General features: G+C 43.0%; 1 protein-coding gene across 2 annotated transcripts; it reads left to right on the top strand.

The window, feature by feature from the left end:
* The first annotated feature begins 19,983 nt into the window (after positions 1–19,983).
* Positions 19,984–41,084, top strand: LOC148015588 (pre-mRNA-splicing factor CWC22-like protein (DUF3245)). Of its 2 annotated transcripts, none has more exons than XM_087665378.1 (4): positions 19,984–20,187; positions 20,266–20,390; positions 39,989–40,083; positions 40,303–41,084. In XM_087665378.1, the coding sequence occupies exons 2-4, from the start codon at positions 20,340–20,342 to the stop codon at positions 40,607–40,609; spliced, it is 453 nt and encodes a 150-aa protein (XP_087521504.1). In that variant the 5' UTR covers positions 19,984–20,187; positions 20,266–20,339; the 3' UTR covers positions 40,610–41,084. The 2 variants fall into 2 exon arrangements, with proteins under 2 accessions (XP_087521504.1, XP_087521503.1); XM_087665377.1 differs by having other exon boundaries at positions 20,269–20,390.
* The last annotated feature ends 31,005 nt before the right edge of the window (positions 41,085–72,089 follow it).

Below are 72,089 nucleotides of genomic sequence, written 5' to 3' on the forward strand. Positions count from 1 at the left end.
TTGAAAATACAGGGGATGACTTGGCTGTTTGTCTTCAGCATTTGGATCTGCATTTACCACACTTGCTAAAAGCTATGCTCGATTAAACCTAGGTCTTTTAGACGAGCCTTTCACAAAACTCAGGTATGCACATTGCCTTGCTCATGGGAAGAATAGAAATTTGTATTCATTAAGGATCCCCAAGCAACCGAGGAATTCATTGTCATCGAGATTTACCATGAACAAGCACATAAGCAACGCCTCATTACGTCTTACAAGAAGGGCATGGTCTTTGCTCACTGACCAAGAAATTGAGGAGTTGAAACAGCTGGCTGCCAACGACTTGTTGAGATGGCAAGCTCAACACATGCGGACATTGATGATGGACCGCCTGGCTAGACAAGTCCGCACGTCTATACTTAGCACGTTGGTGGTCATTATGATACTCACATGGCATTGACTTATCACTTATTATAATTAGTTTGTTACACCTACCTACAACTAGCAAAGATATAATGCCAGTCGATTAATGTAGTCAGTTATGCACTGTTTAACTTAGAAGGCCAATTTCCTTTATGTTGTATCTTATCTATACTTTGTGTACATTGTATTTTGTGTGAAAAAAGAAGAAAAATCAGCAAGAAAACGTTTTGGCCTCCATCTCTCTTCTTGTGTTCTTGAGTGAGCTTCCTCTTGTGTATACAGTGTGTGTTTGGTGCAGCAGCTTAAGCAAATTTCCCCCATCATGCAATTATTGACATGATATTAGAGCCGCGCCACTGAGAGAGGTTGATTTTAAAGGCTGAAGTAAAGGAAAAGAAGCAAGGTTTGAGCAAGCAAGCAACGGGTAAGAAGCTCTCCCATTCTTCCACTCTCTCTCTTGGATAGTGCCTGTGGAGGCACCGGAAGTAGGGTCGAGCAAAAATCTCAGATTGCTGTGAGATTTGGTGTGCAAGAAGAGCACTATATATTCTAACAATAAGCCCTTTAGGCGTTTCCGCAGTTATTTTGGGCGTCTGAGGCTGTTTCAGGCCCCGTTTTTGAGCCTCAAGGTTGCGGACAACAATTTCAAGGTACATTGTGATTTCGGGTGTATTGATTGAAAGTGGGTGCACATGTTACAGATTGCAAATTTGTAATTTTTTAGGTGTTTCCTAGAAGCAAACATAAGGTTTATCAACAAACAGGTTGCAAATTACATGTACTATTGAGCAATCAATGAAAAAGGTTGCTTGGTGTAGTGTTGTGCACGTGTTGTGAAAGATTGCAGAAGACTAGCTTGCTGTGTTGTATCCTTATTTGTGATAATGACAGAGAATAGTGGAAATCCCATTATTGAGAAGCTCAACAAGAACAACTACCGTTCCTGGAAGTTCCGTGTGATGAACTTCCTCATTGGAAAGGGCCTTTATGAGTTTGTTTCAGGTGAAGAAAAGGAGCCAGAGCTAGGTATCCCTTCGACTGCAGATGAATTAAAAGCATGGAAAGAATAGAATGTGAAAGACAAAAAGGTGATGTACTGGTTATCTGTAGTCATTGATAATACGATGTTGGGACATATCAGGAATGCAGAAACTTCACATGTAGCTTGGACAATTTTTGAGAACATGTTTTCAGTAAATACAAAGGCACGAAAGATTCAACTCAAGAAAAAGTTGAATGCCTTGAAGAAAGGAAAAATGCCTGTCAATGAGTATGTGTTGAAGATGAGGAGCATTGCAGATGCTTTAGCAGTGATTGATGCAATGCCTGATGATGATGATTTGGTTTCATCCACTTTGAGTGGCCTTAATGATGAGAAGGCATGGAAATCATTTGTTACTTTAGCATATGGACGGAAGCCATTTCCAGATTTTGATGAGTTGATCTCTCTCATGATTACCGAAGAGATCAATATGCAGGCTGACTCATCTTAAAAAAATGGTGAAAAGGTTCAAGCATTTTACTCAAGTTTAGGAAGGGGACGTGGTAGATCCTCTTCGAGAGGCCGTGGTATGGGACGTACTGGCGATAACCAACAAAACAGGTTCAATCAGCAGTTTGGTGAAATGCAGGTTTCAAGAGGATGAGGAAACTTTAGAGGCAGGGGGAGCTTTGGAGGAAGAGGCGATGGCAGAATAGAGGTTGTGGAAAATTTGCTATTTTTTGCCATTATTGTGGCGAAACATGCCATATTATAGCCCATTGCTATGCAAATAAGGATGATATTCGCAGTAGTAAATTGTAGCAAGGAAACTATGCATCATCTTCACGACAGAATGAAGACAAAAATGAGTGTCTGTTTGTTATGCAGCATATGACGAATACAGTTACAGGAAAGGGGACACATGATGATGTATGGTATGTCGATTCAGGTGCATCTAATCATATGACCGGTCATGTTGAATGGTTTGGAGAGATACAAGACTTACAAAATCCAGGTTATGTGCAAACGGGTGATGATTCATGCCACCCAATTTCACACATTGGAAAGGTTCCCTTGTCCTTGTATTATGGCCAGACAAAGAGTCTAACAGATGTATTATATGTGCCATCAATTACAAAGAATCTAGTGTCTGTTGGCCAAATGGTAGAGCACGGGTTGCAGGTCTGATTCAATGCAAAAGGTTGTTTTGTAGAAGACTTTAATGATAAGTGCAGGTTGGTCGCAAAAGGAAGTAGAGTTGGCCGAATGTTCACTTTAGATGCTGGAATTCTTGTAATGGATGCTGCTATGTATGCTAAAGGAAAAGGAGTAGTTGCAGATATTGAAATATGACATAAATGTATTTTACATGCAAATGTGCAAAGGCTGAAATTAATGCAGTCCAAAGGATTGGTTACAGGGTTACCTTCTTTTAGAGTTGTAGAATTGCATAAAGTGAGTGAAGCATACCAGTTTGGTAAGTAGGCAATACAACCCTTCTCGCATGACAGAGAAGTGAGTAGAAAAATACTTGATGTAGTGCATACAGATGTTTGGAGGCCTACACAGAATGTATCTCTTGGTAGCAGCAAATACTTTGTCACATTTATTGATGACTGTTCAAGGAAGTTATGGGTATACTTTATGAAGGAAAAGAGTGATGTATTTGAGCACTTCAAATCTTTTAAGGCAGTTGTTGAAACAGAAATATGCTTAAAAGTGAAGTGCTTGAGATCATATGGAGGGGGAGAGTACCTCTCTAATGAGTTCAGTGGCTTCTTGAGGACTCATGGGATAAAGAGACAATTTACTTACAAGTATACCCCACAGCAAAATGGTGTTGCAGAAAGAAAAAACAGGCATATTGCAGAAGTTGCATGGGCATTAAGGGCTGAAAAAAATATGCCTAAACATTTTTGGTCTGAGACTGTCCATACTACTGTCTACATTATGAACAGAACTCCCACAACTGTAGTTCATGGGATGACTCCTGAAGAATGCTTTGCTTGCAAGAAGCCCGATGTATCGCACTTGAAGGTATTTGGATGTGTTGCATACGTTCATGTGCCAGATGAGCTACGGAAGAAGCTTGATCCCAAGGCAGAAAAATGTGTTCTTATTGGATACTCTTTAGAGCAGAAAGGGTATCGCTGTTATAACCCTGTCGTCACAGGTGAGTTCAGAGTGAGCACGGATGTTATCTTTGATGAGATGGGAAGTTGGTATACACCTGCTGGTGATGTTTTGGATGATGATAATGATCAGGACAGCTATGTGCAGAAAGATAAACAAGAATCACAAAGTCTTAGTGGACCAGAAATTTCATCTGGTACTACACCTACAGTGAGCCCTTGGTTTGGGAGACTAAGGAGTAGCCCCACATCTTCAGGTGGATCTATAAGTGTTGCAGGGAAGGACAAAGGAAAGAAGAAAGTGCTAGATGGTAATGATGCATCTACCAGTCATTTGGGATTTAACGAAGATTCCAGTTTCAAAGAGTTTGGATGATGAGCTTGGTATTCCTTCAATCAGGACACCAAGTATACAGAGAGCTCATAGTAATGTAAAGGCTCCATTGAGTGATCTGATGGAACGAAAATCTAGTAGGGTCAGATATCCTGTTAAAAGATTTGGTTTTGAAGGTTATGCATCTCACCATTATGCTTATATGGTGAAACTAGTTGAGGATGTTGAGCCCACTTGTTTTGAGGATGCTGTTGGTCATGCTCATTGGGATGCAGCAATGGATGAGGAGATGGCTGCATTAGAAGCCAATAAGACTTGGGATTTGGTACCCTTACCTAAGGGTAAGAAAGCTATTGGCTGTAAGTGGGTTTAGAAAGTCAAGCATAATGTAGATGGTTTAGTTAGCATGTATAAGGCTAGGATGGTTGCAAAAGGCTCTGGTCAAACATATGGCATAGATTATGAAGAGACATTCAATCCAGTTGCTAGGATGGCAATTGTTAGGTGTGTGATTGCCTTGATAGTAGCCAAAGGTTGGATTTTGCAGCAAATGGATGTTAAGAATGCCTTCTTGCATGGTGAATTGCAAGAAGAAGTGTATATGGAGCAGCTAGCAAGTTATGAGAATTTAGAGCATCCCACATATGTGTGTAGGTTAAAGAAGGTGCTCTATGGGCTGAAGCAAGTGCCTAGAGCATGGTCTGACAAGATTGGCGAGTATCTTGTCAATATTGGATTTTATATTTCTGATGTTGATCACTCACTTTATGTGAGAAAGGGAGTTGCAGGTTTGATCATCACAGTCATCTATGTGGATGACTTGATTATTACAGCTGACAGTGACAATGGGATTGCTGAAGTTAAGGACTTCTTGAAGAAGAAGTTTGAGATGAAAGATTTGGGTGAGCAGAGATACTTTCTTGGTATTGAGGTGATCAGATGTGATGATGATATGGCTATCCCAAAGGCAATATGGCTTGGATATGTTATCCAAGTATGGTATCACAGCATGTAAGCCTCTTTCAGTACCATTGGAGAAAAATGTGAAGTTGAGTGCTGCCTCATTTGGATGCACTTAGACATATATTGAGGTATGTGAAGTCCACTTTACATTATGGACTTTTTTATGAGGTAGGTAAGGATGTACAGGTCTTTGGATACACAGATGCAGATTGGGCTGATAGCATGTCAGACGGAAGATCTACAAGTGGATTCATGTTTTTCCTTAGTAGTGCATCAGTCTCATGGAGCAGCAAAAAGCAACCTACAATTGCTTTATCAAGTACAAAGTCTGAGTATAGAGGTACTGCTATGGCAACATGTGAGGTGGTATGGCTGCAAAAGTTATTAGGTGATTTGGACATGCAAGGAGATGGTCCAGTTTTCATTCATTGTGACAATATGAGCAGCATACAGCTAGCTAGGAATCCAGTGTTCCATGCTAGGACAAAACACATTAAGGTGCACTACCACTTTGTGAGAGAGAATGTACTTGCAGGAGAGGTTGACTTGGTATATGTTAGCACACATGATCAGATAGGTGACATTTTCAAAAAGGCATTGGGTGCAGAGAAGCTTCGAAAGTTCCGAAGCTTACTTGGAGTTGCAGAGATAGAATTGAGGGGGAGTGTTGAGATGGCAAGCTCAACATGTGCGGACATTGATGATGGACCGCCTAGCTAGATGAGTCCGCACATCTACACTTAGTACATTGGTGGTCATTATGATACTCACATGGCCACTAACTTATCACTTATTATATTTAGTTTGTTACACCTACCTACAGCTGGCAAAGATATAACGCCAGTCGATTAGTGTAGTCGGTTATGCACTGTTTGACTTAGAAGGCCACTTTCCTTTATGTTCTATCTTATCTATACTTTGTATACATTGTATTGTATGTGAAAGAAGAAGAAAAATCAGCAAGAAAATGTTTTGGCCTCCATCTCTCTTCTTGTCTTCTTGAGTGAGCTTCCTCTTGTGTATATAGTATGTGTTTGGCATAGCAGCTCAAGCAAATCTCCCCATCACGCGATTCTTGACATGACTCTTCTTTGTTGCGACAATGGTATAATATCTAACTTCAATGGGAGTAAGAGGGCTATCAAATCATGACCAACATTGAGCAGAGACTTGCAATCAAAACCTCAGAATACAAACCAACTTACGTAGCCCCAACCTCCTATAGGGTGTTGCCCACCATTTGCAACTGGCCCCTCGAAGAGTACATCATGACTCGCCCCTACCTAGATTGCATTTTGATAGAGGAGGAGTTACACATTGCTAGTAGAATAGACTCTAGTGATTTCCCAATGGATGTCCTCACCTACATCACTCATGTAAGCATCCGACCTGTCAACATGAACCACTATGCTAACATGGAGTACAACCTGAACTTCTATGCTTGGCTCATGCAAAGGTGAAACACCATGAGCATGCATTGAATGGCCTTAACCCTTTGACCTCTAATCCGAGGAATGATTTTTCTCATTTCCAAAGTGGGAGGGGTTAAGGTGGAAAAACATACTTTAAGAAAATTCTCATGGACCTTCATTGGATTGTGTGAATCGTGAAGAAAAATTCCATTTTTGTACTTAAGCTTTTCATTTTTCTATAAGCACACAATCACTCTCTACTCATTATCTTCAGAAAACTAATGGTGAGTTGTGGTGTTATGACATGGACCCACAATGGCAGGTCAAGAGAAAAGCAGCAAACTTCCGTTCTTGGAAGAGGAACAAGATAAATATGGCCTCTTATTTAGTGGAGATGAGGGCTTTCAACTAGTTCAGGTTCAAGCATGTCGTGAACTTGGAGGATGTGGCTATGGAAGAACATGCCATAAAACAAATTATCAAGCAATGCAATCTGCAGAAGTATCTGAAGAAAGTCAGGTAAGCCGTGGACTATGAGAAGTGTTTGGAATTCCTCCAAATTTTCAACAGGAACCACAGCACCGTAAATGGTGCATCAAGAAAAGGAAATTGGCCACTAGGTGCAAGTCGAGCTGAGCCCTGAGTTGGTGCAGAGAGTGTTGGGCTTGCCCAACAAGGTTGAGAGACGGCCTAAAAGAGATATATATGATATGTTGGGAATGCACAAGATCCTAGTCTACACCAATGACGGCATCAGTCTCATCGACATCCTCGATCCAGAAGTCCAACTGTAAGCGAAGATGGTCCATGCCTTGTTCTCTAGTCATAGGTACAATGCAGTGATGAGCCAGATCAATGTACCTATGTTGGAAAGCATTGCAGCCAAATCCCTGGAACAAAGTAAATCAATCTCATCAACATTTTGGATCTAGAATTCTAGCCGCAAGTGAAGATGGTCCATGCCTTGTTCTCCAGTCATAAGTACAATGCAGTGATGAGCCAGATCAACGTACCTATGTTGGAAAGCATTGCAGCCAAATCCTTGGACGAAGTAAACCTGAACGGCTTTGTGCGAACAAGACAATAGAAACTTCAGCAAAAGCATTGGCCACAAGTGGAAGACCCGCATGTGGAGAATCCCCAGCCTCCAAGGCAAGGAATAAGGCATCGTCCAAGGCCTCAACCATTGGATTTGGAGGGGTATTGATAGCCATCATTAGAGAGGCTTTAGGGGAAGCACAAAAAGACAAGGGAGTTGGCGAAATAGCAGACAAGTCCCCTCCACTAAGAACAGGAACAATCCAGTGAGAGGATAGAGAGTGGCAAACAAGAGAGTAGGAAGAAAGAGAGAAGAGACCTGCAAAGAGCTTGAAGAGAGTCCAAAACACGAAGACAAAAGAAAGAGAAAAGAAGAGGAGGAGGTAAAAGGGATACAAGAGGAATCCAAGAGGGCTAAAGAGGAGAGAAGGAGGAAAGCAGAGGAAGAAGCCGAGGAGTTAAGGAGGAGAGAAAAAGAAGACATAGCCCTGGCCATCTACCTATCAGTGGAGCAATCCTCAAGGGAAGAAGAGCTGACTGCGATGAGCCCACCCAGATAGAAGGCCCAAGTTCTAGCACCCAAGTGCCAGAAGCTATAGCACCACCAATTATGGAGGGCAAATGTAAAGGATTGTCACTTCTAGGTAGCCTAGTGTCGACCACCCCAACAACCACAACCACCCAAGGCTCTACACCTAAAGTTGATGCCAACAACATCATGGCTTGGGTGCAATTTTTGGTCAACAAAGAAATGGCTTGGGAGGGAGGTCAAGGAGTTCAAGTGATAGCGATGAAGAGACTGGCAACACCAGATGCCAAGTCAAGGCAAGACCCTAAAAGATAGAAAATTGAAACATCCACAACCACTATCCCCACCGCACTGCCATCGTCCACAAACTATGACGACTATGTTAAGGTACTTCTGTCATAGCTTGAGAGAGCAAAATAAGAAAAGAAAATAGCTGTTGTTGAGTTAGAGGCTGAAAATGAGACTATGGTAGCCTTTCAACCAGGAAAAATCCACCAAGTAGCCATGTGTCAAAGAGAAATAAATGAGCTAAAGGAGGAGCTCAAGGCCAAGGAAGGAGGAGAAGAAAGGTAGTAAGCAAAGCTCATTGAAGAAACACAAGCTCTCATGAGCATGAAATGACTAAATGAAGAGCTATAGTGTTGTACGAAGAGCTGCAAGGGGAGGTGAAAACATCCAGGACACCATGGAGTTTTTGGAAGCAACGAGAGAAGAGAGGACCCAAAGGTATCAAGAAGACATAGAAAATTTAAAGAAGAAGGTTGCCTTAGAGCTAGAAGAGCAGAATAGATTACAAAGGGAAATTGAGAAACAAGAGCAGAGGCTAATGATCCTAGCTCAAAGGCAGGGAGAAAGCTTGGAAGAAATGAAAAAGAAGGCAAAATAATGGACAACTAGAAGTGAAAGAAGAGTAAAAGACTTAGCGCACCATCTAGCTCGTGCAGAAGGGGACAAGGTGCTCGCAGAGAGCAGGGTGGCAGAGGTCACACAAGTGAGCTTAGAGACCCAACAATGCACCTTCCTCAACACTATCATGGTCATCACCCAAACAGAAGAAGGGGAGGCCGTTGATTCATTGAAAAGAAAGCTAGGGATTGCCCATAGGGCCTTGAGATAGGGGTTGCATATGCAACCATAAGCAGCAGGAGTGAGCCTAAGCCTACAAAACCAAAGGAACTATTTCTAAGGGCAGGCTTGACAATGCAAGAAGTGGATGCCCTGGGATTCATCGAAGGAGCACCACAGGAACACAAGGAGGAGGAAGAAACACTTTGAAGTGAGACAACAAGAGGAGGAGCTAGTCCCACAACCTCCTTCCCCACCGATGACTTGAAGTGCAACAGTAGGTGGACACCCCTATTAAGAGGACCTTAGCAAGATGCCCAGTCATGCTAAAAAGGAGATGGGTGCCCAAGGGATTTAGGGCTTGTATATAAACTCAAAAAGTGAATGAGAAGCTCATTCTTTTTGTGTGGCATCTTCTTCTTCTTCTCTTCTTCTCTCCTTTTTGCTTGCTTGTGTGTGCTTGAGAGAGGGAGTGTGAGAGTGTGAGGGAGTGAGTGTGAGGGCGAGGAATCTTGGAGAAGAAGCTCTCCATCATCTCCTCTCTCCTTCTTCTCTTATCTTCTCTTCTCTTGTCATGCACACGGCTATGGAGGATGGAGCTTGGAGGTGGAGACTTGAGGTTGCTTGAGCTTGCATCTAAAATCGTGGAGCTACCGGTTTTTGCTTGAGGGAGGAGACTACTCATTCGGGCATCAAGATAAGCTCACTACACCCTCATAGGATCAAAGGCATGTCAACTAGGTGAGAGATAGCCATTTGTGCTTGCTTGAAACACTTGAAGCAATAAGCGGTCCATGGGTCTTGACGGATGAGCGTGAGCTCCCACTACATAAGCACAACCAAGTATGCCCTTTTTTGACATTCATTCAAACTGGATTCCATTGAACATGTAATATTTTGTTGACTCACAATGTCAATGCCAATATCCAGCTCCTCATAGATCAAATGATTACTTGCACATAACAACAAAGATTTATCAATGTCTGGCATCCCATCAAACTAGGAGAAATTGCACAGATATTGCTACAAGATGTTTTCCAAATGCAACAAACACAAATTGAAAGCCAAGTGCTAAGTAGTTTGATTATTTCCATGAGAAGAAATCAAGCCATATAACATATCATCTGTCTCATGGCAACCTTGAATTGTTTCACAACTAGCCTAGATGTATAGGATCACATAAAACTAACAATGTTGCAAATAGTGTGCACACAATTGTTGGCCTATCTAAACCAGCACAGCCTCCGCCATGCACATGTACCATTCCTAGTCATTTTCTAGTAATCCCTAAGCTGTATAAGTAGCTTTGAAAGTTGGATATAGAACTGCGTCAACCATTCACAGGTCCTCAAATGACTTACAACGCCTACACTCTGTGAGAATCATTCTCAAGTAGTAGAGCTTGCTCCCAAAAGAAGGAGAAACAAAGTAGATGTGACCACAAACACTCCTCTTTTTTTACTTCATCCAATTATCTCATTGCATTCCGAACCCAGTATTGGGGGAACTCCTAATACAACAACACATTTTCCTCTGGATGATTTTGGTTGCAAACAAATCACTCAATCAAAGTTGTTCACTGAATGCTAGCATTAGAAACAACTTGTCTTATATCATCAATGTCATGGAAGGTGACAATATTTTCCCTTGTGGTGCACATGCAAACGTATGATATTTGGCTTATTATTATGCAACTCGTATTCAAAATCCTTTAGCATGTCTTAGATGTAGAAACATAATGAGCATCAAGGTACATCTAAACTTCATCAACAGTTTCAACTATTGTGGAACCATTTGCTACATTTGATGGGCTCCTCCCCATAGATTGCAGCCTTACTGTTAAGCAATCATGACGTCTGTAAAGGTATTTTATAGTGGAAATGGTGGAACACACCTCCACATTAATGTGCGCTCTATATTTTTTTAATAAGTAAGGAAAGGGACAACCCAATGATTGAAAAGATTGTCGAGGGGAGTACCTCTAACCAAAACTTGTCTTCCATCATTTCTTCTCATATAAATTGGGTAACCATGATCACCTTCCATTGTGAAATTTGTGTATGTGCGTGGGTAATGCCATGAACATTTTCCATTCACCATGCATGGACTTTTGGAACTTAGATGGCCACATGGGCCATGCATGTTATAAGCAAAAATTGTTTCAAATAGCTCTAGTAATTTCTCTTGGTCTGGAAGCTCTACATAAATCATCCTATCATAGTGATCAACATCCTTGAACTCGAAAGCATCATGCAATATCAAAAGTACTTGTGAGTATTGCAAGCCTTGCTTTTGGAACACCACTACAGTCACATAGCCTACAACTTTGCCAAACAAACCTTTTTTCACAAGCATTTCCATCATATCCTTGTGTTTCTAATAGAAGACTCTAGTGTATAAGGCAAGCCTATCGCGCACTGTCTGCTGACCAAGTAACAAAGCATCCCTAATCTCTACCCACCTTGGTATCTACCATAAATTACTACAAGAATCTTCCACATCTCAACATGCATGCAATGGTTTCATCTTGAACTTGAAGACAATATGCATAATAATCCACTTGTGTAACACAATCTTTCTTAGGCATGCTTTTTAGAGGTATAGTATCATCAACTATGGAGTACCATATTTTCAAGTGCCACCCATATTCTCCATTGGGAAAAAGAAGAACATAAAACAATGGTATGCACATAGTGACACACATGCCATTTCTCATGTAAATGTTTATGTTGTGGTGATGCAAGCGTCATCATTACCTTGACCCGAAATAATATCAGCAACCTCATTGCCAATTGGCACAAAGTATTGTCTCAATGTTGCATGCCCTTCCATGATTGTCATCCTTATCTCTACTACGGGATTTTCAAGAATCATCTCTCCAATAGTTTGAAAGACTCAAGCGTAAATGTTGCAATTATGCATCATTGCTTGTTGTAAGGAAGACAATATGCCTAAATTAAGGCTAGGCATGATAGACATTCTATTTTGAAGCTCGTGCTCAGTATCGTAAACATATAATTATGTAAATCTTGGTCTTGTATGATTGGGAATCTCAAGCACCATTGACTCAATATGGTGATATACAGAACCATGAAATCGAAAGGTGTATCCAATGCCACCACCAAGCAATGATTCATCTATCTTAGCACACAACGATACAAAAGCAAGGGTAGCATTGTAGGCACATATTTTTTTCTTAAATTCTACTCTCATGGTTATTCCTAACCAACAAACCATGCAAGGGTTTAGATGGCTCTTGAAGAGGAGGTAATGAAACCTTCTGATTCCTACAACAATGCTTCCCTATGAACCATCAACAACTCTAGACTCAAAAGTCCAAATCTTTGCATGACAATGAGAGCATAAATTGTTCATTTTTGCAAGGTTGTGCAATCTAGGGTCAAGATAACATAGCACATGTATTGCAGGAGGCACTGCTATCTCAGGTATCTCATGGAGTATGAAAGTTTCTCCACTGTCTTGATAAAAAATCGGTCCTTCCATGTGTTGCATATTTGGGAAATATTAAAGCCAAAATGTTGTGCTTCCCCCACTAGAATTTCATGCATAGGTGCAAGGTGTGCTAGAAGATTATGGGCTTCATGAGGATCAACATTTCTAGGAATGGAGGGTGCTAAAGGAACTTGATTCAGTCTACACAATGGAAGACATGTAGCATGAAAAACATCAAAGCTAGTGTTTTGGTTTGTATCCTACAAAAAAGGCAGTCCTAGTTGGAAGCTTCATAGTTGAATACGAAGCCTAGCATTATGTCTTTGACTTGAGTTCAACCATATTCTACACAATTGTAGAATTGGTTCCCTTAACAACGAACATAAAGTTGGTGCCATCCTCTAAGAATAATACTATCGAGGGTTGTGAGATAAAAATATGCATGGCTGCAATGAGAAAGATAAAAATATTTGTACATGCATGCACTCATGGGATATATGCACACACATACACACACAGAGATTTGTAGTTGAAATTATTCATATGGCATTACACCACCCCTTGAAGGTCCAGGTAGCAAATGGAGAAGAAGAAATCAGCACACATGTATGTCCCGCAGTTCCCTTATGCTTGGCTGAAAATTATGTGGCACTGGTTGATCTGATTGCCCTAGATATGAGCCCCATTGATGTTGTCTTGGGCTGTGATTGGCTGAAACAATTGGGGGAAATCGCTATGGACTTCTCTTTACATGGAGTTTATCATGCATGGATAGCCTATCCACCTAGAGGGAGTTCGAGACCATGCTGATTTTCAGCTCATTACAGCAAAGCAACTCAAACGGGTCGCACGGACGGCATTTTCGCGTGGAGCGTATTGACAAAATGTGCTCCACAATGGACTGTGGTATCATGGCAATGTTCGAGCAAGAGAGCTGGCGACGAGCAACGGATCCAAACACGGTTATAGATGAGATGGAGTATTTTGGGAACTTGCAAAGTATTGTTACGGTGGATTACCATAGATTCTCCATGATACTATTTGATGTGCAGTGGTTCAAAGTGGTACTTGAAGGAGCTGGAGCAACAGCTTGACGAGGCCCATCTAAATTTCTCGAAATAGATTTCGAAAAAAAATGGACGGATTTGCACGACACCTTTGTGTTACTGGCCCATTGTGAATAGCTGCATGGACTCATTTGTTTGTTAATTATATTACGACATGGTACATGTCACAATAGTTTAAACTCTCTTGTACGTGTTTGTAAATAGGTAATCTTCTATCCAAACCCCCGACAACCTCGATGGTGGTATGTTATAACTTCAGCTCCCCGAAGTGCGAGAGTATATGATCAAAGCGATGTTCCGAGCATAGATGAAGACAATATGCAAATAGAGGGGTCGATATTGCAAGGGGTGGAGGCCACCGAAAGCTTGGAGCCAGCATCGGCTAACAATGATGGAAATACAGGAGTCCAAGAATTCTTTGAGAACGAGGTGGACTCATCCTTTTGTGGTAACATGTCTATCGACCTTCCAGTGTATGCGGAGTTGTGTCAGGAGATTGACATCGGACCATAGGATACTTCATACTTGGAGCATCCACTTACTCAATTCGTTGACAAATCACTTATAAGGGTACATAAGATATGCATTTTAAGTGAGATCATTTTTTAAGGATTTATATTACCGTGCTTTGTATGATTTAAATTGATTATTCTAACATTATTTTTTGTATGTGCAGGTGACATTTTCACGATGAGTCGAGGGATGAGCGATGAGGAGTTGCAGGATATCTTCACGCGCATGTCTCTAGACCAGATCATGAGATTCAGAGACATGGCAGACTAGGAGCTGCCTCTCAGACATTGTCAGGCCGCTCTGCTAGATGTGCTTCAGCGTGATCGGATGCTTCAGCTTCGAGCAGACGAGGTCGACGCTCCAGACTTGGGCTAGAGGGAGGGAGTGCTTCAGGGTCAGGGAGATGCTGCAGAGATACGGAGGCAGTGAGCCCGCGATCGGCACGGGATACACGTGCGACTCCTCGCTCTCGTGGTGGTTCCAGGGAGCGTGGCTCAGGCTCAGGTGGATGCTGTGGAGGCACGGATGCGGTGTCTCCATCTCGTCGTTCAACTGGAGTTGCATCACCTCCAAGATTTGTTATACCTATGGGGACGTCTACTCTAGTTACTCTGACTTTTGCTCAGTTGTCTACATGTGGCACCCCTATGGGTGCCACTTTGATAGATATTACCCTGGTCGGTACACTAGATGCATAGGGGTCTCCTCGATATGCCAAGGAGCGTGGATGCAGGTGGGAGAGGACCCATCTTAGGCATACCCCAGGGGGATATGCCTATCTAGTCGATGATAGGTCAGGAGCCATCAATATGAATGATGAGGGGAGGAGGATGATGGCTCGCATGAGAGAGTTGTGCCAACAAGTTTTTTAGCACAACGTCGGGTTGGATGATGGACTGCATGCGTGCATATATGCCACACAAACGATTGGACGCATACAAGGAATTCAAGAGTGGGGCTGCAAAGCTCGAGTGGCTAGACGCGGACGACTCGCGCCGACTGAGGGAGGAGGCTACAGATTCTCTAGGACGTTGGAGTCAGCAGTGCGAGGTGGCAAGGGCACGACTCGAGGCCGGAGTGGTCCATCATCTTGGGAGTGGCGGCCACAGGACATATTTGGAGGACTTTGTAAGATTTTCTTTTGTTTTGCTTGTTTATTTTTTTGCAATATCCTTTGTATTGACAATCATGTTTCTAATAGTTAGTATTTTGTTTTCTTTGCAGCACTCCATTACAAATCGCGATCCGATCGGCCTTGAGACTCGATATGTAGAGAGGCACGGTCTCACTGCATTGATCGACCGATTGTATAGACGTGGCGGTCCTGTAAGTCACTCATCTTTCTTGTCCGTAGTTACCATGTTTAATTAGAATGCATTATTGTATGGTGGACTGATGTGTTGTTGTTTCTTTTTTTGCAGAGTCCGTTCGATGCTCCTTTGCGGCAGGACAAGCTTTCGGATGGCGAGGATATGTAGCTCGCCCTTGGATCCCTGAAGCTCACACACCTTTCTTTTTTGGTCGCATGATCTGTGTAGACATTTTCTATGTATTAGTGATATCTTGTCATGATTGTATCAGTCGTTTTCATTATGCTATCATGTATTTATTTCATATATCAGTGTTATGATTTCACTATACTTTGTTTTTATTTACACGAGCATTGTACACAGTGCAGAAACTATTTTGTATGGCCCAAATAAAGCACACAATTTTTTTTTTCATGTTACTGTCACTATTAGCGTCGCAAATTTACTGCTTGCGTCGTTATTATCATCGCAGATCGTCGGTATCAGTGTCGTTATTGGCGTCGGTATCAGCATCACGATACCGACGCCAATAATGACGCTGATACCGACGTTGATACCAACTGTTCTATGGCGTCGCCAATAACGACGCTTTTTGCGACGATAGGGGCAAATTTTGTTATTTACATTTTCGTCGCTTTTAACGTCGGTATAAGGCCTATATCTTGTAGTGGAATTTTTAAGATCACTCTTTAACTTCTTTTTGGGCAAATCTCTCTTCATTTTCTATCTCCTTTCTCCCCAATTTTTTAAATCTCTTTCTCTCTTCATATTCTCTCTCTCTATTGGCAAAATAACCCTAATTGAAAAAAACCCTAGTCGTACACACGCGCAGACACATACACTCTCTCTGTGTCTTTGCCTACCTCTCTCCACCATGACTTGATGCCCCCATTATACCCGCTCGCTGTCGACACCATCTGCCCACCCCCATCAATTGTGGCCCCACCTATTGGTGTTGCTCTTCCCTTGCCTCTCTCTTGCTCTTTGCACCTACCTCTATTCGTTGTGACTTGCCGCCCCCACCATAGCCGCTTGTTGTTAACACCATCCGTCGACTATTGTCGGTTGTAGCCCTGCCTATTGGCACCTCTCTTCCCCTCACTTGGTGCCGTTAGTTCACACCCCATCGTAGCCATTCGCTGCCACATAGAGAGAGAGGCAGAGCCCCACCATGGATGGTCCTCCACCATAGCCACCGCCACCCATGAGAGAGAGAGGGAGAGAGATCATCATTGATGCCATCCACCAGCTCCCATCAATCGTGGCCCTGCCTGTTGGTGCCTCTGCCCCACCCACTTGTTTCAATCAGTTCACTGGAGAGAGAGAGAGAGATGGTTGGCCCTCTCTCCGAATCCTACCATATGCTCTTGCGTTTCCTAGTGCCCGTTGATCTGGCTTGCATGCACGCTACCCAGTTCCATTTCATTGTAGTTGAGGAGAGCCCCTTGACATGCAATGTTGTGGGGCTTGTTGTGACGACAAAGAGAGAGAGAGAGAGCCAGCTGGTCCTATCTTCAGATCCTGCCATGCACTCCTGCATTTCCTAGCACCCGTCAACCGTGTCTGCATGCACGCTTCCATTTCACTATAGCACAGAGAGAGAGAGAGAGAGAGAGAGAGAGAGAGAGAGAGAGAGAGAGAGAGAGAGAGAGAGAGAGAGAGAGAGAGAGAGAGAGAGCCAGCTAGTCCTATCTTCAGATCCTGCCATGCACTCCTGCATTTCCCAGCACCCATCAATCGTGCCTGCATGCAGACTTCCATTTCACCATAGCACAAAGAGAGAGAGAGAGAGAGAGAGAGAGAGAGAGAGAGACCCTCGACACAATGCTATGGGGCTTGCTGTGACATCATTGGAAGGGGAAGAGAGAGAAAACTCTCACACCATGGCATCCACTTGCAAGCCTGAGAGAGAGAGAGAGAGAGAGAGAGAGAGAGAGAGCACGAAAAGCACTCTCATGAAAGCATTTGTCACGTCACATTCGAGGGGGGAAATTTAAAAAAGGTTTGGACCTTTTAGCTAGTTTCGGGAGATTCTAGTGCTTCGAGCATCACCAAAGCTACAACCAAATTATTAAAAAATAATAAAGTAGTATTGAAGAGAGAGAGAGAGAGAGTGTGTGTGTGTGTGTGTGCGTGTATATGTGTGCGTGCTCACGTTGCCATGGATGGCCGGCCCTCCACCATAGCTACCTGCCGCCGTTGAGAGAGAGAGAGCACGAATGGGACCATGAAAGCACTTGTCAAGGTCACATTTAGGGGGGGAAATTAAAAATAGGTTTGGACCTTTTTGGTAGGTTCGAGATGATTTTGGTGCTTTAAACATCACCAAACCTACAGAAAAAAAAACTAGTATAGGAGAGAGAGAGAGAGAGAGAGAGAGAGAGAGAGAGAGAAGCACTCTCATGAGAGCACTTTTCAAATCACATTCAAGCAGGGAAAATTTGACAAAGGTTTGGACCTTTGGCTAGGTTCGGGATGATTCAAAGACTTCAGGCATCATCGAACCTACAACTAAAATAATAGAGTGAGAGCTAGTTCGCGCCTCACCATGGATGGCCCCCCACCATAGCCACCCATCAACCTGACCTACATACATGCTGCCATACATGCTACCAATTTCCATTTCATCGTAGCTAAGGGGGAGGGAGAGAGAGCGTGTGTGCATGTGATAGAGAGTGAGAGTGAGCTCCTGTAAAGGGGGGGGATATATATATATACTCATGGTCTCACATGTCATTTTGGCCTTTTGTAGACATTAATATATCATGTGTATGATGGTACAAACTGTTTGGGCAAAATATGTATCACAAAGCAAAATAAGAATCGAAATTAACTATGGCTACGTGTAAAACATAGAGCTCTATCTAGTAACAATGTGCTCTAAATAGTATAATCTCATGTGGGTATGGAGGGCCTAGCTCTAGACCGAGCAATAATCCCATGTATTCGCCTATGAAGGTGTCATCGATGTTTGTGTCGAGGCCTAGGACATCTGGATCGGCTAAGTTGAACGGCTCGATCAATCAGTACTCCTTGTCTGTGCGTGGACTATGGCGGTGAGAGAGGTTCTCGTGTGGACTGTGTCTGTAACTGTATTGAAGTCTTTTGAGTCTCCTTTGCAAAGAAGTCTGTGAGCTGCCTTTGTGAAGGGCCTCGATGTCCTAGAGTAGCTGTACTTCTAAGGCGCATGTCACGAAGCCATTGTATCTCAAGAAGAAAGGGGCCAAGGCATCGTTGATCGGTAAAATCCATGACTTTCGATAGTGGTCCAAATCCATTTTTAAAGAGACAATGGAAACGACCACGGACCTCATAATATGCTGGGCAATGTCAGATATAATGCTCCTTTGTCTCTGGCTCTAATTGGCATATATGGCATATGTGCTCCTCTGGTGGGATGGATCTATATCTGCCAGTCTCAATCTCTAGCTGATGTGAGGAGGTGCGCAGCTGGCCAATAGTACATTTGATCCCATGGGAAAGGTCGGTGTCCATGTATCTCAGGCGAACAATAAATCCATCATTTGTAGTATGAAGGAAATGCTCGTGGTAGAAAGCCATCTTTGTCATGGAATCGACTTGCAAGCTTACAATAGGGGGAGAGAGAGAGAGAGAGAGAGAGAGAGAGAGAGAGAGAGAGAGAGAGAGAGAGAGAGAGAGAGAGAGAGAGAGAGAGAGAGAGAGAGAGAGAGAGAGAGAAGCACTCTCATGAAAGCACTTGTCAAGTCACATTAAGGGGTGGGGGAGGGGGATTGGAAATCGGTTTGGACCTTTTAGCTAAGTTTGGATGATTTTGGGAACTCTCCCACCATGGCATCGATGTGCAAGCTTGAGAGAGAGAGAGAGAGAGAGAGAGAGAGAGAGAGAGAGAGAGAGAGAGAGAGAGAGAGAGAGAGAGAGAGAGAGAGAGAGAGAGAGAGAGAGAGAGAGAGAGAGAGAGAGAGAGAGAGAGAGAGAGAGAGAGAGAGAGAGAGAGAGAGAGAGAGAGAGAGAGGCACTCTCATGAACGCACTTGTCAAGTCACATTAAGGGGGGGGTTGAAATCGGTTTGGACCTTTTAGCTAAGTTTGGAATGATTCTAGGGCTTCATGCATCACTGAACCTACAATCAAAATAATAAAGTAATATAGATGGCATCGACTTGCAAGCTTGCAACATGACACACACATGTGCACATGTACTCTCATGAAAGCATTTGCCAAGTAACATTCAAGGGGGGTAGGGGATGTGAAATATGTTTGGACCTTTTGGCTAAGTTTAGGATGATTTTGGGGCATTGGGCATCACCGAACCTATAACCATCAAGGAAGGTTTTTTTTTGAAATAAGTTGGAGCTTTTTGCTATGCGGGAGGGGGACTTGAAATAGGTTTGGACCCTTTGGCTAGGTTTGAGATGATTTCAGGGATTCAGGCACATCACCAAACCTACAACCATCAAGGGGGGGGATTTGAAATAGGTTTGAAGCTTTTGGCTAAGTTTAAGATGATTTTGGGGCTTTAGTCATAACCAAACCTATAGCCAAAATAATAAAATAATATAGATTGTGTCAACTTGCAAGCCTGCAACAGGAGAGAGAGAGAGAGAGAGAGAGAGAGAGAGAGAGAGTTTCATGAAAGCATTTGTCAAATCACGTTCGAAAGGGGAAGTTTAAAATAGGTTTGGAGTTTTTGGCTAGGTTTGGGATGATTTTGGGGCTTCGAACATCACCGAACCTGCAACCGAAATAATAAAGTAGTATGGAAGCATAGATAAAGTATTATATCTCATGTTATTTTTCTTGAATGGAACGCTTTTAATTGGGCTTCAGCTCAAATTGTGCTCCTTAAACCCTCCGGAGGGTTAATTGAGCTTCATGGCCAATTGTGTATCCTGAGGGTTATCCGCACCAACAGAGTTGCTGAATCGCAAGGACTGTGAGCTCAAAACCTGCCATTGGTTTGGCGGTTTTGCTGCCGACCGAGCTGCCACTCGTTGATCGTTTTAGAGGTTTTAATCCAAAATTCAACTCTCTAGCACTTTGTGTATATAACAGCAGGACCATATCTAATGATGAAATTGTTACAGCAGGTCGTCCCGCGCCTTAGAAGAGTGGTTGTGACGAGAGGCTTCGTTGTCGTCGTACCTTGATTAACTCTCATATGAAGGGACAACCGGTGCAAATCGAGGTTTCCGACAAGGCATTCCAACTGGTAAGTTGCGTTATCGCTTCTCCAACGCACATCGGAACTCGTTTGAAATAAACTAGACAGGAGATGAGTTTCGCCATGGTTAGCTCAAATGCAAAACTTCAATTGCTTACCACTGACATGATAACGTGCACTGTGCTGGAGATGTTCTATTAATGGGGTGTGCTTTTCGCACAAGCCTCTAACGCAATGGATAAACTCCGTCGAAAAAGTATATCTATAGTCCTTTCTTGCCAGGCCGGTCAGGATCAGTAGTTCCCTCCAAGGTTAGTCCTTAATTGATGTATAAGGCTAGCATGTAAGTATTGGAGGAATACTTGATGACCTGCATACCATTGCTTCACATTGATATGTTTTTGGTGCAGCCTAAAGGTTAAGATAAACATACAATTTGGAGAACGTGCAGCAGAAAAAGTGAAGAATGGCTTATAGAATGCCTAGCTAAAGATTCTACTTAGCCTATCTAAGGGCCCAACTAGATTAGGAGCCAAAGATCCTAGCTCCACTAGCCTAAGAATCCTACTTGGGATAGTTAGCCTAACTAGCCCAGGGATAGTTAGCTTGACTAGTCTAAGAATCCTAATGAATGACCAGCCTAAGGATAGGACCACCATCAAATCATGAATCAAGTAGGCTATTACGAGAGGAAATCACAAGGCATTATCCATCCAATACTAATACAGTTTACAAACCATAAATGTCTTTGCTTTAATTTTCGACAACGAGTCATGAATATGACGAGAGGTTGAGATAAATTGTAAATCCAAGACTCTAGTCACAAGTAATTTCCAAGATTCAATTTTATTTCCTAGATTGAAGACATGTACAATAGATTTAAAAAAAAGCTAGCTACAATGATAGATCATGATTCATGGATCATAGAATAGCAAGTCACAAGTGCCAAGTGGCAAGTACAAAAAGGAGTAGATAGTAGACACAAAAAGAAACTTAAGGCTAAGACGCAAGGTGAGTTGTGTATAATGCGAAGGCTTCATGAAGAGACTTAGGCATTGTAAAAGGAGTAAATAATATAGAGATATAGGTAGAGGCAAGGGAAGGGAAAGAAAAGGAGGTAAAGGAAGATAAAATAGAAATAGAGCTGTAGGGGATAAGACACGAGGAAGAGGAGGATGTAGAGGTAGAGTCTAGAGATAAGTGGATGGAGGAGAGAGAGAAGTAGAGGAGCTTGTAAGAGAGAGGTAGAAGAAGAGGTGGTAAGTGAGGTGTAGATAGAGGTCAATGAGGAGAAAGAGGAAAAGAGTAGAGTAGAAAATAAATTTTCTTTGAATGCCGACTTCGCAAAAAGAAAAAAAAGGCAAAACTTGGACGGATCATACATGTTCGACAAGTCTAGATGAATCGTACTATATGGATCTATCTTGCTGAGAAAACACTTTTTCAGTTTTCACACTTCAGTTAGGGTTTCGCACTAATAGTTCCAAAAAGGGTTGGTGTCCTCATTTTGGTCATTTCATTAGTGGGCGCCCACTCAATGGTGCGCCATCCTAGATAGTTTAGGCCTATAAATATGCCATCACTTCATTCATTCTTGATCTCCTTGGTCATTCATCATCTCCTTTTCTTTTGTTACTTCAATACTCTTCCCTCTTCACAACACTGTTGCCCATACCCCTACCGGAGGATATTGCTATTCGTGGCTACCCCTTTCTCTTCTCCTTTGGGCACCCTGTTCCCTTCACCCTTTAGGCTACGTTTGGAGGCTCCATTCTTGTTGGTGACATCATTTGACAGCTAGTGACACTCTCTTCCACTTGGCAGCATGAGATTGCTTCCATTTGGGTCCTCTCCACTTGGCATCACTCTTACAAGCTGTTGGCATCACTTCAATATTGTCTACATTTTCGTTTTCAGCCTGGATTCTCTCTCTCTTACTTGGCATCAGCTTCCTCATCCTTGGCATTAGCTTCTTCAGGCCCTACTTTTGTGCTTGCTGCCCCGGAGACACTCTATTCATTTGGTGTCTAGTGTCAGCATTTGGGCTACTCTCCTTCCATTTGATAGCTCAGTGCTGTAGCAGCAAAGAAATGCGTTTCTTTGAGTTTGAAACTTACGATACATTTCTTAAAATAAGAAATGTTTTTGAGAGTAAAAAATGTGATTAAAAAAAAGGGGGGGGGGACCTAAAAACTGCTAGGCAATGTTAAACATGATCATGATGATGAGTAATGACTCGTGAGGACTCAAAATTTTGGATGACAGATATATTTTTTTTGGGATTTTGTTTAGTTATTGGACTCTGTCAATCTAGCATCTATCCTTGTCTTGGGAGTTGATTATTATATGACTTTAGTCTCATTTGTGAGTTACTTATAATATATTATGATTCATTTTGGATTTTGACATTTTGTTAGTTTGTTTTGGAATGAGAATCATGATTTTGCAACTTGACTTAGTCCATATTGTACATGAGCTATTTACACGTTTATTTCAATTTTCTTTTTGTGATATGTATGAATCATAATGTTTGAGGTTTGAACCATAGTATAGCTTGTCTAAAGACTAACTTTGACGAGGTCAATAATGGATCATGGATATGTGATGTATTATTCTTGATTGACTCTCATGTATTATCACTCAAGCTCGATTGGCCTTTCTTTGTTCAAGAGAGTTCCATAGAGGTTTAAAACCTCTTTTCCTAGTTAAAACCACTAAAAAATCCCTATATGAAAAAAAGCCGCATTTCTTATTTTAGCCCCTTTTGAAAGAAACTTACGAAACACGTTTCCGATGTTTTGTTTCTAAACGTTTTTGATATTTTTGGCTACTGTGCAGCTCACACACACTCTGGGATTTGTGTTTGTTGCCTAGACCATCTTCCTAGCATCTGAGTATTGCACTTTACTCCCTCGAAAGCAGGTGATCATCTTCCTCATCTTTGAGGGCATCTCAAGATTGCAATTCGCTCCCTTGGTAGCTGTCCTTCACCTTCCAGTGATTACTTCGAAATCCCATTGATTAAAGAATTGGGTTTTGCTCCCTTCACTGTGTAGATTTCCCACGGGTGCTATTACTTGATTCACTATGACTTGAAGCTGATGACTAGCAAAAGAAAATAGGGTGAGCAGCCAAATAATATAATTTTTGTGTATGTTGAGGCCAAAGAAAACGAATTTAGGCAAAAGCCCCAAAATCTGAGTGCTTTGGAGGTGAAATTGGGCAAAAGGCCCAAAAAGAAATTTGATAAAATTATTACCTATTTAATGCCGAATGTCATGTCTCAAGGTGGATTGAGCCTCGATTTTGATGATATGGGATGAATTTCAGAAAAGCCCCAAATTTTCAAAAGAAATTTGAGTGAAATTGAGCTTAAATGTTGAAAAGCGTCAATTTTTTTCAAGAAATTGAAGAGAAATTCAAATAATTTTTGTGTAATCTTCACTTGAAGGACGTCAAATGTCGTGTTCAATAATGAATTGAGCCTCGATATTGATGAAAAATGCCGAATTTTTGAAAAGCCCCAAATTTTTGTATGAAACTTTAGCAAAAATCGGCCAATTCAATGAAAAGTCCCAAATTTTTGTGTGTGATTGATGATAAAATTTTTCGATTTGATAATGATTTTGGGTCAAACCCCAATTTTTTTTTGGATTTGGGAATAAATTGTGTGACATTTGGGCGAAGGCCCAAAATTATGCTTGAGAGAAGGGCTGAGTGTGAACAGGGGCTTCCAGCTTTTTAAGAGGTAACAAAAGAAAATTATTTTTAAAATGAAATTGTAACCTTTTGCGTGTTGGGTGCTTTTCGGTTAAAGGCGAAACAATATGGTGGTTTTGTTGGTGATGTGGAGGTAGTGGGAGGTTCTCGTAACATATCGGCAAGGCAGGCAAGATTGTTGGCAGGTCCACGCATCAGGGAAATATGAGTTGGCACATGGTCGACAGCTTTTGTGTGAGGACTTTGAAGGCAGTGACTACAACGCATGGATTGTTGGCGGCTAGTAACTAGCGTGTCGGTGATGAGGCGTTGTGTTCGTTAGTCCTGTCACCTTTGCGGCTTGTATGGCAGATTGATTGTCTTTGTGAAGGTGATGATAGGGCATCAACACGATGTGCAATAAGGGGTGAGATATTCGCCAAGGGATCTGTTGTTTGATGTAGTGCAGAAGGGGTTGTTGATAATATTACAGGTGCATAAATAGAGCTTTTGGCAAACTACCAATCAACAAAGACGGTGGCACAATGTTGGCGTAAGAGATGTAGGGCGGAGCCTTGAGCCAATGATTGGTGGAGTACACGAAGATGGCGGTACAAAGTACAATCACCAATGAGAGAATTAGAGTCGGCATGAGAGCAATGGCTCGAGGGATAGTTGGCTAAGTGGAAGGAGCTCAATAGCAACAGCTAGTGGCAATGCCGTGCAGCGATGGCGAGGGTAATGAAGGTAGTGGCTTTGATACCATTGTTGGCCCAAGTGTAAAGTAATTGCACGACTAATTGTAAGAGAATAAAAGATAATCAATGAATTGATTGATGCACAATAATTCAATCACTAAAATAGAGGTGATGTATTGATGAGAGAGGAAGAGAATACAGTACGAAAGGCAATCAAAATGAATAATGCCACACTTATGTTCTAATGAGGCATGGATCGTCTTTAAATAATAAAATAAAACCCTAGTGGCTTAACCGTCATAGGTAACCCTAATAGAAACCCTAACCTTAGTGTCACTTAGTGCTTAGGATACTAGGGGAAACAATGGCATTTAATGATAGTTTAAATGCCTAGGGAGTCTAAACTATGGATTAAAGGGCATCAATGCGTAGCCCATAAGATGGCCTAAAGGTGAGATGGGCTATCACCTTTGGGATTTGCAAGCTTAAAGGTTATTCATAGCCATGATATTATATTCCATGATTAAAAGATGTATATGAGACTAGAGTAGGTGATTGAGGTACATAGGATAATCTTTTACGAAGAGCCTCTTGTTATTGTCCAGTTTGCTTCAATTAGATAGCCTACTGTAGTTGCCAATGATGTAATGGCCCAAGATCTACTTGTTGTGTAGGATCATGATGTTGGATAGAGAGGATAGGTTATAAAGGCCCTGTATTAGCTTTGAGATGCTGGACTAGAGCGTGATTGCCTCTTGGTTGTTTTGAGCCCTCTATGCATTATGTCATGGTGACAGATGTTGGTGAGCCTTTCACTTACAATAAGGCTATGCACAAAGGTGATAGTCACTCTTGGGAGAGGGCCACGCAGTCTAAGTATGATTCACTATAGAAAACTGTACATGGGATTTGGTTCCCTTGGCCAATGGGAAATATGCATTGCCATGTAAGATGTACAAGCTAAAGAGTATCCTTGGTCGCCCAAGCCAACATATAAGGCCAGATTGGTTACTAAGGGTTTTAAACAGAAAAATGGAGTTGATTTTGATGAAATATTCTCTTTTGATCAAGATGACTATGCTATGGTTGATATTGGCCTTGGTTGCGTAGATGGATTTGAACTTGTACTAAATGGATGTGAAAATGACTTGTCTTTATGGGAACTTGCATGAGGACATTTATATGTAGCAGCCTAAGGGCTTTGAGGAAAAGGGCATGGAACACTTAGCGTGCAAGTGGAAGAAAAGTCTTTATGGACTTAAGCAGGCACCTAGGGAATGGTATCATAAGTTTGATATCTTTATGCATTCATAGGGTTACTCCCATAGTAAAATGGGTTTGTGTCTTTACATGAAGAATGCCTGTGATGATAGCCTTATTCTTTTGGTGCTATATGCTAATGATATGTTGATTGTTGGGAGTGCTCATGATAAGTTGGATGCTTTGACGACTTAGCTTAAGAAGAGCTTTGAGATAAAGGACATGAAACATACCTCTCATATGCTTGGTATGTGTATTATGTGCAATCACTCTAAAGGACTCCTCTACTTGTCATAGGAGGAGTACATTCATGAAGTCCTTGAGCGGTTTCATATACAGGGTGGTAAGCCTATTGGCTGCCCATTACCTTCTCATGTAAAGGTAGGTTAGACAGATTGTCCCTAGTTAGATGATAAGAAGGTCAAGATAGCCAAGATCCCATATGCATTCGTGGTGGGCAGCTTGATGTATGCCATGGTAGCCACTAGACTTGACATAGCACTTGTTGTGGGAGTTGTGGCTCGTTATATGACAACACATGATAGGTGACATTGGGACGGTGTGAAGGGTATTATGAGACACCTTAAGGGCACTACAAATATATGCATTTTGTTATGGTGGCCATGATACTGGAGTGGTGGGCTACACAGAATCTGATTATGTAAGACATGCAAATAGTAGGAAGTCCATCTCTAGTTATGCCTTTACATTTGCTGGAGGTGCTATTGCTTGGATGTCCAAGGTGTAGAAATACATGGCCTTGTCTATTACTGAGATCAGGGTGGTTTCGTGCGTTTAGTAAGATATGATTCATTTGTGAACTAGTGCGGTACAGAATGTCATGGACATGCCATGATTCAGTGTACGGATTAATTCTTGCTCATGCCATATGAATTCACACCCCATGCAAACGTATCCTTAACATGACATCCTCGAGCCAACCATGTGAGCCCACCCTTGCCATGTCATCATAGAACCTTCTAGAAGTAGAAGATATGCCATGTCATTGTCTACATCATCGATGATTTCATCATGAAATATTCTAGAAGATCTTTAGTTGCCCTCCAACACCTATAAAAGAAGGGGCTCGCCATAGAACTTCTCAATCTTGCCAATGCCATTCTTGGGAGCTCAAGGAGTCAAAACCTCCAAGTAAGTAACTTCAAGTTTCAATTTTAGTTTTTGTCTAGTCATGGTATCTAGTCTTGTCTTGTTTTCCATTATACTCCTGTTGTCTTGTCACCTTGTAATCTCATAGTACAAGATCTTGTCTAGTACTGTCTTGTATCTTGTTCATCCCTATTGAGGGAGATCTTGTAATTCTGATATCTTGTATCCATACCTACGGTCTCAGGTTGTGGGATCCTACATATCCTATTAAGTCCTGTTGTAAGTCTAGTCTCTCGAGCACAGTCTAGTGGTCCCATAACAGTTTGGCAAGACTACTTTCTAGCCCTATTGAGCACCATGGAGGCGACTCTTAAAAGAATCGTGGCCTCCCTTCAAAACCTTCAATAACAAAATTCAAGACTTGAATGAATGACAAGCGGAACTTCAAATAGAACGCCCTATGCATCTAGGCCCTGCGCTTCAAGAGATGCAAGACTAGATTTGAGACTTGCAGAACAATAGAGGAAGTGATCAAATGATTCCGCGTGTTTGTTAACCCCCAACAAGAAAGCCCAAGATTAGTATGCCAGAGAAGTTCAATGGTAACTGTTCAAAGTTCAGGGGATTCTTGCAACAAGTAAAGCTCTATATTCACATGCAATCAGATAGGTATCCAAATGATGCTTCCAAGGTGGGATTCATTGGGACTTTGCTTTGTGGTCAAGCTTTATCATGGTTCGCTCCAATCTTGGAAAAAAATATGCGAGTACTTTACAACTATGAGGCATTTCTTTGCAAGCTCACTTTTACATTTGGAGATGCAGACACTGGTCGAGTAGCAGAAATAAAACTTCGGAAGCTACGACAAGGTAACCGCCCTGTCTTTGCTTATGAGTCTGCAACCTTACTTGGCATGAGGAGTATTTTATCAGCCAATTCAGATGGGGTCTTTGAGATGATATCAAGGACCTCATGCTTACTATGTTCGAGGCAAAAACACTCAATGATTATATCATGCAAGCCATCCAGTGTGATAATAGATTGTTTGAGAGGAAGCAAGAGAAGTGAGAAGAATTAAGGCCCCGCCAATGGAACTCAGCCCCAATTAGAGAAGAAACCAAGCTTGAATCGATGCAGATAGATAATACCAAATTCCAACCCTTGACCCCACAAGAAAAGCAAAGACGAAGAGAAAATCATCCATGTCTATATTGTGGAACCTGGATACATCGTCCTAAATTGCCCAAATAAGAGGGCAAGAATCCCAAGAGTTGTTGCAACCATCGTCGAGCAGGAAAATGAGGATATTTGGTTGTAAATGAGATTGTACAATCGGACCTTGATATAAGAAAGGGTCTCTTGATCCCAGCCACACCCACGGAAACTTTTCTTGTCACAGTCCAAATGATCCCGTTGAGAAATATTCTTTTTCTCAAAGCTCTGATTGACTTTGGGGCCTCCGTATGTTTCATTGATGATGGCTTTGTGAATAGATACCAGATTCTAGTACTCCAAAATATTGATCATGCACCAATTGAAGTCGTGGATGGAAGACCTCTAGCATTCGGAGATATTATCAAGGAAACCGGACCGCTCATAGTAACTCTTGGCGATCACAAATCTCGCGTATGTCATATCCAGTTCCACAAATGCAATCATTCTTGGGATGCCTTGGCTAAAGAAACACAACCCAGAAATTGATTGGGTTAATCAAAAGATTACACGTCATGAAAATCAAGGAAAGTCGATATATCTAGGAGCCAAAGCCTTTATGCACATAGCAAGGAAGGAACCAACCTACATGATATATCATATACCAACTCAAGAATCTAGTAAGGATGAGTCAGTTAAGCTACCAAGCCAATATCAAGAATTCCAAGATGTCTTTGAAAAAAAGAATGCAGATCTCTTGCACGAACACAACTCATATGATTGTGCTATAGAACTCCATGAGGGGGCTCTACCACCTTTTGGAACCATCTATAGGCTATCCTTTGATGAACTAGTTGAACTACGTACGAACATTGATGAGGGCTTAGCCAAGGGATATTGGGCACTCAAAGTCTCCTATTGGAGCCCCAATTCTGTTTGTGAAGAAGAAAGACAGGTCACTTTGAATGTGTGTGGATTATTGAGGACTCAACAAGATAACAATCAAGAATTGATACCCTTTGTGATTGATACTAGAGCTCTTGGAATACCTTGGAAAAGCCCAGATCTTTACAAAGATTGATGTATGAGGGGCTTACAATCTTGTACGAATCAGAGAAGGAGACAAATGGAAGATAGCCTTCCGTGGAAGGTATGGTTACTTCGAGTATGTTGTTATGCCATTCGGTCTTACCAATGTTTCTGCAGTGTTTCAACATATGATGGATGATATCTTTCGAGAGCCTCTAGATGATTTTGTAGTTATGTACTTGAATGATATCTTGACATTCTCAAAAGATCCAAAGGAGCATGAGTACCATGTAAAATTAGTTTTGGAAAAGGTTATAGAAAAATGACTATATGCAAAACTTGAGAAGTGTTTTTTCCATCAAACAGAAGTGAAATTCTTGGGGTACAATATCTCCCAGAGAGGAATCTTCATGGACCCCAAGAAGATCAAGACTATTCTTGACTGACAGACACCCACATGTATTCGCGATGTCTAATGTTTCCTTGGCTTTGCCAACTTCTACAGGATATTCATCAAGGATTACTCAAAAATAGTCACACCTCTTACCAGACTCATAGGAAACTCAAAGTTCTCATGGACCCCAAAAGTTGAGAAGGCCTTCTATACCTTGAAGACCGCTTTTACCACTGCCCCAATCCTACTCCACCCAGATCCTACCAAGCGATTTTTCTTGGAGACCGATGCATCAGACTATGCCTTAGGAGCCATCTTATCCCAGCATGGAGGTGATGGTCATATGCATCCAGTGGCATTCCACTCAAGGAAGTTCTCCCCTCCAGAGATAAACTATGAGATCCATAACAAAGAACTCCTTGCCATTGTAGATGCCTTTGATATTTGGCGTCATTATCTAGAGGGTGCAATCATAAAGTTATTGTCTATACAGATTACAAAAATCTAGAATACGTTATGACAACCCGCATCATCAATTAAAGACAATCCTATTGGAGTAACTTTGAAACCAGCCTTCCTTCTCGGATAGGGTGGTTTAACCTGATTAAGCACTTAATTACAGCAATCAGCAAATGAACATAAACTGAAATGCTCACTTTACCTTCATAAACTTGGACAATGGACACCCTGTTGGCCCCAAAACTGGCGCCCCTTTCGGTATTTCTTTGATTTCAATTGCTAATGGATGAATTACAAGCCGAGATTTCACGATCTCCTTGGTTGATTCAAAAGCCCCTTGCTATTCCAATAATCAGCAAAGCATTCGGGCAAATTGCCCCTTGATTTTCACCCAGGACTTGCTCTAATGGAACCCCAACTGGTCAAATGCTGCCCCAAGTTCACAATAGATGGGCTGGTATCTAAAATCCTCACAATTCCACGAATTTCCGGTGCTGATTTCAGTGTACAATGCCTTTGACTGATGGCACGAGTCCCAAGGTGGCTGCTAAACCCTAATTACTGCTGTAATTTAGGGTTTACAATAGTAAACTCTCTGCTGTCCACCAAATTTGGCAGTACTCTGCTACTACCAATGGCTGAGAATTACTAAGAATGCTTGAGCATAGACTGGAGGAGATGAGAGAATGCTGTAGAGAGAGAGAAAATCAGTTGAAATGTATCTTTTGATTCATAGCTCTGATGACAAATCTGATGGCACCAACAGCTTCAAAAGGGGGGTAAAACAGTAGCTTGGCTGGTGAGCCCTCCTCTTCTACCGCCGCCTCTCTTGAGGCGGAAGAGAAAACCTGCTGCTCCCTGTCCTGTCGCGGCGCGCGATCAATCATGGCCGCCTCTCAGAGTCAAATCTGATCACCTCCTCTCCCTCCACCAAGCTCAGAATGGCTGCAATTCAGCTTTCACCACCCTCCAACAGCCTTCTCCCTAGTTGCATGGGAAAGTTTTGCCAAGTGGCAGCCTTCCTAATGCATTTTCAGCCATTAAAATTCATTTTTCAGAATTAATTAATTCTGAAAATTAATTTCATCCCTTTTGACCCTGCCCAAAATTAAACATGCCCATCTGTAATGAAATTGGCTAGGCCATTTGCAACTTGGAGTGGTTTCCAACCTCTGTTGACCCTTAGACTAGCATTAATTAATTAATCAATGCTAGTCCCTAGTATCACCACTGACACTTAATGGCCAAACAATTGTCCTAGGTTCCAACTTGGCATCAACTGACCACCAAAACCCAGTTGGCATAACTTAACACAACTTTTGCCTTTAACACCCACATCCTCGGGGTCCTTGGCCTGTTCCCATGAAATAACTGCCATGTGCATCACATGTGCTAAACAACCTTGCACATTTGATTAATAACTTAATCAAATGTTACTAGCAAGATTAAAGCATCTCAAAATTTCACGTCCCTGTGACAAACTTCTTATCTAGGTTTAACTTTGTCATTACCTATCACCTAGGACGCCAACAATGCCAATCAAATGCTTTATCAAGAACATCGTACTTGGCATCTAAGAAGGGAGAAGAAGCTTTTGATCAACAATAAGTAATACTACTCAAGCCAGAGCACCTCTAGCAAGTAGCCATCTCTAGTTGTCACCAAGACAACCGTACTTTGATCCAGTTAATCCATGAAGCCTTGCTGCATGATGATTTGGTGAACAATGTCAAGAGAAAAAATCAAGAGGGAAAAGGAAAGGAAGTTTGTGAGTTTCAGGAAAGTAATGGATTGTTATACTATAAGGATCTACTTTACATCCTTTCAGGAAAGTCGAGACTCTAGGTATTCCAACAGTGCCATGACACCCGAGTAGGACACTTTGAAGTTAATAAGACCTTAGAGTTTATTTCAAGAGATTTTTGGCGGCTCCAGATGTGGAAATAAGTTAAGGAGTATATAAAATCATGTGATATCTGCAACAGTGCCAAGGTACCTCGTTACAACCGCATGATCTCTTGCATCCTTGCTCGTTCTAGCAAGAGATTGGTCTTCTCTGTCCATGGATTTTGTAACAGATTTTCCCAAATCAAATAAATATGACTCGATTCTTGTTGTGGTAGATAGGTTCACAAAAATTGTAAACGCCCCGAACAACGTAGTATGCTTAACAATTATGATATTCGCTTGTTTTCGAGATTTAATATAAAAGAGAATGAACACTTAAAGTTGAAAATGAAAATTACTCACAAAATTACAGCCATAAAAATGTGAAAGTAATGGAGACAAGATTGAGGGTTGAAGATGGGCAACCCCCCCCGAAGGAATGTATTTCTGCTCAACCCAAGTCCCTCAGGGAAGAACTCAGTTACAATCAACCTGAGAGTGAGAAGAAGTAATTCTCACTCTCACAAGATCATGCAAAGATGTACAAACACACACGCATTATCTATTATGCAATGATAAGAATTGATTTCTTTACAGTATGAGAGAAGAAAAAAGGGGAAATCAGCCTTCTCCATCGTTGAACAGTAGTACATGGATAGGGCTTGCTTCTTGTTGCTAAAATGGAAGAAAGAGCTTGAAAAGGAGGTGCTGTAATGAATTTACAGGCTTGCTGTCCTGTAAAACAGCAGTGATAGAAGAGGGAATATGGAGGAATTTGATAATGGAGAAGTGGGGCATGATGATGGGGATGGATGATTCTTCATGTCAAGTCTTCATGGCAGCTTTGACATGAAGAATCTTGGTGATGCAAATCACATTCTTGGTATGCGAATACTCAGAGATAGATCAAAAGGATTGTCCTATCTATCTCAGTAGGAGTATATCTCCAAGGTTTTGCAGCATTTCAATATGGAGGGGGGAAAAACGATTGGGGTTTCATTGCCTCCATATGTGAAACTTAGTGTAGAGGACAGTTCTACATTTGATAATGAGAAGACTGAAATGGCCAAGATACCATATGCTTTAGCTGTTGGCAGTTTGATGTATGCTATGGTTGCTACACGTCCTGACATTGCCTTTGCAGTGGGAGTGGTTAGCAGATACATGGCGAATCTTGGCAAGAAGCATTGGGATGCAGTGAAAGGTATTATTAGATACTGCAAAGGCACAGAGGAGTTGTGCATGTGCTTTGGAAAGCAGAAGGCATCTGTTGTTGGCTTTACGGATGCAGACTATGCTGGTTATGCAGATTGTAGAAAGTCCACTTTTGGGTATGTGTTTACTTTCACAAGAGAAGCAGTCTCTTGGATCTCCAGGCTACAAAAGTGTGTTGCATTGTCTACTACAGAGGCAGAGTATGTGACTGCCATTGAGGCATGCAAGGAGGCTTTATGGCTTTCACGTCTGGTGGGAGAGCTTGGCATCACACAGTTACCTGTTCTCCATTGTGATAGTCAGAGTGCTATCATGCTAGCACAGAATCTTGTCTTTCATGCAAAGACAAAGCACATACAGGTGAAGTACCACTTCATTAGAGATGTACTTGACAACAAGAGCATTGAGCTTGTCAAAATGCATACAGATGATAATCCTGCAGACCTTCTCACGAAGGGTCTTCTAGCAGAACGGTTTGCTCATTGCCGATAGATGATGGGAGTTAGATAGATATATGTATTTCAGAATTGTATATACCTAGACTTAGCTGATTCTTTTCTCCTCTTAAGGCACATTGCCTTTAGGTGGGAGGTTGTTGGAAATAAAGGCCCTCCTGAAATGTGCTTGGGTGTGAACACACCCTTAGCACTTATACTAACACATATATATCTATCTAAAAACCTTAAGGTACACACTCGTCATTGTACCTAAAATCGTGCACACTCTCTGCTTTGCTCTCTCCCACTCTCTGCGTCTCTTCACGCCTAAGGAACTCTTATTTTCTCGATCTTCGTACCTAACCTGTCACTACATTTGAAACCCTAGAATAAGTAGAAGCAACCTCCATAGCGCATTGCAGCGGTCGTGAGGAGGTTGTGGCGCCTAATGATTCTTCTTTTGCTCGATAGTGTTAGCAGAGTATTTGTCAGCTCATGTGTGAGTCTGAGCTTGATCTGGGCTGGGCATTTTTATTAGGTATTTTAGGTATTTTTCTGGTGTGGCATTTTATGCCATTGGGGCATTTTTATGCACCAGTCGGCCAGCATTAATGCTGTCCGACCAGCATTATTGCTCCCCACTTTTTCAGCCTATTTATACTCAGTGGCTCCTCCTCAGTCAGTCACTTCATCTTCACCATCTGCAGACTCTGTGGAGAGAGGAGCCAGTGCCAGTGCCCACACAGCCAGTGACTCACTGTTGTATGCGACTGTCTCGTGTTCAGATATATGGATTCCATTTCCCGTGCATACATCTGAGTTCTCATCTGTATCGTGTTCTTTGTCTTGTGTTTCAGCAGTTTATTTCAGCATATGTTTATGCTTCCACCGCTGCTCCACTTCTGACATGGTATCAGTTTTCAGGATTTGTGTTTCTGCTGTGTTTTCTTGCTGATTTCAGGACTGTTTAGTACCCCTGCTGATCTGACGATTGCTGTTGCAGCCAGGCGACCTGTTTTGGGGCTGTTTTCAGCCTGCGTTTTTTGCAGTTTTGCCATCGCCTGCTACCTCCGCACCCTCTGCTGCCTACGCACCCTCTGCTGCCTGCGTTTTTCATCTGCAGCTGCTGGCGACAGTTTTCTACCTGTTTTCTCCAGTTTACAGCCTGGGTTTTGCTGATTCAGCATCTCTCGTGGCTGGGTGGCTGCCGTTTTCTCTGTTTTTGGCAGTTTTTGACTGATTTTTTGACTTTTTGCAGCAGATTTTGTCTTCTATTGATCAGATTTTGGGTTCTATTGCATGTGAACTCTCATTTTCTGTAGTCTGTGCTTGTGTTTTGGCTGTGTTTCCTCTCTAAATTCCATCTCTTCTCTACTTCTCTTCTTATCCTCTCCATATGGCTCCTCCGTGCACTTCCACTGATGATAAGTTACATGGACCTGATTATCTCACATGGAGTGCTGTCATGAAAGCTTGGTTTGTGCATCTTGTCGGGACGGTCCTCTACAAGCTCCCCCCGGAGTTTGATGGAGTGGCCAATGCTTTGCGGGCGCAGACATCATCGACTCCTGTCAGTTTTACACATATGACCTCGATGCTTCTTGAGCATGAGGCATCCTTGAGATTACAGGGGCGGCTTCCGGCACATTATGGAGGTGAGGCTTATGTAGCTTCAGAGAGGGGTGACGGGAAGAAGAAGTCGAAGGCCCAGTGTTACCACTGTGGCAAGAAGGGACATTTGCGGAAGGACTGCAAGAAGTTAGCGGCTTCCAGGAAGAAGGAGCAGAAGACGAAGCGGGATGTTGACTCTACCGATGAGTCCTCTCCTTCATCAGACTCCGACTCCGATCCTCCGACCAAGCTGAAGTCCAAGGCGCGGAAGGGATCCTCTTCTTTGGATCGCGGGAAGGGCTTAGTGGCCCCTTCCTCGGCTGCTTTCTAGTGGTGGTGATGAGGTCATCCCTCACGACTCTCTTGTGCCAGAGAGGGAGTGTGAGCGGGTGTTCAGATGGGGCAGCCGCGCCTCATCTATATTTTTATACAGGTGCACAGGTTCCAGAGAGGGACGTCCCTGACGCATCGACTTCAGTCTGGCGGAATCAAATCCTGGAGCTGGGATTGACATCCAGGTTCATGCTGAGCTGGTTATCTGACAGAGAGCGGGAGGCTTTCGTCTAGAGCTCACATGAGGGGACACTTTGGCGGTCTGGCCAAAGGTGGGGAATCCATGGTCACCTATGTTCAGAGGCATTTTTGACAGGCTGGTCTTGTATGCTACTGCGAGACATTGGTGATGGACACAGAGACATGCTATGATCTTCTCTATTTTCAAGTGTTTGGTACGATCGACATCGACATCAGGTTCTCTCCGAGGCACCTTGGTGGTGGCTTGATCACCCACTGCTTGGGTATCCATGGTTCTACTTGGTGGTTCTCTGTTGTATAGTTTATGATCCCTTTTCATTGTACTATTGTATTGTATCAGATCACCCATGATCTGAGAGAGGGTGTTAGCAGAGTATTTGTCAGCTCATGTGTGAGTCTGAGCTTGATCTGGGCTGGGCATTTTTATTAGGTATTTTAGGTATTTTTCTGGTGTGGCATTTTATGCCATTGGGGCATTTTTATGCACCAGTCGGCCAGCATTAATGCTGTCCGACCAGCATTAATGCTGTCCGACCAGCATTATTGCTCCCCACTTTTTCAGCCTATTTATACTCAGTGGCTCCTCCTCAGTCAGTCACTTCATCTTCACCATCTGCAGACTCTGTGGAGAGAGGAGCCAGTGCCAGTGCCCACACAGCCAGTGACTCACTGTTGTATGCGACTGTCTCGTGTTCAGATATATGGATTCCATTTCCCGTGCATACATCTGAGTTCTCATCTGTATCGTGTTCTTTGTCTTGTGTTTCAGCAGTTTATTTCAGCACATGTTTATGCTTCCACCGCTGCTCCACTTCTGACAGATAGGGCTTAGTGCGCATTGGATGCGTCTTATTGCCTTGAATGTAAAAATTTGAAAGCTGGTGCATAATAAATTGTGGCCCAGATGGGAGAGGTGGCAACACAAGTACCTAGGGGTAGATCCGTGTACTCTGGCAGTGTATGGAGCAAAGGTCCATGTTGGCAAGCATTGGTGGAGTCTAGTGATGCTAGAAGAGAAGCACCCAAAGGTCTGTCCATCTTCGTGTGGAGAAGTTATAGCACCAGAGTATAATCTTGTAAAAGGGAGGGTGGGAGAGAGAGGAAGAGGAGGATACCTCTGTCTCCCTGTGATGTAGTGGAAAGGGAGAAGTTAGTAGATGATGTTGAATATGCAACGTGTCTTTGCCTTCTTTGATGCAGATGATCTTCGTGGCTCAATGAGCGCCTTTGGCTCCAATACCATATCAAAAAATGACTAAGAACTTAGAGAGACAATAGGGTTTGCAAAGAGAAACACAGTGTGTACGGCAAATATTGAGAGAGAAGAGAAACTTAGAAATGCAAGAAGAACACGGTGATGATGCACTGAATCATGCTATGAGAAGAAAATCTGATATAGTGGAGTAGAAGCTTAGAAGATAATTGCATTGTCCTGTCTGACTCAGGTTGCAACATTTGTGGGGAATCAACACAGTGAAGGGAGTGAAACATAGTCCTTTGGGCAGTGGGCTATCGGAGTAATCACTGGAAGGAGAAGGACAATTGTTGAGGGAGTGAAGCGTAGTCCTCAAATGCCCAGGAGATGGCGTGGGCAGCAAACACGAATCTGAGAGTGTGTTGGAGTTGTCAAACACAAGGAGAGTAGTCTAGATGCTGACACTAGGTGTTGGATGATGACGCTAGATGTGGAGGATGTCCCCAGATTGTGAAATGCAAATACTAGGAGCTTAAGATGTTCATGCCAGGTGCCTGAAGACCGTTACTTGGAAGAAGAGTGTTGACGCCAAGCTGGAAATGATGACGCTAGGCACGGGGAAGGCCTCCAGACAGCCAAATGTAGATGGTGACTTTGTGTGGAGATGGAGGATGTTTACGCCAAGCTGATGGAAGATGATGCTAGGTGGAGAAGACCCAAATGCAAGCAGATTGATGCTGCCAAGTGGGAGAGAGAAGTCGCGAGCTGTCAAATAATGATGCCAGCAAGGTGGAGCCTCTAGACGCAGCTTGAAAAGTGATGGGAATAGGGCGCTTGAAGGAGAAGAGGAAGGTTGGCCATGCAAACTGCGATGTCCTCCCGTAGGGGTATGGGCAATAGTGGTGTGGAGAGAGAAGAGTGTCAGAGTGATGAAGAGGAGTGAAGAACGACTGAAGTGGTTCAAGAATGAATGAAGTGACAGCCTATTTATAGGCATAAGTTGTCTAGGGTGGCGCACCATTGAGTGGGCGCCCAATGACGAAAATGACCAAAATGTGGACACCAGTCCTTTTTCGGGTTGTTAATGTGAAACCCTAATTGAAGTGTGGAAACTGAAGAAGTGGTTTCTCAACACACTCTACTCTCTTGCTTCAGCTCACACACACTCACTATCTCTTGTTTTCTCTCCTTTATAGCTGGTGCCGTTTTTGACAAGAACTCCGCTAATTTGAGTAGAATGTTGAATACAAAGCGGACTGATTAAGTCCTTGCATACAGCTTGAAGTGTCAATGGGGGCAATGGACTAGGCTGATGACAAAGAACACACTAGAGGATGGAGAATGCCTATTGGATGATGGAGAGAGTGCATTGATGGTGCGAGAATGGCCATGCAGGGTCATTCAGTAGGAGTCCTATTAGAAACATATAGAACGATCGGTGGTGAATAAGGCCTGCTTCTTTCTTCTAGATGATTGAGGCTTTGATCTTCAGTCTTCTTTGTGATCTTGACAGCTGGGACATTTTTCCCTGTCGGTGTCATCAGACCTATTGAGCCGAATTGCAATGTATGGTGTAGATGCTTCACATACGCAGAAGAAGGCCCGAACAGTGCAAAACATTTAATCTGCAGTCTTCACGACAAATCTGCACAAAAGAGCAAGTAGAGTGTGGTCTCCTCTTTGTAGAAACTTTGGGTCCTCTCTTTCGGTAATGATACCATGCGCAGCAGAGGAACATCATGAATTCGGAGAGAAAAGGGAAGAGAGAGACTGATATAAACACAGAAAATAGAAGGAAAGAAACGCGCTGATCTGAATAGAATGCTGAAGCCTGAATAAGAAGTGGATGGACTAGTCCTTGCATGCAGCCCGAAGCGTCATTGCAGACACCGCATTAGGTTTGATAGAGAATTCATCAGATGACAGAGAGTGCTGAACCTTGCAAATTGCTGAAAAGAATGAATTATCAGCCAAGTGAGGACTTCCTTTGACAGGCTGTCCATCCAAAACTGGCCGTTCTGATACAAGAATATGCAGGAAATCTGGCTGACTTTGCCAGCATAAATCAGGCAAAAGCCTGGATTGCCATCCTTGTAGTGAGCACAATAAGTCCTTGTAGTGAGCACAATAAGTGGGTAGCCTGAAAATTGGAATGCACAACGGAAAATAACATGCTGCTAGTGTGAACACACACCTAAACAGGCTAGAACTATAATGCAAGGGTTCCACCTTTGTCAAGACACATAAAATGACAGATGGCTGAAATGTCAGAGCTCCTAATGTCCTCGTCGTCTGACTCGGATTGAGGCTCACAGCCAGGAGACGACTGTGCATGACACAAATGTCCACTAACAATATCCCCATGTTGGAGCGGCACAAAAAGCAAAGAATGGATATTGCTGCATTTGAGTGGCTGTGGGTCCTGGGACGGGGTGTGATGGGGATACCCAACACAACCATCCCAAGAGAGGCAGGTGTACTAACCTGTAGGTAGGTGTGATATATGGTGTGTATAGGTGGCATTCCTATCAATGGAGTTTTATCAGGGTGCAAAGTAGCATGCATTTGTGGCTAAGCAACATGTGGAACTAAGAATGACAATAAGCTTTGAGAGGAATTGGAAAGTAAATCTTGAACTTGCTTCTCCTTTATTTTGGGTCATTGGGGATTTGGTCTAGTGCGTGCCTCATTAGATGAGCCATCCTGTTTATGCTGCCTTAAACCTGTGAGCAGACTTGCATTGTGGGTTTCTTGATGCAATGCATTCTTTTGAGGGTTGGGGAGTTGGCAATGTCAACCTTTTGTTGTTAGAAAGAAAAGTGTATCAACTTGAAGAGCATAATCATGTCCTCTCAAGTTCATATCAGATTTGATACCTCTCTATACAACTTAAGTGCATTTTATGGACCGAGAGGGATCATCTTTTTTAAACAATTTATAGTGATGTCCATTGTTATGGTGTGCAGGCGAAAGAATGGGTCAAAAATATGACTGGTGGAAAAGAATCTGAAAATGAAGATATGGAAGATTTCGAAGGAAGGTTTGATGTACGACCAGCAAGGTGCATACAGTTTCCTTTTTGTCTCTTTGCATTTCAAGTTCTCTCCTCAATTCTGTAAAGCCCACTGCACAACGATATTCCCACAATGCAGACCTGCATGCAATTGTCACAAAGTAGAGCATGGCATTTTGTCACAAGTTTGGGTGTGCTTCTGTCTGTTTGTTGGCCCTTTTTCCCTGATGTGAATGTGCCATTTGTCTCTGACTTTGAAATATGCAGGTTGGGTTTGGGCGCAAAGTATGTTTCTCATAGTCAAGTTGCCAGCACCATGAACCCTGTCGAGAAAAAGCTTCGAGCAAAACTAGGTGCCTCGAAACTGGAGAATTCTGCTCCTCTTCCACGCAAATCATCAAGCACTGGAAAGTCAGCCTTGCCGGAGCAGAATGATAACGAGTTGGAGGACGAAGAAGATGGTAAAACATCTGTTTTCAACAGGAAGCAGCCCAGTTCGAGTGCTCGCTTGATATGGTTGGAATCATCATCATCAAATGGAAAGAAGAAAAGGAAGAGAGGTCAAGCTAAATAGGCATTCTTTTGCTGCTTTCAAGGTGGCTCTGTGGAAAAGCAAAGCCGTGATAGCAGGCCAAATATCCTCGCATATATATCTTGCTGCTTCTCAAGGGACAGTGGGTGGCCATGGTGGAAAGCGTGTTTACTAATCTTATTTACATGCATGAAAGCAGTGTTCATTTTGCAGGAGTTGAGCTTTGTTGGTTTTGGTATCCGGGGGAGGAGCCCTGTTATATCCTATTGGTCCGTTCAATAGGAACAGGGCTTGTGAAAGTACGTGGGTTCTGTATTCATTTGGCAAGTCCTTGTGTTGATACTTGTCTAAAGAATTACCTTACTACTTCGTGTGTGTTTTCTTTCGAACACGCACAAAGCCAAGCACGCTTCTGGTGATTTATTTGTATTATTGTTTGTTTCTAGACTCCATGAGGTGGCAGCGACAGTGCATAGCTGTATAGACCCACCCGAGTCTTACAATTTTGTACATGACTGATCCTGGCATCGCTCACTTTTGTCATGATATTTCTGAATTCTCAATGTGGTTGAAAGCAGTGAGCGCCCTTTGTGGTTTACATTTGCCAAATATTTTAGCCTTAGAAGGTTAGTTAAAAGAAGTATCAATAGAAGTTCTAAGCGATGATTACAAAATTTTGATTTGTTTCAAGAAGTTCGCTCTCTATGACCATAAATCCACGTGATCTAGATTGGCGTAGAATGTACAATGTTTGCAGCTTCAATGGTAAACTTTAATTCGGACTTCAATGCATATAAATGTTTTACCCTCCCATTGAAATAGCATTGTCTAAAAGATGATAGATAGGTGAAACAAGGAGAAAACTAGATTCCGGCCAGCCAGCTGTATTAACAAGGAATATGTATGTTGCATTTAAATCTCATAAATTTATCATAAGATCACATTTTTTATGCTCAAAAAATTGAATCTAGCACATGGCAATTTGAGAGAGAGAGAGAGGGGGGGGGGGGGGGGGCTAATTGATCTCATAAAAGTAGTAGACCCAATTATAAAGTTTTATAGGCTTATAGCAATACCTTTTGACCCATAACATCTAGGGTAAAATGCAAGAGCTTGGTCACACAAGTAAGCTACAAAATATCAAGTACACCTTTCTTTGGGGCAAAGGCCCCAACAACAAGAAGGTGCAACCTTCTACCACTTCCCTAATCTTGAAGTAAGGTTTAACCATGTAAAACTCCTCGTTCAATTGTGACTTCTTACAAGGAAAAAGATTAGGGTAAGAGGTTATGCTTTTTATTGTCGTGGTTTTGACCTCAAATGAGTTGAAATATTGCAAGAAGAGAAATTAAAAAAAACTACAATCATTTTGGGGAACATTAGCTAAAGGATCCAACTCAAAGAGTAGAAAATGTTAGGATTGATTGGGTTTAGAAGGTTCTATAGAAACTTGAGTAATAGTGATAGCTTCATCTTCATCCTCTACTTCTTTTACCTAGCTAGCATGATTTTGTTCTTCCTTATTTAACTTTATGAAGCATTGGGCTTTCTTTTGCCTGATGTGACTACCATAATGACACTTTGATCTTCTGGTTGACTTTCCAATATGAAAAGCGACACTTTGTTTGTGAGAATATTGCTTGTGGAGGCTTGTTCCTCATATGCTAAATACTCATTGTTAACATAGCCATCTTGTCTTTGTTACATCACTCTAAAGGTGTAAGTTGATGCACTAAAGAATTGAATGTAAGCAAGATGGTCCTTTTGTTTCTCATTGTAATCCATTTTTAAATTATAAAATAAGCTTTTAAAATGCATTTGAGTTTTGTATCTTAATTCCAAATACACCTTCCAAATTACTCTAATTTTATTATGTTATCAAGCTAAGGCTGATGTGTTGGATGAGACAATAAGTAAGCCCTTGACCAATGAGATCCATTGTTTGTTGATTTTTGTTTTTCCAAGCCTTCAATTCAAGACCTTTTGTTCGAGACTTGTTGTTGGAGATAACACCCCATAGGTCTTCTAGTGCAAGCAATAGTTGCATCTTTGGAAATTTGGTCCTTGAAAAATTTTCCACAAATGTAAGGGTGCTTGTTGATGGTGCAATAATGAGAAGGAAGCAAGGCTAATGAAGAAAGGCTTTCTATTCAAAGATAATAGGAAGTTCTAGGATGGTCTTTGGTAGGCATGTGAAAGACTCTTGTGAAGAGGCAAAGTTTTGAAAACTAAATATTAATAGTCATTAAGAATGTTATCTTTTTTGAAGATAAACATAATAAGGTTTTGGAGCTACACACCATAAGTTATGGGTAGATGTCATAGTTTCAAGTTTCACAACTTAAGGAGAAGAATAGAGAGCTCCTTGCTTTAGATGTGATGGTAGAGGTGTGGTGGGGAAGGGTATGAAGGTACCTGTGTGTGTTGGTGAGTTTAGTGATTGTGCATTCTTCTCCACTTTCCTCTTCTTCTTTGCTTTTGACTTCTACTTTTGATAAACATGAGGATAGTAGTATATGAGAAGTATAGTATGGCACTAATGTGCGATTAAAAAATGAATCCTACTCTAATACCATATTGGTAGAAGGAACACACAGAGAGAGAGAGAGAGAGAGAGAGAGAGAGAGAGAGAGAGAGAGAGAGAGAGAGAGAGAGAGAGAGAGAGAGAGAGAGAGAGAGAGAGAGAGAGAGAGAGAGAGAGAGAGAGAGAGAGAGAGAGTGTGTGTGTGTGTGTGAGTGAGTGAGTGAGTGAGTGAGTGAGTGAGTGAGTGAAAGTTGTATTAATGTCTACAAAAGGCCAAATCAACCTATGAGACAAAAATATACATTTGAAGTTCAAGGGACTTTCATGTTTCCCAAGTAGAATAAATAAATTGTAATCTAAAAGGAAATATCTAGCTAGGAAACAACAGATGACTAAAAAGTACTAAAAAAGCATTAGGGATCTAATCCAATGTGGAACTACTCTAGGGATTAGCATCATCCCAAGATCTCTTTCCTGGGTGTATCCATCATGGATAGGCTAAAGTGTCAAGGGCCATGGGGGTGTGCTTTGTCTAAGGTGGCTCCTTGTGATGGAGCCATGAGTCCATTTGGGGTATGCTATGAGGTGTTAGATATATGTACAAATGTGAAAAAGTCAGCAAGCATGTGTTGTGAATCCCCACCATACTTCCCTTGAGTAAGAGGTGATCTCTAATTGGCATTGCTTCAAAAGGAAAAGTCTAAGGCACTGATCTTAAAAGTCCATCACCCTAGAAAGTTGTATGAATCCCTCTTAGAACAAATAGTGGAAGTACCCTCTAATCTCATAGTTTATTAGGCACTTGCATATGTAGTGCTCCTTAGTCTCTAGCCCAAGCTGGTAGATTCAACCCTCTAGGGGAAGGGAATATGCTCCATAACAATTAGTCTCTATCCATAACTAGTGCGAGGATATGTGCAATAGAGCAATGGCACGTGGTACTCCAGGGGACAAGTATGTGCCCATGTATCTTAGCTAAATCACAAAACCATCATGGGATACATGTAGAAGATGCTTTCGCTAGAAATCCTTGTCTCTAGATCTTGGGTAGGTAAACCAAGTCTTGGATGTATGTAGTTGAATAATATCCATCTTGATGATCCTACTGATCTCCTCATGTCTGCACAATCTAACAATATAGTCTGCTATCTCATTAATGTATAGCTTAAAGAGAAAGGGGACAACCCCACTTCACTCTAATAGTGTTGATGATATCCTTGAACATCCCTCCTAGAGCTTGGACCTGGACTCATACAATACTAGGACATCCTGCTGCACCTTAATAGTGACTCCCAACTCCTTTAGTCTCTGCATGAGCATGCTTTGTAGCATTATATCAAAAGCTTTGCAGAAGTCCACAAGGCAAAAACATATCTCTCTCCTTTATACTTTACCTTCCTTAATGATGGCTTGACGTTTGAGGATGTTTTCAAGTGTGGAATAACCTCTCCTGAAACCTACCTAAGCACATGCCCGATGTTGGTGTATCTTTGCCCATTTGCTCAACTCATGCTCTAGTACATATACTTAAAGCTTGGCTAGCATGTGGGAGTTCATAAAAAAGCTAAGGATCTACATTAGCAACTATGGGAGATAGAATGATAGACAATGAGATATCTACAGCCATTACCTAATGGAGGATTTATATAACGCCTCATCATTTTGAGGCAAAAACCCTCACTTGATGAGATGGAACAAATTCTTAAAGATGAAGATCAAAGGCAAGCAACTATGAAGAACATTCATAATGGTAGCTCTACAAGTACCTCTACAAGCAGAACTAACAAAGCCCTATTTTTAGCAAAAGGAAGAGGAAGATTCAACACCCAAAGAGGAAGAGGAAGGCATCAATCAAACCAATTGAACCATAACAGTGACTAACAATCTCATGAAGATAACCATTCTTCTTATGGTGGTAGGGAAAGAGGTAGAGGTAAAGGCTATAATAACTCGATAAAATATTATTGTTTTTCAAAATATGGGAATTTTGAGAAAGATTACAAGAAGAAACAAGCTATTTGGAAGGGAAAACTAGCTAGCTTTGTTGTTGATGAAGAAGAAAGCTTTCAATGCTTCCTTCAAGACAACTCTCCACTCTCTCTATTGAAGAAATTACACAAGCCAATAATATAGACCTTGGAATCAAAGAAAAAGATTGGGATATTGATAGTGGGAAAAGCTCCTACATGGCTTCTCATTCTAAATATTTTTGTAAATTGGATTCTAGCCACAATGGCAATATCTATTGTGGGAGCTCTCGCTCAACCGCCAAGACCCACAGACCGCTTATTGCTTCAAGCGTTTCAAGTGAGCTCTCATGGCTATCTCTCACCTAACCGACGCGCCGTCAATCCTCTCGGGGCGTAGTGAGCTTACCTTGATACCGAATGAGTTGCCTCCCCTCTCGCACATGTCGGTAGCTCCACAATCCTAGATGCTAGCTCAAGTATCCTCAAGCCTCCTCCATCTCCAAGCTCCATCCACCATAGCCGCGCGCACGAGAAAAGAGAAGAGAAGAGAAGAGAGAAGAGGAGATGGTGAAGAGCTTCACCCTCTTGATCCCTCACTCCCACACACTCACTCCCTCACACTTTCACACTCCCTCACTCAAGAGTACACACACAAGCAAGGAGAAGAGAAGAGAAGAGAAGAGAGAACTCTTGTTAGTCACACACCAAAGAATGAGCTCTCATTCACTTTTTGAACTTTATATACAAAACCCCAAATTCCCATGGGCACCCATCCCTTTTTACATGACCGGCCATTGTGGCAAGGTCCCTTTTTCTAATTCCCTCTTCTTGCTTCATGCCCTAAACCTATACCCGTCTATTCTTTTACAAATGGCACAGGAGGGAGCCTGGCGCTCTGTTACAAGAGTTTTTAGAGTTTTTTGAGGCGCCTTTCATTTAAAATTGCACTTTTTGCCCCAGCTTAGCTTTAGGGGTCGCCTCTATGCCTTTGCTCTTTTTCCATCATTTTTCTGCCATCTCGAATTGGCGAATTGGGGTTAACATTACCCCCCTCCGAGACGGGTGCCAGTCCCGTGGCACTTCTAGCTGTTTGTTGGGAAAGGGTAGGCGGTTGGCAAGTTGTTGGTCAGGTGATGGTAGGGCCACATGTGGACTCAGATGCTTTGGAAGCTTTGGCAATGATGGTTGACAAAGAAGCCAATCAGATGTCAAGTGGATGATGGGACCACCGAAGTTGGTGGTTTCCCGCATTGTGTAGTACTTGAAAGGAGAAGGTGCGGTGTTCTACCTAAGGGGAGTGTCTACCTTACTGTGTGGTGCATTGTGCTTGTGCTGGTGGAACAGGGAGCTAGGTCTAACAAGCATGGGTGCTATCCCTCACTTGGGGACACCGTTCGTGCAGTAGGGAGGTGAGGTGTGTGTAGCGTAGGGTGACAGGTCTAACCATAGGCGAGTGTTATCTCCCTAGGTATGTCCTGCCCTTGATGTGCCCTAAGCGTGAAGTGGGGGGGTCAAAAAGGGGCTAGGGGGTTAGGAGTGGAGCCGGCCGACCGAAGCCATCGGACACGCCTAACTTGAGGACCCCTAGGTACAGTGATCGTGTCTTGTGTGGTCCTGGTTGTGTCATGTGAGTCTTTCTTTCCATGTCTTTTTCTTTTTGCGATGTGTTTTCTTGCCCCCCTTTTAGAAAAATATATATTTAAAATCCGAATGACAGCCAGTTTCTAATTTTCATCATCACAGTGAGGTGGAGAAGGGGGCTGGATATATTTGCTCAAAAACTGCCAGCTCTGGATGTATCCCTTGAGATTCATGTGAACATGGAGTGAAGTGGTGGAGAGGAAGGGATGGTTACATCGGGTGAACTGGCTATCATTCATATATTCAAGAAGAGTGGGCAAAAAGAAGGTAAAAGGCTAGCTCTCATCATCAAGCGCGTCATGGCACAGCTATCAATGGCGTTAAGATAAAAAATGAGGGGTGGAAGGCCACGTTCTTGTGGGGTAGGGTATTGCTTAAGTAAGAGTTTAAGAAGCCTAAGGTAGCTGGATCGGGGCAAGAGGAAAAGTCGGCGAGGAAGCGGGTCATGGAAACGTCTAGGTTTTCAAAGGTGAAGGTGAGAGCTTGTTCAAAAGAGGTACAATTAGGATTATAGATAATAGGGAAGTCATAGCATCAAGGTAGTGTCAAAATCCACTCCTACCCTACGAGGGTACACCATAAATGTGGGGTTGTTCCTCTCGTAGGGTAAGGTGTTGCAAAAGGCCATCCAAGCGAGCATGCTAATGTCACACACCCGTCTCCTCCACATGGGCTGACAGTTATAGCCTTGTACAGAATGTGGCACTTCAAAGACCTTACTCTGCCAAAAGTCTGCCTCTTCGGTCCCCCAGAGAGTGGGATTCTTTTCCCTCTCTTCCAGGGCCTAGTCAACTTCCAATCGTAATCACTTCCTCCACTACTTTGAGTGGCATGACTCTCCTAAGGCTTTTGGACAGAAGGAAGCTAAAGCAGAAGGGTTTTTTGTCCATTTCTTGTCGCTCCCAAACTATTAATTCGGCGTGGAAACCTGCTGGGAGGTCATCGGGGCATGGTGGTAGGAGTGTGGATGGTTGCACGACCGGCTTGGCTCTCATTTTTTTCGTGGTTTTTTCCACCAATTTCTTCCGCCTTTCCCTAAGAGCGGCTAGTCTTTCCGCAGATGTGTCAATTGATGGCTGCTCTTGGGAATGTGGCGAGGGGGGTTGTGGAATAACCTCTTCTTTAAATTTGCCCATATCAATTTGGAGTTCAGCTTCATCCCTCTGTCTGTCCGCTTGTCATGGTTCCTCTTCAAAGCCTAGTGCATTGACCTCCTAGGGGGTTAGGCCGGCCATCAATAAGTTCTTTCATTGATCATCAAGGCTCAGCCCCACGACATCGGGTTGGGGTGGCATGTGCAGTCCTACTTTCAAGGCTATGTGGGATATGCTTAGTTTCTTCATTGCCACCTCGAGGGACTCCCCTTCCTCTAAGTGGGTGGCATCCATTAGTGTATTTAAGAAGGATTTTTGTTGAGTGTTGAAGGCTACTTGGGCGGCCTCTGCCCTGCTCTCTACGAGGATTTTCTCTTTTTCTACTAGAGCCAGGCGACGCGCCAAGGTCTTTATTCTTCGTTCATTCTGTCCCGCCCATTCTTTGGCTCTCTTCTTCATTTCCTCCATGCCTTCCCCTTGCCTTTGCACTAGAGCTATGAATCTTTATTCCTGGTCTTTCAATTATTTGCTCATTCTCTCCTGTTCTTTTCTTTCTAAGTTCAGCTTATTAGTCACGATCTCCATCTCCTTGAGATGTTGTTCTTCCTCTTGCTTCCTCTCCTCTTCCTTGGCGGCAAACTCCTTCATGCCTCGTTCGATCTGATCAATCTTTGCGGTTAGCTCTTCATGTTGCATGATCAAGAGTTTATACTCCCTCTGCATTTTTACCAACTCCTGATTCTCATCTTCTAGCCGATGCCTCCAACTTTCCTCCCTGTCGTCCTTAGCCTTCAGCTCCTGTTTGAGATCAAAGATCTCATTTTGTTGCATGGCTATCTGTTGGGTCTTCTCAAGCTGAAAAGCAGCTATCGACTCTTTTTCCACAGCTAACTTGGCCACATCTATCTTCCTCTCCTCTTTAGCTTTCTCTAGTTGAGAGAGCAATTCAACAACATATTCGTCGTAGTTAGCTGGTGGTGTCATCATTGTGTGGATCGGAGTGGTTGAGGTCTCCGCTTTCTGGCTTTTTGGATATTTTCTAGATTCGGCATCTGCGGCTGGCCTCTTCTACACCATGGCCGTGGTTTCCATGCTCTTCCCTTGGACTAATTCTTTGTTGATGAAATATTGCATCCAAGACACCAAGTTTGAGACGTCGGTACTAGTGGGGATGCTTGGGGTGAGGGTGGCTGCTTCGGTGGTGAGGCGCTAGGAAGGTCGGGATAGGATGGATGGGGGACTTTACCCTTGCCTTTAGTGAGACGGTTGGCGGTATGATCTCCCGCACTTGAGTACTTGAGCTTGGCCCCTCCTCCCTGGGCGGGCTGAGAGCTCCTAGGTCATCTTCCCTGCTTTGTTGCTCTATAGACCGATGTGTGGCTTTGGCCATGTCTTCCTCCTCCTTCCTTCTCAACTCTCTTCCTCAGCGGCCCTTCTCTCCCTCTCTTCTTCTACTTTCCTAGATTCTTCCTCCAATTTATCTGCTTCTTCTTTTTCTTTCTTCTTCCTCTCTTTGGCCTCCTGTTTTGACACCTTCTTGGCTTTCTTGGCTTCTTCCTTCGACTTTTTTGCTTCCAGTTTCTTCTTCTTCTCCCTCTCTTCTGCCTCTGTGAGGGATTCCCTTTTTGCTCTCTCTAAGTTCTCCTCCTCCTTTTTGTGGCCTTCGTCCCGCTTCTTCTTTTGTGTTGTCCTCTTCTTAGGTTTCTTTGCTTGATTGTTCCTTCTGTTCTTCCCCTTCTTTGTCACTTTCGGTCTTGTTGCTAGGCAGGTCTTGCTCCTGGTGAGGGCGTGATCTACAGGGTGTTTCTCCTTCTCCTTCCTCTATATCCTATGCCTCTTTTACTGCCTTCTGGATGAGGGCAGTCAAAACACTTCCATAGCCGATGAAAAAGGCTTTGAATGAGGCTTTCTTCCTCTCAGTGTTCTTGGAGGCTGGGGAGTCCTCGCCTGCTGGCTTGCTCCCCGAGGCTAGTGCTTTTGCTGCTTGGTCTATGGTCTTGCGCACATAGCCATTCCAGTCAACCTCATCTAGGGTGCGAGCTATCATGTTCTCCAACACATGCACATTGATCTGGTGCATGAGGGAATTGTAGCGCTAGCTGGAGAACAGTATGTGCACCAATTTCGCATGTATGTGGGCTTCAGCATTAGGGATATCCTGGATGCTGATGCCGTCGTTGGTCAACACCTCTTCCCTCTTCATCTTAAGGAAGGCATAGACGTCTCTTTTCTGCTTCTTCTCCATCTTAGGCTCTAACCTTAGTGCCTTCTCCACCAAGGCTGGGTTCAAGGGCACCTGTACCTGTTTGGCCTTCTCCCCCCTCCCCACTATTACGGTTCCACATTCTTGATCTGGGTTGTAAGTTCTAAGGAATTCCACACACTTTGTGTGGTCAGGCTCTTGTGTGAACTTCTTGAGGTACTCAGAGAGATTGCATTGCTATATGACCCTCTTGACTGCTTTCTCCTTGGCCACTACTTTCTCAATGTTATGGATGGTTCAAAATTTTAGTTGGTTGTAGGCACGGCTTTCCAAGGAGATGCCGTACTGGCTCCTCTCCTCTTCTGTGAAGGAGAGTCGGTGGGCACGGTCTTGTTGCGACATCTTTTGTTCCTCTCATGAACCGTAATCCCCATTAGTGCTTTTAAAAATAATAATTTGTTGAAAAGAAAGACTTTATGTTTGTTGAATGACAACATTAAGATCCAACATAGATTCTTCCCTTCAGACTTTTTGCCTTTTATTTCAAAGCTTTTGTGACATTTCTCCTACATCACCAGTTTCTTATGTGTTTATGCATTTGCTTGATCTTGATTGGTTTTAATTTGACTTACCCCCTCCCCTTCCAGATTGAGAAGAATCCTTCCTAGGATTGGAGTTTAGGAGGTTGAGGGCATTCAACATTTAGATATAAGGGTTACTTGCGCATGAGCCAAGTATAGAATTTTGGGTTATACTCTAGCAGAGCTTCGCGGTCCAGATCGAAGGGTCGGGTGCTTACGTGTGTGATGTAAGTGAGGACATCCATTAGGAAATCACCGGAATCGACACGGCTAGCAATGTGGAGCTCTTCTTCGATCAAGAGACGATCAAGGTATGGGTGTCCATTGACGTGCTCTTCCATGGGTCGGCTACAAAGAGTGGTTAACACTCTATATGAGGTGGGTGCGATATAGGTTGCGTCATACTCCCATATCTTGATTGCATGGTGCTGCTCAGCGTTGGTCGTGATTTGACATCCGTCAAGTTCCCACTGCAATCGCAGAGTGTACCAGTTTCATAAAAATGGGGAGTTGGTGTCAGCTAACGCTTTAAATTCCTTGACTTTTTTGTTAGTGATGGAAGCAGTCGCGCGCTTATTGTAGGACGTAATGAGGCGCTGTTTGATGACTTGTTCTCTTGATATCTCAGTGCATAGCAACTTGGAAGATGAGTGGGGTGTTTTGACAAATGCGAATTCGAATGTTTCCTAGGAACAAGGCATCATACGAACTTCAATTGCTAAAGGCTCTTGCAACAAGCCTAAGTCGAAGTGGTCATAACTTAGAGCCAATGACATGAACGTGGCATCTAAGCATCTGAGACAAGAAATAACGTCATCCCCTGTGTCTTCGGCTAGGTCTGTGGCCATAGTTAATAACGATTTTTGCTCGTAGGAGGGTATAAGGCTTGCAGGTGGTTGAGGTTTGATGGGGCTAGAAGGCTTGGCGGCAAATGATGGCTGTTGCCCATGAAGCGATGGTTGAGGTTTGATGGGGCTAGAAGGCTTGGCGGCAAATGATGGCTGTTGCCCATGAAGCGGTGGTTAAGCCTCGTGGATGAGCGTTGGAGTAGTAGCTACTACGGGTGGGCTGCTACACTCGAATTGGGTTTGGCAAGCCCTATCGGCACCAACAAGGGTTGAACTATGTAAAGGCGTTCGTGGTTTGGGCCGATAGGCTTGCTCAACCCTTCTGGGCTTATGCATGGGTGAGCTTGTAGGAGGCGAGTCCTAGAAGCGCTGTAGCTTCTGGTTGTGAGGTTCTATGGGGCTCGAGGTGATCAAGCTTGAGGGTGGTGTGTGAGTAGTGTCTTGGGCCATTCGGGCCTTAGGGATCCATATCCATGCATTTCCCTCATAGTAGCCTTGCATGTGTAGAAGGGCTTTAGGAACCCATCTTGGCTTGATCATGCTTCGATTTCTATAACTATGTCTCGGCCTCCTGGGTTTAGAGTCTTTTGTTTTACGAGAACGTGAGTGTCCACTCCTAAGCGGCGGTTGCGATTGTTTAGGCCTCCATTGAAACTTAGGATGTTGGGCCTTAGCTTTTGCTGCTGTAAACGACGGTTCGTGAGATGCGGTGGATGGTGGCCGAGCACTACCCCCCTTCGTAGACTTGGCTGTGAATATTTCTACCAGTGGCCTTGCGGACTTTGATGAGGTCATGCAGCCCTTGTTGAAAGCTGTAACAATGTGGATGCTGCCTATGGCGAGGTGGATGCGCTGCGACTCATAATCAACATTGCAGTGAGTTTGCTTCTTGAAGATTCGCCCTAGCAACGACTTCGTGCTTGCGTCTTTAGTGTTTGGCAACACATAAAAGATCATTAGTACAGTCTCAGACTCGATAGCAACATCGGCCCTACACCTGCCGAGAAGTGCATATGAGCGGCCCCCATATGGGCTTAATTTGGCATTAGTGGACTGTAGTGATGGTTTACCAAGTCGGGTCCAATGATCGTGAGTTAAGACATTGAAGTCTGCTTCCCTTGTCGATCAAGGCATGGAAGGCACATGTTTGCTTGGCAGTGACCATGATGCGGAGGTATGCGGGTTTTATGGCTTGCTCATCCTCATCATCGATTTCTATGACTGTGGTGACTCGTACCTTGATAGGGGGTCCTAACATTGGTGCCTCATGCACCAGATGCATGAGAGGGTAGTACTTCTTAATGCGACTGCCATTGAAGAAGCTTATGCCCTCACTGTCTAGAGTCTCGAGCTCAACATTGCCAGTTTGACTGATTGCACGAACTTTGAAAGGCCCAAGACCTCTAAACTTCATTTTCTGCTTGTGTCCTTTAACTAAGTACAGGAGCACTAAATCGCCCTATTCAAAGTTGTGCTGTTTGACATCCTTGTCAAAATAGCTCTTGCGTTGTGCCTTCTCGCATATGAGCGCATGAGTGGCTAGAAGGCGAGTTTTCGAGAGGCATTTAAGTTCAACCAGATATTGCGTCCATGCCTCCTTCCCTTCCCATCGTTCTTGAAGTGCTATTCTCAAGCTAGGAATGAAGAACTCTATTGATAGAATTGCCTCAATCCCATAGGTCAACCTAAAGGGAGTCTGGCCGACAGCCGTTTTATAAGCTGTACGGTAAGCCCACAAGGCTGCCATCAGCTTGTTATCCCAGTCACTACGCGAAGCAGATACTACTTTGGTCACTACGTTTACAAGGATCTTATTTGTGGATTCTGCCTGCCCATTTGTCTAAGGGTAGTATGGAGAGGATTTTCGATGGATGATTAGAAAGGTGGATAGAGGATGCGCTATCACTTCATTGATGAAGTGCGTGCCCTGGTCACTGACTAGTTCGATGGGGCAACGGAATCATGAGATCACCTGCTCCTATAAGAACTTGGCAGTTGTTTTAGCGCCATTTTTTCGCGTCACTCTCTGCCCATTTCATTAGGTAGTCTGTGATCACATTGATATATTTGGCTTGCAAATACTGTGTCGCATGACTAATGGGTCCTATGAAGTTGATCCCCCATTTTTCGAAGGGTTGTCGTGCAATGATTGGGGTCAACTCCATTTGATCCTTGCAAATCGGGACCTTTGTCCATTGACACTTGTCACAATGCTTAACGAATCATGCTATGTTGCGAAAAAGTGTGGGCCACCATAGTTGAGACTGCAGCACCTTTGCGGGCTGTCGTGTCTTTGCTAAAGTGCCCTCCAACAATTTCGCTATGCGCCTCTGTGAGCACATCGTGCATCTCATGCTCCCATACACATCTACACAACAAACCATCTTGCCCTAGTCTATATAGTTGGTCTATGATCAATTGATAGGGTTGGATTTTGAGGATAATTCATGTAAGTCGGGCATTTTCTATCGATCGCTCAGGCAGTCCATGCTCTAGCACTCTGACGATGTCATTCACCTAATATAGCGTTAGATCAACCTTGAATAAATCTCTCTTGCTCGAAAGGTTAAACAGATGGGCGTCTGGCAATTCATCGGCAATGCCTTGTCTAACGGCCTCTCCCGTGGGGATGCACAACATGTGGTCAGCCATGTAGTGTTGTTTTCCCTTCTGTACAACCATGGAGAAGCCAAATTCTAAAAGCAGAAGGAGCCATCAAGCTATGCCTCTTGTAGCGCATGGTTTGTTTACTAGATAGAGCAAGGCTTGATGATCCACAAAAAAAGTAAAAGGCATAGCCAATAGATAATGCCGAAACTTCTTTACAGCAAATACCATGGCTAAACACTCTCTCTCAGTCATCGAGTAATTCATTTCAATCTCAGTGAGTTGTCTTCTAGCAAAGCTCACATGATAGTCGAGGTTGTGTTTGTCAGGTTGGCACAACACTATCCCCATGGCGAATTTCGAAGCATCAATATGCATGTGGAAGGTTATGGTCCAATCTAGGGCTCTTAGAATTGGTGCAGTAGTCAGAGCCTTTTTCAATTCCTTATACACTCATTGGCATGCTTTAGTCCACTCGAAGACGATCAATGGTTTGTACAAAGGTATGGCAATCAATGCATAGTTCAGCACAAACCGTCGATAGTATCCCGTATGGCCTAAGAAGCATTGAACTCCCTTATAGTTGATTGGGGGAGGAAGATCAACAATAACCCTGACTTTCGAGAAGTCAGTGACAATGCCATTCTTCGACACCACGTGCCCTAGGATGCATCCATGTTTCACCTAGAACTGACACTTTAGGGGGTTCATGGAGAGACAATATAGGTGACACCGCTCAAAGACTGCTCGGAGTTTGTCTGAGTGTTCTCTCCAGGTCGAGTGAGCACACAAGTCATCCACGAAGACCTCCAATTCCTTGCAAAGCATGTCTTTAAATATGGTGCACATGAGGCATTGAAAGGGGGTTGGGGCATTAGTCAATCCGAAGGGCATGACTATGTAAGCAAAGACATCCCACTCAGTGGCAAAGGCAGTCTTATGTCTGTCGGTAGGATGCACTTGCACCTGATTGTATCCAGAGAACCCGTCCAGAAAGCTGTAGGCCTCCTTGCCTGCCACTCTTTCGAGCATGTGCTCAGTGTACGGAAATGGGTAGTTGTCTCATTTAGTGGCAGCGTTTACCTTCTTGTAATTGATGCACACTCTAATCTTTTCGTTTTTCTTCATCACTGTGATTATGGGCGACACCCAGTCAGTGTGCTCAATTTCGTAAATGAATCCCACTCTCATCAGCTTGTAATCTCCTCTTTGACTGCATGAGCATGTTTTGGATTCATCGGGTACGGTCGTTGCTTGACCAGCGTTGCATCTGGCATCATGGGTATGTTATGAGTCACTACACTCGGATCTACCCCCTTAAGTTCTTCTAAGGACCAAGCGAATACATCTATATACTCTCGCAAGAGAGCAACAAGACTTGTCTCCTCTTTCTTAGCCAAGTCATCGGGAATAAAGACTGGTCGGGGTGTCTCCCCGTCCTGTGCTGGGTTCACCTCGTTGACCTTGGCTGGTTCCTCGATGGGTTCACTCATTTGCCCTTGGCGTTTGGTGCCCAACAAGATTACTACCCTGTCACCCTTCTTGAATTTCGTAAATCTCTTCGAGAGATCATGCGGCTTTCTTTGCTCTTCTGTTTGCATGTCTCTAGGGTATTTTGCCCTTTTTTCCTTCAACCGTCTGCGCCTCAGGTGGATGGGTAGGTCCCCCTTGGTGCGTCTAGTCTTGGATGGTCTGGGTATTTCTGGGTTGCTATCTGAGCTTACTTCCAACTCAGAATCAAACTCACCGTTTTCGTTAGAAGAGGCGGTTTCTCCTAGCGGTTGTAGCTCAGAGGGTGACTCTGTTCTAAGCACTGGTGTCACACCTGGTTGGGTTAGGCTTGCTTGTTCGAAATCTATGGCTCCTGTGTGTTCCAACCAAACGCGGTCACAATCCATGTGCATGACCCCTCTCTCTAACTTAAAGATGCCCTTTTTCTGTGTCTTGGAGTCCGCTTGTATCTGTTCTATTTCTCTTCTCTCAGTGTTGTATTCCACTGTGTCTATCTCACCCTCACTTTCGTCATTGAAAGAATGATAGTCTTCGTACTCGTCATTGGAGTCATCTTCGTCCGATTGCTCATCGTCTCCTAGGTTTTGGTATATCTCTTGTGTTTGATCGGGGACTAGGGCCCAATTGTATATGAGGTTTAAGTCATGCACCCTGGTCCATTGCCACCTTGGTTCGTCTAACAGATCTTGGAGTGGCTTGAAGTTTGCTGCTGGATTGCCAGCTAGCTTGCCAGTCAAATACTCCAGAATCTCTTAGAGTTTCCTCTCGTTATTTGGCACTTGGAATGTGACAGGTTTAGGTTGCCCACGAAGGTTTCTTGCCATCATGCAGACTGGTACAGAGGGTGTGTCTTTTGACATGCCAACTGTCTTGATGGCTCGGTCGTATGCCTCATGATCTGAGAATGGCAAGTCGATTGTAGCAAGGACATGCATCCAGTCTCGCTCATCCTTTGGGCATGGGATATACTTCGTCAAGGGGCCATAGGACTTCTTGGCTTAAGCATTACCTTTAAGTATCGTGGAGATAGTATCTAAGTCGACTGGTGAGGTCTTCCACGTGTCCATCTCTACCCTCACATCTTCCGTTCTATTGCCAAGGAAAATTAAGCCATTACCCTAATCTTCGATGACTCAGGCAATTGCGTATCCAGGGTTGGCCTAATAGGATATCGTAGTCCACTCCCTTCATAATTGTAAAGTCAACCAAGTACTAGACGCCTATGATTTTCACCGGCCAGTTTTTAAGTACCCCAAATGGTTTCACTCTCATACCGTTTGCTAGTGTGACATTGAACCTAGCAGTCTCGACAAGCGGGTTTCCCCAAGTCTGAAGCACTGCGTGGCTCAGGACACTAACCCCCACTCCTATGTCTACAATCCCCTTTCTCATTGTGTTGCCTAGGGCTAAGACACATAAGACCGCATGCATCTCGGTGCCTTCCTAGAAAGCATTAACATGCAAGGACTTAGGCACAGAGTGAAGCGTCAGACTAGGTATTTGTGTCTCTGCATCATGGTCGTGCAGGTCTGCTGTAACTTGCTCTCGTGATCCCTCAACCCACTGCTTCAGGTCTTGCCATAGGGTGGGATGCTGCCTAAGTAGGTCTCCCAGGCTCAGCGTCACAGGGGTGGTCACTAGCGTGATAAGGAGGTCATTGGCTGCTCGTCTTTCTCCTTTTCCAGATTGTCGTGGCCAATGGCCATGACTAATTTGCTGGCCTGTAGCGTCAAGGCTTTGCCTAAGCGGTACCGCTTGCAGCACAGTTGCATCTCTCAATTTTGGTCAAGGGGATGGGACTAGCATGCTTATGTTGGAGAGATCTTTGATCTCATCCTCTAGGATGGGCTCAGCATATTTTAGGTGCTCTTGGGCCTCTTTTACCCATTCCTTTACTTTCTCGATAGCCTCTAGTTGGCACTTTGGATGCAGGTATTCCCCTACCTTAGCACTTCCCTTTTCGACCGTCTTAGGAGCTGAGGTTTCTGCCTTTGCGTCAGTGACCTTCTTTCCAGCAGGCAGAGTTGTGGCACTCTCAGTTTTCAGCATGATCTTAGCTTCGGGTTTCTTCTTTCTCTGTCTACGGCTCTTCTTCCCGATTGAGGTTGCTAGGGCTTGGCAAACGATATGCCAGACTACTTCGTCTATGCTCGGGTCATGACATGCAATGGGATAGATGTGACCTCCCCATCGAGGTTCTTGATGCCGAACAGTCCCAATGGGATGGATGGCATGTTGGCTAAACTTAAGGATGGTTTTTGCTTGGGACAGTGAATGAAGAGATGTGTGATTCCGCACTCAGGGCACCTTAGGTCTGCCTTGTCTCTATTTGGTTGCTCCCTTTTAGGACAATGTGATGAGACGTGCCCTGGATGATCGCAAGTCCAGCACATGATTGGATCTTGCGTCTGCCCTCCTAGGCCTCTACCTTGGCCTCTTCCCAACACCATCACCAGTACTGGTCGATAGTCCATAAGGATTGCGTTGCCCTCGTAGCTGTACGAGATAATGGATAGACGTAAGTCTCTTCCTCATTTGGCTCCCCCACGTAGTGGACTAGAGCTTCACGCGGTGGATGGGTCACATAGTAGGGACTAGGTATGTATGTAGGGTTTATGTCCATTCTAGGAACAGTCAGTTTAACATCATTAGGCGCAGGAAGGGCCAATGGGACTCCCCTTTCGAAGAATTGTTGGGGTCTGCTCGCTAGATATGGCTGGCCGTATGGTTGTGAGTACGTAAGTCTTCTCGGTAATCTGCAATGTGCGATGTTGTGACCGAATCTTCTGCAATTAGCACAAGGTCGTGACCTAGGGTCTTGATACTCGACCGGCAAGTGGTTTTCGCCACAGTACACACATTGGACGTGTGAGCGCGTTGGTCGTCTCAACATATCTTGTAGTTTGACTATCTCCATTTTTACCTCAGCCAAGTCTTGGTGGTTTGTCTCGATAGCTTTCCCTTTGTCCTGGGCCGTTGGACTTAATCGTTCACTAGAGGATGACGCTCTCTCTGAACTCTGCGAGTTGGTCTCTTCTGAATTTGAGCTCCTGGAGCTCCTCTCTTTCAGCTAATCATCTACTCGAATGGCCTCTTTAAACACCCTAGCTACTAGCGAGTCCCGCTACAAGCTCGAGTTGCCTGCCAAGGCCTTATAAAGCTCCTCACTCCGTATTCCACTGATAAACACGGTGGACACCGCTCTTTCGGTAGGCTGTTCACCCATGGGGATTCTCTTGAAGAGGCTCCTCACGTGGGTGACATAGTCGCGGATGTTCTCTTTCTCTTTCTGCTTGACATTCATCAGTCTTACTAGCAGATTGTTGGAGTATCCAGGCTTGGAGAATCTCTTGATGAGAAGGTTTTTGAGGCCGTTAAAGTCCGCTTGTTCTTCGGCACCTAGACTCGTGTACCAAGTCCTACCTTTGTCGCATAAGCAAAGCCTAAATGCTTGAGAGTGTTGAGTCAAGTTGGTGAGGCCGTTGGCCTCGCAGACTTGCTCGAATTACTCTACAAAGTTGTGTGGATTGTCATGGGGTTGGTACTTGTCGAGCTGCTTTGTAACAATTGGGATTTTAGACTGGCCCTTAGAGCCTTGGTGTGCTCCTAATCCTGCTAGTAATGATGTTGCTAGTGTTGCAGCACTCTGCTCCGCTGCTGTGTTATCGAGCAGTTGCTTCATGAGAAGCTCACTCAATGTCAAGTCTCGTTCCAGGGCTCTCTCATGATCGTCTGATTCCCACCTGCTAGGTTTAGCACTTGATGTACCTCTGCGCAATTCTGTGTTCTGCCTTAAGCTCCTAGCATGTTGGTCTTGGTTGTATTTTACTATGCCTTGTAGGGCCTTGTAGGCTAGCTTCCGTTCCTCTTCCAAGTTTGTTATGATGGCTTCTGCCGTTCTGTCATAGTGATCATACCGAGCGTGCGCATTGTAGCTACTCACTAGCTATTGAATTGCCTCTGGGAAATCTCCTAAGTCGAGTTTCTCGTTCGGCTTGCGGTCTGAGCTTTCCTCTGTCATGGTCACGTTCTCGTGCTCCACCAAGCTGTCGATCAAGCTGAGCAAGTTGGTCAGATCTACTTCTCTAGCACGGCTTGCTTGGTCCTACTCTGTGCTTTGGTCATTCAACTATGTCTTGGGATCTTCTCCTATTGGTGGGTTCCTTGAGGTGTTTATCTGAGTGAGTTCCTTGACTTATTGCATCCACTCCTCAATTTATCTCTACTCAGTGTGTGTGTGTTCTTTCCGGTGCACTTGTGCTCGATCAGACTTTCAGTTATCCTTAAGTGTACTTCAAGTGTGGAAATTTAGGGTGAGTGTGGAAAACAAGTATCTAAGCAGCTTACACACTCTTGCTTCGTTTTAGGCTTGATAAGCTTGTTGACCCACTTCTGGCTGTCTTATCAGAGTTTAGGGTTTCTCGCTGCATTATCTTACCTGTTTTAGGTTTGTTCAGGGTCTTTGGCTCACCTGACTATCACTAGGACTCTGGGTCTCGCAATAGCCTACACGAGCTGCTAAGTGGTTGCATCCTACGAATTTGCCTCTTCCCTATGCCAGAATTGAGTTTTGCATATCGGGAGGACTCATGAAGGTTTATGTGGCCGAACTTGGTCTGGTCTAATTTTCTAAAAATTTGGAAAAATCCTGACTCGACCCAACTCATCCGAATTGCAGGGGCCGAGTGATGGATTCGAACGGGCCGAGGGCCGAATGTGAAGCTTGGGCAGGGTGACTCAAAGGGGGTGATTCAAATGGACTGAGGAGATTCACTCAAATGGGCCAAGGGGGTTTATTCGGATGGGCCGAGGCACGCGGACCGAGGGCCGATTTTCGATATGGCCGAGTGTCATGAAGGGAAAATACAACATTAATATTTGCACATTGGATTAATTCCAGCCTTTGTAAATTTAGCCCTAGCCTATGTGTACATGTGTGAACAGACCTTAAGTTTGGAAGAGGGTTAGAATAAAAAGGGACTAGAGGCCAAAGGCAAGATATCTTTTGATCATTCAATAATCTTGGCTTTACCATTTTCTTGAAGTTAGCTTCTTCTTAGCTTTGAAGCACTTAGCCATGGCCGTCATGTATTCTTGAATCCCCAACCATTAATACATGATGAGGATGTCTTGGTGCAATAGATTTGTTAATTCTTTGTTGTAGCTTAGTTAATTTTTCAATTTCAGTTAGATTTCATTCCATGGTTGATTGCTTTCTTACATTGGTATCAGAGCCATAGCTTAGATCCTTGCAGAAGTCATTTTCAAGTACTAGATTCAGTTTCCTAGGCTAGAGAGAGCAAACCATAGTTAGAAATTTGAGTGACAGGACTTGACAGGACATGAAGGCTTCAAACCGGAGTTACATGTGAAAGTCTGCTACAAACAAGGATGAAGATGGTGATTCTTGGCATTAATAATGGAAGAAATGGAGGGCTCCAGCCAAAATAGCAGGACGTGATCAAGATTTGAGCCAAAAATTGGGGTAAGTGGACAAACTAATGGTTACAGGACACTTTAACTGTGGTTACTTTTGAGAAGGAAGGGTTTCTTCTTCTCTTTCCTCATTCCTTCAAGCTTCCCTACAAACTGCCATGGACATTTCTTCTCAGATCTTCTTCCCATGACCTCTAGTGCTCAAATGGCTTATGTAAGAATGTTATATGGGTCTTGAGCTACCTATTGAATACCTATTTGCTTCATAGCCACCACGTTTTCATCACGTGCTGTAAGAAGACGTCCTGCAGCAGTTTGCGCTGTTTTTACAGCCACCCCCCTCTTGATCAGCAAAACGTGAGGCAATCAGAGGTTATGCTCTTCATGGGATGATCAAACGGAGTGCAACTATGGAGTATACATCATGTTCTACTTGATCTTTCACTCTTTTGGAAGATGGGAGCTTTCTCAAACCCTAGGTATGGAGTTTTATGACAGTTTTGGACAGCACTAAAATTTCTCAAATTTCTTCATCAAGATCAAAGGGTTTTTGCTCTATTATACTCCCTGAGGCTTCTACATACATCCTAGTACCAACATTGATTGATCTTGAAGCTTGAAGCTTTGATGGAGCATGGATATGGAGATTGCAAACTCTATGTATAACAGTTTGGGATAGCATTAAAGATTCCTGAAATTTTTAAAGCAAATCATGGGGCTTTTGTGGGCAAAGCATCTCTGAAGCTTCCTCAACCATTTCCCCTCAAGAATCCATCAACATTGGACCGACATTGAAGGAGATTGAAGCCAATGGAGGTCTAGGTGTTCAATGGACAGCATGAAGCTTTCATGCCATTAAATTTTGGCATTCCCTCTCAAATTTCGGGATCTCTTGGACACATTGAAGCCCTCTCTATTACCTATTGCAACCTACTTCAAGTAGAGAAGGTAATTGGTCTTCATCAACCCTCATTTGGAGCATTCATGGAGTCATGGAGCTTTCATGGGATTAATGAAGCTGAAGCTTATCAAGGAAGGGATTATTCTTGAAGATTGAAGATCTCTTGGACTGATTTTAGAAGGATTATCAAGCTCAACTCACCTATGTCAAGCATTATGGATTGAAGGTCATTCCATCAACAATGCTCTTTTCCAATCAATTAAATGAGGTACTCTAATCACTCTTAATTTCTCTTTACATCCAATTGCTGATCTCATTTCCAATTGTTGAAGAGAAATAAGAGGATTAATAAAGCTTTCATTCATAGCTTAATGCATTACATGAAGCCTATAGGTTATGTCAGTCATTGTCTTTGCTAAACCTTTTCAATTTACTGAAATGGCCATCTCTAAATGTCTCAAACTCTTCCATAATGAATGAGCATTACCCATCTACTTTCATTCACTGAAATCAGTAATTTCTTGAGCTTCATTACTCAATCTTTATTGTCTAACCCTGACATGAAATTGATTGCCTATTTTGCCTCTTGATCATAAGAAAATCATTACCCAATTGGTAAGTGAGAAAAGCTTTGTAAGCAGTGAGTCACTGCTGAGGTAAATACCTCTCCGTTTCTCATTTACATTTCAGCCTTTTCAATTCCAATCTTGCATACCATGAAAGGGCAAATGAAAGGCAATTGTATTTCTTTCCTATTCCATGTATATCATACTGATTTTTAGAACTAGAATTCACTTGCCATGTACATGCCCACGAGGAAAAGTGGATGCCGGGCGAGTCGGTAGGACAAAAGAGAGGTGACCCTCCCCTACCGACGAGGACCTTGAAGGGGAGCACAACCCGGCTCGAGAGGGAACTTTGCAAACCCCTCGGGTCTCGGATCCCACGCATTTTCAAATTTAGGTGCAGGTACAAATCTCAAAGGCACTTGAAATCAGCCTACAACATGAGTTTATGGACAGTGAGTTCTTGAGATATTGACAAATGTATGGTACTCATGAATGTATGGCAAATGTATGAAGACATATGTCTACAGTAAAATGTATGCATCCTATGGTAAAGACACTATGGTTCAGCATTAAAGTTTGGAATAGAGTATGTATACATACCCTCATTAAAGATTGCAGTCTACATCGAGTTAGACAGCCATTTTACTGGTTACAGAGGTCATTTTCAGTATGGGCAGACGTATGAGACTCTCCTACAGGGTTATGAAGTTGGTACATGCTTGGTATTGATGGTACAAGCCATTAATTGACTAGAACAGGGTATTCACTGCCTGCAGGAATTTTCAGACAGCAACAGAAAATCCCTTACAGAAATTTCTGTTCTCATCCATTTTCTGCACTTGATAGATCATTGGATAGAGGGCTCTTCAAGCTTTGAATAGAGCCAAAGATCTCATAATTTGGAGCTCTAGAAGTGAAGATAATCAAGTTTTTCTATTGCAGGAAATTCAGGACAGAAATCAACCCATGGCTAGGAATAAGAAGAGAGACTCTGTTTTGGATACTATCAATGAAGAATTGAAGGAATATCAACAGGAAAGGGATGGACATCAACAGGAAAGGGGTGAACATGACACTTCTCAAGATGCCATTTACCGAATGCATTATGAGAACGAAGAGGTCGATGCAAGTTCCACCCACTCCCCTACCAATCAACCCATAGAGACGTCTCATATCTCAATGAATTCAAACAGTTTTCAACAATTGTCAAATGACATAAAGGATATGAAATCAGGTTTTGAGGGTATGAGGTTGGGTATTGACAAGCTTGTAGCACTTCTTGGTAAGAAAATGTTGCCTACAGCTGGTCTAAATGTCCCACATCCTCATAGGGCTGAAGAACCACCTAAACCACCTACTCCTAAGGTGGTAGGTCAATTTGAAGTTGGAGAGTCATCTAAAGCTAAGGATTTTGTTCATCCCACTTCACTTCAGCCACAATTCCATCAACAAAAGGGTCACTTTCAGCCACATGGGCAGGATCTTCAAGAAAGAGTGCAAACAAACTCAAAGCATGATGAAGACATCCATGGGTGCAACTCTTTCTACAAGCAATTTTACCCTCAAGCAAATGTTGGTGGCTATGAGCAAGGGCATGTTAATTCAGCCCCAAACTCTTATGGGCAGCCACATGGACATGTGAATTCAGCCCCAAATGCTTTTGGACAGCCACAACATAATTTCTCTACTCAAGTGCAGCCCAATAGGCCAAGTCCCATGTTAAATCATGGTTGGAATCAGCAAAATAATGGGCAGCAACCACGTTTCAACTCACCTATGCATGGACAACCTCCCAATGTGAGCAACACATACTTTCAGCCTCAAGGACATTGTTTCTAGCCACAAAGTCATGGTATGCATTATGGACAGCAAACTCCTTATGCACAAGGGCATGGAAATAATGAATATCCTAGGCAAGGACCTTTTGGCAATTCTTTTGGGCCACAACACCATAGTGGGCAGCAGCACCCTAATGGACAACCTCCTCAATATGAGAGAGAGTACAAGGAGAAAATAATTATCTCAAACTTCAAGGGAGAGAACCCTTCACCCACGGAGTTGGAGGAGTGGTTTGACAAGTTAGAGATGTATTTTTCCCTTTACCCAAGGCCCGAGAATGCCAAAGTAAAATTTGCAGCCCTTCATCTAGAAGGCTATGCTCACACTTGGTGGAGATATATGGCGAGGATGGGACATGACTTCTTGTCTTGGGATGCATTGAAAAATGCTATGATTGAAGTCTTTGTTTCCCCTATTGAAAAAGAGCGGTTAGAGAAAAAGTGGTATGCACTTGAGCAACGTGGTCTCTCGGTTAGAGAGTACTCAAATCAGTTTTTGAACCTCTCGATGTATGTTCATGGGGTCTCTGATAGTGCCAAGTTGAATAAATACATATTTGGTTTGGAACCTATTATTTCTTCTGAAGTTGGAGCCATGAATCCTACATCCCTATAAGCTGCCATTCAATTGGCTGAACGTTATGGGCAGAAATACAAGGGTTTTCAGCCAAAAACAGGGCATTCTTTTCAGCCTACGCAGTTCCCAAGGACATCAGGCCATTATGGGCATGCTAAAACTGATTTTCAGCATATTGGGAAGCCATAAAATACTTTCAGCAATACCTACAGCAATATACCCACTTTTCCTATTGTTTTTGGGTCAAAACAAAGCAATAATTTTAGACCTAATGCTGAAAATAGATTTGATGGAAAGAGGACTGATATAAGTGCCAAAACTTCAGCCCCTACTCAAGGCAAACATGTATCGAATGACAAGCTCAAAGATATGTATGCTAAAGGTCTATGCTACAAATGTGGAGAGAAATGGTCACCCGATCATAAGTCCAAATGCAAGGCCAAAAATATGAAGATTAGCATGATCATCGAGGATGATTCCGATGTTGAATCTATTGAAGGAAGCTTGGCTCAGCTTGATGTCACAACAACTCAAGAAGAGGCGCATGAAAATGAAGAGAATGTCCATGATGAGTTCTATGATCCGATGGATGGGTTTCCTTTCGACCCGGGCGGTCATTATTTGGATGATTCATGGACTGATTTACATCCATCGCTATGTGCCATATCAAGTGATGCATGGAGTGGTTCAAGAGGGGATAATACCCTACGCCTTAAAGGTCAAATCAAGGGAAGGACCACTCATATACTCATAGATACGGGAAGTACACGTAGCTTCATTAATGCTAAGTCACTCAATGGGCTGAAATTGAATACACATGAAATGCCTACATCACTCAAAATCCAAGTGGCAAATGGAAATTTTGAGAAGAGCAATCAATGCTGTCCAAATGTACCTATCACCCTTTCCCCATTGTACACTACATCGGTGAGCCTAATTGCATTAGAAATGGGTCCCATTGATATAATACTTGGCTGCAACTGGCTGAAATCTTTGGGCAGATTTACCATGGATCTCAACAACATGGAAATGGAGTTTAAATGGTGTGGACAACAAGTAACACTACATGGAGCTGAAAAGAAAAGAATGGAGATGATCAGCCCCAAGAAGGTTAAGAAAGAGATAAATGCAAAGGCATGTATGTTCACCATTCTTATTTCCAAGATTGAAGAGGATCAGCCCTCTTCTCCTACCAACAATATGGACCCATGTCTTTGTAAATTGCTGAAAGAATACGATGATATTTTTCAGCCACCTACCTCTCTTCCTCCCAAAAGAGAAGTGGATCATCCCATTGACTTGCTGCCCAATACAAAGCCCATCAACAAACCACCATATCGCCTCTCCAAAGTGGAAAGAGAAGAGGTAGAACGCCAAGTCAAAGAGCTTTTGGAAATGGGTCTCATTAAGGCAAGCCAATCACCTTTTGCTTCTCCAGTCCTTCTTGTGAAGAAGAAAGATGGCTCCTTTCGAATGTGCATTGATTACCGCGATCTCAACAAGGTCACTATTAAGAATAGGTATCCAATACCTAGAATAGATGATCTCTTAGATGAATTGAAGGATGCCAAGGTGTTCTCCAAAATTGACTTGAGATCGGGATATCATCAAATACGCATGAAGGAAGGGGATGAATTCAAAACAGCCTTCAGGACGGAGAGGGGTCTTTATCAGTTTATGGTTATGCCTTTTGGGTTATCAAATGCTCCAGCCACATTCCAGTCTCTCATGAATAAGATACTTCAGCCATTGCTCTTTAAAACAGTTTTGGTATTCTTTGATGACATTTTGATCTATAGCAAGAATAAAGAAGACCATTTGCAGCATGTAAAAGAGGTCTTTGACATATTGAGGATACACAAACTGTTTGCCAAGGCCACTAAATGCTCTTTTATGACAAAGGAAGTTGAGTACTTAGGTCATATAGTGGGAGAAGATGGAATCTAAGAAGGTTCAGTGCGTCAAAGAATGGCCTACACCAACCAATGCCACTTCATTAAGAGGTTTCCTTGGTTTGTCATCCTTTTACCGACGGTTTATGAAGAACTATGCTCATGTTGCAGCTCCTCTTACCGATCGGCTGAAAAAGGAGGCCTTCTTTTGGGATGAGATCGCTGACAAGAGTTTTAATGAGCTAAAGCAATTGCTTATTTCAGCACCCATACTAGTTTGCCCTGACTTCTCCAAGACTTTTACCATTTATGCAGATGCCAGTGGTAGAGGTTTGGGAGCAGTTTTGGTACAGGAGCATGGTGTCATTGCATTTGAGAGCAGAAAATTTGATGACAAAGAGAGAGAGATGCATGTTTATGAGCAGGAGATGCTTGCTATTTTACATGCAATCAAGAAATGGCACCATTACCTCTATGGGACACACTTCAAAGTCAAAAGCGATCATAGGGTCTTGAGATACTTTCTTTCGCAGCCCAATCTTTCTCCCAAGCAAAAGAGATGGTTGGCCACTTTGCAATCATATGATTTTGAAATATCATACATGGCTGGCAAGGATAATGTGGTGGCTGATGCGTTATCAAGAATGTGGGCATGCAGTCTATCTACTGTGTCTACCATCTATAAGGATTGGATTGAAGACATTCAAGAGGAATATGTGCTTGATGAGCATGCTGCCCATATTTTACAGAAATTACAGCAAGGGTGTGATGCTGAATTTCCTAATTTTAAAGTGCATAATGGTCTCTTATGGTTTAAGGGTAAAGTGTACTTGATTCCCAGCAGTAAATTCAAGCTGAAGGTGCTTCAAGAGATGCATTCATTGCCAATGGCTAGTCACTTGGGCCTTTTCAAGACGTTTGATAGAGTTCATCAAAGCTTCTATTGGAAAGGTCTATGGAAAGATGTTAAAGAGTATGTATCTCAGTGCTTGGAGTGTCAGCAAAATAAGGATTCCACTCTATTACCAGCCGGCTTACTTCAGCCTTTACCCATACCTACGGGCAAATGGACAGATATTTCCATGGATTTCATAACGGGATTGCCTACTACCAGTCATGGATGGAACAGTATCTATGTGGTAGTTGATAGATTGACCAAATCAGCCCACTTTATCCCAACTAAAGTCCAATATTCAGCAAGGCAAGTCGCCGAGCAATTTATGGAAGGTGTGTTCAAACTACATGGTATGCCTATGAGAATAGTATCAGACCGTGATTCGAAGTTTATGGGCAACTTCTGGAAAAGTCTATTCTCCTCTATGGGTACTTTCCTCACTCCTAGCACGGCCTATCACCCTCAGACTGATGGGCAAACGGAGAGAGTCAATCATTGGGTGGAAGTGTACCTTAGGCATTATTGTCATGACACACAAGCTTCATGGGATCGTTGGATCCACCTTGCTGAATTTTGCTATAATAACACGCATCACATGAGCATTGGGATGTCTCCGTTTGAAGCTCTTTATGGGTATAAAGTCCAACTTCCATCAGTTTTATTCCATGAAGACATCAATCCACAAGCAAAGGAAGAGTTGGACAGAATGGAGTTGCTCATGAGGCAATGCAAGGACAGCATAAGGAAAGCACAAGACGTAATGAAGGTCTATGCTGATGAGAAAAGAAGACATTTGGACTTCAAGGTTGGAGATTGGGTATTTCTCAAAGTGCCCAAGATGCATTATGCTTCATTAAAGGGTGGGAACAACAAGCTTGCTCATAGATTTTATGGGCCATACTTGATTTTGGACAAAATTGGAGAGCTTGCTTATAAACTTCAGCTACCATCTTCCACTAGAATACATGATGTATTCCATATTTCACAGCTGAAGAAGTATGTTGGGCCCGATGTACAAGTATTGGAAGAGTTACCACCATTGGATGAGGCAGGATTGATCATATATGAACCTGAAAGTATTATTGGAAAGAGAGAGAAAGTTCTCAGAAATCGTACTCTCATTGAGTATCTCATTAAGTGGAAGAATTTGCCCATTGAAGAGTCTTCTTGGCAACCATCCACTTATGTCAGTAACTTTCCTTGGTTATTACAGGATGATATATGATGCAGTATGCAGTGACTGTGCAGAGACAGCTTGCTGTATGAAATTTCTGCAGACAATAAAACTGTCCTGACTTCATCAAAATTTGATTATGATGTTATGGGGTGATGCTTGGGAGTGTATACTTCGTTTCTACACCTCATACGCCTCATTTGGACCAATATATTAAAAGTTATGGCAGTTTTAGTGAATCAGCCGTGTTTGGACAGCAGCCAGTTTTCTCACAGTTGGGCATGCAAAAAGGTCTTCTTTTCATGGACAGTGCTTTTTTATCATTTGGAAGATGAATGGGCATGATTACTATCATCCTTGACTTGGATTTAGTCCATTACTTCTTGGTTTTGAGGACAAAACCATCTTCAGGACGGGATGGTTTGTCATGAAGGGAAAATACAACATTAATATTTGCACCTTGGATTAATTCCAGCCTTTGTAAATTTAGCCCTAGCCTATGTGTACATGTGTGAACAGCCCTTAAGTTTGGAAGAGGGTTAGAATAAAAAGGGACTAGAGGCCAAAGGCAAGATATCTTTTGATCATTCATCGCCAATGGCTGGTCACTTGGGCCTTTTCAAGACGTGTGATAGAGTTTATCAAAGCTTCTATTGGAAAGGTCTATGGAAAGATATTAAAGAGTATGTATCTCAGTGCTTGGAGTGTTAGCAAAATAAGGATTCCACTCTATTACCAACCGGCTTACTTCAGCCTTTACCCATACCTATGGGCAAATGGACAGATATTTCCATGGATTTCATAACGGGATTGCCTACTACCAGTCATGGATGGAACAGTATCTATGTGGTAGTTGATAGATTGACCAAATCAGCCCACTTTATCCCAACTAAAGTCCAATATTCAGCAAGGCAAGTCGCCGAGCAATTTATGGAAGGTGTGTTCAAACTACATGGTATGCCTATGAGAATAGTATCAGACCGTGATTCGAAGTTTATGGGCAACTTCTGGAAAAGTCTATTCTCCTCTATGGGTACTTTCCTCACTCCTAGCACGGCGTATCACCCTCAGACTGATGGGCAAACGGAGAGAGTCAATCATTGGGTGGAAGTGTACCTTAGGCATTATTGTCATGACACACAAGCTTCATGGGATCGTTGGATCCACCTTGCTGAATTTTGCTATAATAACACGCATCACATGAGCATTGGGATGTCTCCGTTTGAAGCTCTTTATGGGTATAAAGTCCAACTTCCATCAGTTTTATTCCATGAAGACATCAACCCACAAGCAAAGGAAGAGTTGGACAGAATGGAGTTGCTCATGAGGCAATGCAAGGACAGCATAAGGAAAGCACAAGACATAATGAAGGTCTATGCTGATGAGAAAAGAAGACATTTGGACTTCAAGGTTGGAGATTGGGTATTTCTCAAAGTGCCCAAGACGCATTATGCTTCATTAAAGGGTGGGAACAACAAGCTTGCTCATAGATTTTATGGGCCATACTTGATTTTGGACAAAATTGGAGAGCTTGCTTATAAACTTCAGCTACCATCTTCCACTAGAATACATGATGTATTCCATATTTCACAGCTGAAGAAGTATGTTGGGCCCGATGTACAAGTATTGGAAGAGTTACCACCATTGGATGAGGCAGGATTGATCATATATGAACCTGAAAGTATTATTGGAAAGAGAGAGAAAGTTCTCAGAAATCGTACTCTCATTGAGTATCTCATTAAGTGGAAGAATTTTCCCATTGAAGAGTCTTCTTGGCAACCATCCACTTATGTCAGTAACTTTCCTTGGTTATTACAGGATGATATATGATGCAGTATGCAGTGACTGTGCAGAGACAGCTTGCTGTATGAAATTTCTGCAGACAATAAAACTGTCCTGACTTCATCAAAATTTGATTATGATGTTATGGGGTGATGCTTGGGAGTGTATACTTCGTTTCTACACCTCATACGCCTCATTTGGACCAATATATCAAAAGTTATGCCAGTTTTAGTGAATCAGCCCTGTTTGGACAGCAGTCAGTTTTCTCACAGTTGGGCATGCAAAAAGGTCTTCTTTTCATGGACAGTGCTTTCTTATCATTTGGAAGATGAATGGGCATGATTACTATCATCCTTGACTTGGATTTAGTCCATTACTTCTTGGTTTTGAGGACAAAACCATCTTCAGGACGGGATGGTTTGTCATGAAGGGAAAATACAACATTAATATTTGCACCTTGGATTAATTCCAGCCTTTGTAAATTTAGCCCTAGCCTATGTGTACATGTGTGAGCAGCCCTTAAGTTTGGAAGAGGGTTAGAATAAAAAGGGACTAGAGGCCAAAGGCAAGATATCTTTTGATCATTCAATAATCTTGGCTTTACCATTTTCTTGAAGTTAGCTTCTTCTTAGCTTTGAAGCACTCAGCCATGGCCGTCATGTATTCTTGAATCCCCAACCATTAATACATGATGAGGATGTCTTGGTGCAATAGATTTGTTAATTCTTTGTTGTAGCTTAGTTAATTTTTCAATTTCAGTTAGATTTCATTCCATGATTGATTGCTTTCTTACACCGAGTGAACTTGGACCGAGTGGGTTCATTCTCGGGGGTGACTCAACTAGTGGGCCAAGTCGACTGAGAGTACGTGGGCCGAGGGCCGATTCTGGGACTCGGCCCCAGAATCGGTCACTCAGACGGTTTGCTCGAATCTTGTGACACATGCAATCACATCACACAAAAGGTTCCAAATCAGTACAAATGCATAAGGGGAAGGGCTTGATATACTTGGAATGCGCGGTAGGCTCCCTGGTGGCAAGATTGAATCGAATCTCCGAGAACTCTCTCTCTCTCTCTCAATGTCAGGGTGTGAAATGAGCTGTTCCCTGACCTCTTGGCTCTTAAACCCCTTCCCGAGTACGGTTTTGATGTCCCCAATCACTCACTTGCCGACATTAAACATCCCAAGCACTCTTTCTTCCCATTTTTGCATGATTTGTGCCCTGTTTTGCCTTGTTTTACAGCAGTAAACCCTACACTTTTCCGATCCGATTTCCTAATTCTAACCTACGCTAAATGCAACAAAGATCGAAGGCAAAAAACTGAAATGATTCCTCCATCTTTTCCAATCATCAAACCAACAAAATAACCCAAAATATCTCAAGCTCCGTTTTGGGGATGACTCCCTTACTTCGATGCTCGATATGAGGCGTGCAAGTGCTCAAGCTTGAATTCATTGGTCCCGGCAATGGAACCAAA

Source organism: Lygodium microphyllum, chromosome 24 (assembly GCF_053477565.2).
Source record: "Lygodium microphyllum isolate KBCC chromosome 24, Lygodium_microphyllum_v1.1.10, whole genome shotgun sequence".
Lineage (NCBI taxonomy): Eukaryota > Viridiplantae > Streptophyta > Polypodiopsida > Schizaeales > Lygodiaceae > Lygodium > Lygodium microphyllum.

Bases quoted from the DNA above. Each gene is read 5' to 3' on its own strand.
- LOC148015588 (XM_087665378.1), top strand. From the start codon at position 20,340: ATGAAGGGACAACCGGTGCAAATCGAGGTTTCCGACAAGGCATTCCAA. The intron at 20,391-39,988 runs GTAAGTTGCGTT...TATGGTGTGCAG, and splicing joins CCGACAAGGCATTCCAACTG to GCGAAAGAATGGGTCAAAAA. The intron at 40,084-40,302 runs GTGCATACAGTT...TGAAATATGCAG, and splicing joins TTTGATGTACGACCAGCAAG to GTTGGGTTTGGGCGCAAAGT.